Here is a 72089-nt window from a genome sequence, read left to right as displayed (position 1 = left end):
ATAATGGAAAACTAAGAAACATGTAGTTACACTAGTATCAAGTGTGCCATGACCAAGGTCAAGTGACAACATAATTAGGCAATAATCGTTAACAGTGTTTTTTATATTCACTATTTTCATTATGTTTTTTCCCCTGACACTCGCCATTCTCACTGTTACACTAACTTTTAAAGAAAATGTCTGTACATTGCAGACGAACCAATGGTGAAACCAGTTGATCATCAAAAGAACAAAAAGAAAAGGAGTAACAATTTAGAAGGCTGACTCACTAACAAAATTTCAAGCACTAAGAAAAACTGAGCCTGACTCACCATTGCTATTGTATTTTTGGTTGAAACAAGTCTTCTGTTATAAAAAAGGTATAGTCTAAAAATCAAGTGACCCAGCTTTAGTTGACCCAGAACAACCACCAGATGTGCCATACGAACTGCCACTTGAACCATCAACTGGGGCTTGATTTAGACATTCTAAAACCAAAAACCTCCGTCTTTGTAATTTTATTGAGAATGTTGTGGCGTCCAGAATCACTGGAACCTGCATGTTGAAAATTAAATGTCAGAATGAAAGAAAAAGGTAGCTTCTAGAAATGCATTGTTCCTCCAATAAAGTTTCCAATTTGCTTAACATTACAAAAAGGCAGGGGAAAGATCTATCACACGTACAATATGGAAACCAGTTATCAAATAAATTGGCAATAATGCACATAATGCTAAAAGCTATTGCTTAAGATATTATGTGTGTGGACATAAATGCAGGTGCTTATGACTTTATGAGTGACACAAAAAGGAAGATAGGTAGAGCATACAAGCATACCAGAAAGGGATATAAAATGGGGTAAATGGATGTAAACAGTTGTATGCATGTCACATTGTGAACTAAAGGTGCAAAAAAGAAGTAAACCAACTGTATAATACCCTCCATAGATAAATCAAAATGAAGTATGAATATAACCTGTGTATTAAACCGCGCAACTTTGTGTACATTTAGAAGCCCAATCATATCCTGGTAACCAGTGAGGAGTTTTGCAAGTTCCTGGTCCTCATCTGTAACAAATAAAGTCTAGTACTGAAACTAGAGATAATTCATAAACAAACATATGAAATGTAAGATCTGAGAGCTGACTATGAACCTGGAATGGCTTTGACAGAAAGCAAGGTGTCTGCCATATGCTGCAATCTCTTTGAACAAGATGGAGAAAGAAGTGAAGGTGGGAAGGTTACAACAATAACAGCATTTGAAGACCGGGCCAAGCCCTTTAGTGACCTAATAAAAGAAAGCATATGCCACTCCTACAATAACAACATTAACACATTTCAAATTAGAAAAATATTAAACATTTATAGAATGAAGAACAATATCAATAGCTGAGATTCAAGGATCACAAAACAGGATCTGCAAGCAGGTAAATTTCCTAATTCCTATAGAGGGAAGGGTATATAAAAATCATTAAAAAAAAGAGCATATAGTTCAAAGACAAAAGAGAAACTCAGTACAAAATTATATGAAAAAAGAAACAAAAGGAAAATATATTAGCTCACCTCATTTGAATACTTGCATTGTGGAGAACAGAATGATTGAATTGCAATACGACCAGCAGAGGAAATGCTGCCTTCATTTCTGTTTATGTCATCCATAATGTTTGTATATGAAGAGGTTGATAGAAAGAAAATTATAAGAAATCTACAAAGTAGTCTTTATCTCAACCTAATTGATGCAAAACAAGAAATTCAGAAGGAATTAAGAAAGGCTCTATAGAAACAGTCCGACAAAAATTACCTTGTATATATTGATCATGTGTTCATGTATCTAATGCAAGGGTCCAGAATCAGCAGCAAATGTAGTTCAAAATTACCAATAGTGCAATACTAAGAAACCCTTTTACTCCAGCAGTCAAAACAATAACATTGGAGGAGTTTCTAGCATAGTGATAAAAAATTATTTTTCAAAGCCAAATGTGACAATTGCATGCATATGCAAAACTTGCAAACGGTGATTGCTTCCCAAATGCATAAACCCTATATTGCATATATGATCACAAAGCGCCAATAAAAAATAAAAATAAAAAAGGTCCTACCAGACAGCTACCTATGTAAGACCACCATCAATCATAACAATGAAGTGCCAACTAGAGCAAAACACAAGTACTAAAAAATAGAGCAGAATGCTTTAAATCCTAAATTGCACACTAGAACAACAATTAAAGCCCTTTCCCACTGGACGGAGACGGCTACATGGGTCAAATGACACCAATGTATTCTATTAAAAATCAAATCTTAAACTGCACATGCTAAAAAAACATCCATAACAGATTTAGTTAAATTTTGTTTAGAAAGAGCATTATATACCTACGGTCAAATCCAAATAACAAACCTTGTCCTATTTAATTTCATTCTATTTTATTCTACTCAGAAAAACTTAACTCAACCAGGTGTGGCAATATGAACAAACAGTTAAATATTGTTCTCCTAAAATCGGTATCTATAAGATGGAGGCCTAGGAATCATCTTATATATCTAAGAATACATTTCCAAAATAGTGTTATAGATCACCGCACCTTGAGAATTTAGCTAGAAATCCAGCACAACGATCTTGAAGACTGGTAAGGTTAGGAGAATCTTTGATGCTAACACAATCTACATTAATGCCACTAAAAAAATGCCGGTCCAGGGGCTTTCTCAAGTCAAAATCATTACAGTAATCATGATGACCACCTGCAATGTAATACACTACATGATTTGGCATATTCACTAATATGCAAATGTTCCATTTCCATAGGACATCATAAAAATTGATCACAAATGCTTGTCCTATATTCTTTCCATTGTTCAGTTTAGAATTAGTTTCCTTAAGTCCTCATTATCTCTTAGGATCGTTTATCATATTTTATTATCTCCTCATGACTTTTTTTAATTAGTTAGGATTATAATTAGTATAAATAAGGGTTAGTAATCTAGGTTTCTAGGTTTTATGAAAATATATCACTACACTCTAATAAATTTCATTACATAATATAATATTATGTAAAGTCTCTCTTCTCTCCTTCTATACCTAGAACCACATTATTTCAATTTAACACATAATTAAAATAACTACAATGCAAATTGACGTATAATAAATGGTCCATAGTGATACTTAGATAGTCACAAGAAGGAAAAAAAACTAGCACCACAAATGAAGTAACAATAACACAATGATAATTGAAGAACAAACAATGAAAAGAAGAGCATAGACAAACTTACCATTATTAGTGTTCAGATTTAGCTGAGGCTCACCAAAGTACTTTTTGTATTGCCAAGCGATTCTTAGATCCTTTTCCTGTAATTATAAGTGCAATAAATAAATCATATTACCACAAAAAAAGTAATTATGCATATCACAAAGTGCAAACTGCAAAGGTTGAAGAAAAGTACCTGGCCGAGATCTGAAGATTTATCGCCTTTGGGTGACACCAGACTAGGCAAAGTACCAAGAAAACTTTTAGGATCTCTAGATGCACTGGCATACAAGAGTGGCTGTTTTTGCACAAGTCCTTGGGACATAAAATTTCTCAATAGAAGCATATGATGAGGTGCTTCAGGATCTTCCATTACCATGACAAGGCTACCCAGAGAAAAACCACCACCTAAAATCTCTATTCAAAAGGAAAAAAGAAGCAAGCATGAGAATCTACTACCAAAAGACACTACACATGAATATAATAAAACTACATAACTCATTCATTTACTACTTGGTCTATTAAAAGGAAGTCAAAGAGATAATTACTGTCCAGATCTGGAATCCCAGATGAAATGAACATTGTCCCATTAGGGCCATGCTTAAGTCCAGGATTCTGAGATGTTACAGTTGATACATTGCGAGAGAAACTACTAACTCGAGCCCTGGTTGCAGCCATTCTGCATCAATACTTTATAATATGCCACTCTGAGACCTGAGGAAGCAAAGAGTACATGTTTATGTGGGTCCACCCAACAGGTGGCAACTGGTGTGTCAAAAAAACGTTTTCATATACCACATGAGCAAATAGCAAACATCATAAAAAAAGTGATGTATAAAATGCAAAAAAAGAGATCAAACCAATTTATTAACCTCAAAGTCATAATAAATATTAAATGCGTAAATGAGTTTGCTTCGAATTTCAATTTCTATCAAAACCAAAAAGTTAATATAAACCACACCTTAAGGAATTGAAGCCTGCCAATTGCAAACAATAAAAGGGAAGAAACTCAATAGTGCCTTTGTCCAAGCAAGATAAGGGAAACTTTAACCATTGGGATGTGTTTCTTACAAAATAAAGGACTATATGCCAAAAGATTTTTTTTTACCAAGACTAGATTACAACTTTTTCAAAAATAAGAGACCAATAGAAAATATCATAATATTTACATGGAACAAAAACATATTTGACCCTAAATCCATCCTATGACCATTATAAAAAGCAGCTTAGAGACAAACTAATTAATTAAAAGCAATAACAGTATCCACGTTTTATCACAGGACAGAAATGTAAGGAAGCAATTACATCTCAGTTCAAATACAGGGATATATCCAATAACTTTCAAGCCAAACAAAACTTCATAAGAAATTGCAAAACTAAGAATGAAGCTTTGTGCACACATACTATCAAACACATGTTGTGCAAGCAACATAAATTTTGATTTACCCTACACAAAGCACACCAATCTAAATTTCTCAATTCAGAAATATAAATACACGAATATTAAGCACTTTAATTATTATTATTAGCAACACGCAAGAAATACGAACGAAGAAACCAAATTTTAAACCAAAAGAAGAGAACGAGAGAAGTGGGTTAGTAGAAAACCTGAAAGTAGAACTAGATAGAGTTGGGTCTTACTTTGAAGTTTGAAAGCAGTGAGTTCGGAGTTTTAGTTCAAAACGAGGGACTTGCTGGGTTTTTTTTCCGCACGATTTGAATTTGTTGGATTTGCTACTTTGATTTCAACTATAGTTGTTCGGTTAGAAACTTACTTACTGAACTTAATTTAGAAATTAAATTGATAGGTAGTCAATATTTTAAGAATTACTTGTATAATACTCTTATTAATTTAAGGGCTAATTAGGAGAAAAATAATACTTAATATTCAAAATGATAATTTATTCTATAAATAAAAGAAATAGTATAAAGTGTTAAAGTAATTTATTCATTATTCTAGGACAAATATTAAAAAAAAAAGATTGAGCCTAAAACAAAATGAGAGGGACTTAAAAAATGAAAATGCTTAAAATAAAGAAGAAATCAAGCAAAATAAACAGAAAAATGAAAGCAATTGAACAGATGACCAGGGCCGTGCTTAGGCCTCAATTCAAGCTCCTAATTTTTTTTTACATTATTAAAAAAATAATTTTAATTTTAATTAATAGGTTATAAATATTATTGTGTTATTTGTAGTTAACTTATTAATAAGATTAATTAATAGATGTGGCTTAACTGATAACATAACACTTTGGGAAAACTGTGTTTGATTTTTGTGAGAAATAAATTTTTTGAAGTATAACTAAGAGCTGAACTAAGGATTAGTTATGTTAGTGCATTCTATATGGATTATTTTTTTAAGTATAACCATTGAAATCATTGTAATCATCTAATTTTTTTCCTTCCATATGGATTATTTTTTATACTACACAACTATTGGTTATTGTAAGTCGTAACTCGTAAGCTTGCAGTTATTTTGTTGCAGATTTTCAGTTGCCACTTTTGCTCTTTCCACCAAATGGCATACTGAACTAATGTCTAACTTGCTAATTATGAATAAATTGGACATTCTACCAAAAAACACTAGGAAATATAAATAAAATGGACATTTTACTATACGGTTATGTTACAAGATATATGGTTGACCACCTCTCTTAGAATGCTTCAACTGCATTATCTGTGATGTTTGAACAATTCCATGCTGCCTATTGTATGTTTTTGAAAACTCAAGTCTAGAACACTCTTCTGTTTGTATAGTTTTTCTTACCAATAATCACAACAAGAACAAGATCCTTCTTTAAAGTGATGAAAACGATTGCGGTCCCTCACTATGATCTCCCTCCCATAAATCTTGGACAGTAACTTGGTTGCATTGTGACAATCATCACAAACTCTAAGATTCTTCACAATTCTAATTGGAACACCAGGAGCTGTGCTAATCAGTCCATATGCCATTGCCAGTTTTTCACTATGATAGTTGAGTGCACTTACTTTCTTTTCCTTGTCTATGTTATGCAGAACACAAGATACATCTGGGGTGTATCCAGCATCTTCTAGTTTTTCTCTCATCTCATCGATCATTTCGTAAACTTTTTTAGCATCTGGGTGTTCCCTATCTCCCATTATGAATTCATGAAGTAATCCATTCACTTCAATGGAGCTAACACCTGGTTCTTTAACGATTCCCTCATCTTTCATAGCTCTCCTTATATATGCAACATCACCCCATCTATTTGCTGATGCATATATGTTAGACATTAGAACATTGTACCCACTTTTATGGGGTTCCAATGATAGAAACTGTTTTGCTGCCCATTCCCCAAGTTTGATATTTTTGTGAAGCTTGCATGCAGCAAGAAAGGATCCAAATACAGCGATGTTTGGCCTCATTGGCATGCTTTTAATTAGTTCATGTGCTTCATCAAGCAATCCAGCTCTACCAAGAAGATCCACCATACAACCATAGTGCTCAACTTTTGGGGTAAACCCAAATTCATGAACCATTTTGTGAAACAGCCTCTTTCCTTCTTGTAACAATCCTGAGTGACTACAAGCATGAAGAGCTCCAATGAATGTGATGTCATTAGGGGTAACACCTAGTGCTTCCATTTCTTCAAAGAGTTCTAATGCTGCCTCACCATGACCATGCATTGCAAAACCAGATATCATGGCATTCCACATTGAAATGTCTCGGTCCGTGGCCTCAGCAAACAATCTATGAGCTGTATCTATGTCTCCACAGTTGGCATACATGTCCACAAAAGATGTTTTAAGAATCATATCTCCTTTAATTCCTTGCTTGTCTATGTAAGAATGGATCCACTTACCCATTTCAAGTGATCCAGCTTTTGCACATATCATAAGTAGGCTAACCATGGTTCTCTCATTTGGCCTTATTCCACAACCAGTCATGTGAACAAAGATATCAAAAGCCTCATCTATGCAATTGTTTTGTGCATAAGATGAAATCATGGCACTCCACATCATTAAATCTTTGCTCTTGAAGCTATCAAAAACAGATCTTGCACTTCTAACATCACCACATTTGCCATACATATCAATAAAAGCAGTGGCCAGAACCAAAGACAAGGTAAACCCATTTCTTAATGTGAAAGCATGTAACAACTTGCCTAATTCTAAAGCTCCTGCTGTGCCACATTCTTTGACCAAACTAAGCATCGTAATTTCATTTGGAAACATACCTTCTCCTAGCATTTTGACAAACAATCTCACACCTTCATTCAAATTATTGCAATGAATATAGGCTGCAATCATAGCAGTCCAAGAAATGATACTAGCCTTAGACAAGCCATCAAAAACCCTTCTTGCATAAGCTAAATTTTCACATTTAACATACATATCAATCAAAGCAGTACATAGAGGAACTCCTGATTTTCCACACTTCCCATTTCTCATTACATAAGCATGCATGGCTTTCCCCAATTTCAAATCAGCAAGTTCTGCCAAGACATGAGTGATGCTTATCATTCCAATTTCACTAGGCTTCACTCTCATAACATGCATATCTCTCAAAAGGTCCAATGCTTCATCAAGCAACCCACTCCTATCATAGCTCCTAATCATAGTGCTCCAAGAAACAACATCCTTGTTCTCAATCTTATCAAACAATAAGCGTGCCAATGCCAAGCTTCCTACCTCACTGTACATCATGATTAAAGCATTACACACAAAAACATCCCCATGAAATCCATTTTTCACCACAAAACCATGCACCTCTTGTCCTAGTAGAAATGAAGGTATAAGACAACATGCTTTAAGAACAGATGGTATGACAAAATTGTCCACTTCAGTGTCTGTCCCACGCATATAGGCGTAGATTTTCGCCGCATCTGCAGGGCAGTTGTTCTTGATGTAAGATGTTATTAGGAAGCTATGAATTGCTGCATTGCTAGAATAGGATTCAAGTGCTGCAAGAGGGACTCGATAACTGCAATTGGAACTGGTTTTGATGAAGTGGCCATGGAGTTGTTGTGTTTCATTGAGGTTGATGTGAAGTTCTTGTTGGATGTGAGGCACATTTGGTTTTGGTTGGGATTGAGTGAATTTCAAAGTGGGGGAGTGGTACTGATTAGTGTTTTGAAAACTATGAATTGAGATTGGAAGGGGTGAAGGAGGAGCACTAGAGAGATGGGAATTGCATGTAACCATCTTAGTTTAACCCTTCAGTTTTTGCATGCCCCTTTTCATTTCTTACACTGAATACTCAAAATTAAGCTTAAGAAAGATCTCTCTCACCCCCACACACCAATCTCCTGAAAGACACTAAACTTCAGCTGCAGGTTCTTCATCCTATTGTCCATAAGATGAGTGACCAAGTTGGTTCAACAATGGATTAATGGCAGTGACAAAGAGTGAATCATTTGTGTATTGTTTAGGGGTAAATGCCAGAGAGGTTCATTTCTGTGGTTGTTATGCTATAGAAAACAGATAAGGAAGGAAGGATTATCCCATTTTATTGGTTTGCTGCTGAGTCTGAGAGAACCACCCTTTTGTTTTTATTTTCATAGGGGACCAGGCAACCTTGAGTTCGTATCTATAACTTGATGATGAGAATAATGTCTCGTTCTAAAATGTTGCATTTAGTAGCAAATTCTTGTTAGACAATTTCCTCATCTGTTTTGTTTATATTTATTCTTTTGATTAAGCTGTGCAATCACTATTTTCATTTTTTTAAGTATTTGATAAAACATTATTTTGATTCTTAATTAATAAATATGTGAATTTTGTATTTGTTTTTTTATATTTTTTTGTTTTTTTTATATAAAATAAATTTTTTGTTTTTGATCTTTATATTTTTTTTAGTTTATGATAAATTAGTAAAATTTATATTTATTTCATGATAAATGAAATTTCATTTATTAGTTCATTTGAAAAAGACTAATAAGAAATAATTTTTTTTATTAAAGAGTAAATACTAAATTCATTAATTTATCAAAAGATTAAATAAAGTGTCAATGATAAAAAAAATTATTATTTTATTAAGAATTCAATAAAAAAATATTAAAAAAAAACACATGAATATTTATTAAAAATCAAAATCATATTTTATCATTTTTTTTACTATAGTAGGTTACTGTCTAAACATGTAGATAAGAATATATACATAGTGTGTGGTGAGAGAATGTGTACAATATTATACTAAATGAGTTTCGATTCATCGACACCTATGTGAGACTTGGCTCACTTACACCATCATGTAATAAGGATTGGCAAATTTCTGTCCCAACCTTGATAATGATTTTCATCAGTTTGTGAGAAGGTTTATGTTGCATCAATTCAAGAGAGAGCAAAGAGATTAGATTATTTGCTATTTTTTGGACTAAAAATATCAAATGATAAGGAAAAAGAAGTAATGCAAACACATTTAGGATGGAAGATTGCTACTGCATTCAGTAAAAAGGAAACAAATAAGAAATCATAGCAGACAAGTAAATGTAAAACACGGGTTTTTTTTTGTCCCCCTTAAGAACTGTCATATAGTACGAAAAAATTGTCTTGCACAAATTGCTGGAAAATTAAAGAATAACAGATTTTCATTAAAATAATAATGAAATATTTATTCTTGGAACTCATCAAAATAACGAAACTATATAGTAGAACAATTCGAACATATATTTATATTTTAAAATGATCGAGTACTTAGCATTTGTTCCCTAGTATTTCATATGATAACTTTTACCCTAACATTTCATAACTACACATATCTCCCGATCAAATGTTGATAATTTTTTTATGTTACGTGTGTTCATAGACATTACTAATACTAACTAGTCACTGAATCACTGCACTCGTTGGGTGGAAGAGCAAGTCCCAGAACACACATAACATAGGTTAGATAAAGCATAAACCACCAATTTCATCTTTAATTAATTACTAATTCTCCTAAACAGTTTATAGAATAAAAAAATATAAATAATTTTTCAAGAATTAGAAATCATAGAAAAATATTTCAAATTAGCTCTTAACTATTAGTAAAATATGTCAATTTAGAAATTAAATTAATAAATTTTTAATATTTTAAGAATTTTTTATATAATTTTATTATTTTAAAGAATATTTAAAAAAATAGTTAATAATTAAAATGATAGTTTATTCTATAATAAAAGAAATAATATAAAGTGTTAGTATTTTTAAATGAATATGTCATGCATGGTAACACATTTTTTCATTATTCTTAGACAAGATAAAACATAATGTGACGGACTAAAAAAATGAAAATGCTCAAACTAAAGAAGAAATTAAGCAATGATAAAACTCAAAAAATGAAAACAATCAAACAGATGATTAGGGCCGGGTTTGCTCCAAGATTAATGTATAGATGGATAGACCTCTAATTTAAACGATATAAATAATAAAATGAAAAGAGGGACACAAAGAAAAGGATAAAATAATGTGTTGGTTCTCTAGGTTATTTTTTAAATTCGATTTGATCCTCTAATTATTAAATTGCATGACTAAATTGAATATTTAATTATTAGAGGATCAAATTAAACTTTAAAAATAAATTAGAAGACCAAAATAATAATTTAGAAAAAACACAAACGGGAGTAAAGTTTTGAAAACACCCAAACTCTCTTCTCTCGCCTCTCCTGCTTCTCGCATTTCATATAACCTTTACACCGGCGTGGAGGTGACAGTGAGACCTGCCAGGATTTTCCCTGCTTCTCCCGTGTTGAGGTCTCTGCATCCATCGTTTGTGTACTCTTCTTTCTCTGACATCAGCTTCTCCTCCCTATTTGGTTTCTTTAAGTAAGTATTTTAGTAGTTTAAAAAGTAATTAGGTCTACATTTCTATTTCCATGCTACCTTATCTATCTTTTTAAAAAATATTGCATCTCTTTGAATGGTAGAAGTTGAAATTTTTGTTTGTTCTTGATTATTCTTTTTTACTTTAAAGGTCTTGCAACATTATCTTGTAAATAGTCTTAAGGTTTTGGGTTAAAGTGTGGTGTCAAATTCTCTTATGTGATGTGCTTATCGTCCATTGGTGAAAATCTCGCATGTGTTTATGTTAACCCATTGGCAAGTGCACCAAATTGTCACAAATAGTAAAGTAAAATAGAAGTTCGAGTGTCGAGTCCACATGAACTTTATTTGTACTTGGATTGGTGTAAACCCAATTTTTAAGCAATAGGCATAATAGAAGAGATGAGGAATTCTAAGTGAAATAAAAAGGGAAAAAGTAGCAGATAAAAAGACAAAATAATAGTTTGAATGTGAAAGATGAATTTAGAATGCAAATATGTTAGGGCCTAGCATACCAAAATTACTTGTGATGCAATATTAATAGTTTTTTTCTATCTAATATTAGCCCAGTTTTTCTTTATTTTCTCTTCCAAATTTCTTTGCAAAGATAAAATAGTAAATCACATTAAGAATAAAGATGTATGAAATAGGCTAAACAAATATCACTATATTCCTAGACATGATTTCCTCTAGATGCCATTTTCCCAGTTCTTTAGAAAATAACCATTTTCCAATGCATTACTTCCTAAACAATGCATGAGTATGGATGATCAAACCATAATCAATAACAATAAAGCACAAAAAAGGACAATATAAACTGGAATTGCATTAAATAGATAGTAAGGAAGAGTTACATTATAAGAGTTTTACCACTAGGTTCCCAACACTGGGGGTTTAGCCTCTCATAGTCATGAGAAGTTTTACACTTTAGGGGTTGATGGAGATGGAAGAAGAAGAGAGATGGATAGAAGAAGAGAATGGGAGAATGGCTCTAGGAAGAGGGTTTCCCTTATTAGAGATACTCAGACTTTGGGTGTATTCAATAGAGAACTTTGAGTCTCGGTGTGTCTTTCTCCTTTGCTTTCTACTCCTTTTATAGGCCTAAGGTAGCTTAAAATTCATGTGACCTCGCGCTAAGAAGCGCGCCATTCTAGGCTTAGCGAGTATGGCGGTGATTGTGCGCTTAACACAGGATTCGCGCTAAGCGAGCCTTCAGGTTTCTTCGTTGGCCTTCGTTGCGCTAAGCTTGGGTTTGCCACTAAGCGAGTTGTCACACTGGGCCTATCTTGCGTGCTAAGCGAGATGCCCCAATCTTCAACTTCTTCTTCAAGTTTTTGCATCAATTTTCCTCCAAAGCACTTGTAATTTCCCTCCTTTTGAATCTTACTGGTCAAGAATTAAAATGACATTAAAATCCTTATTATCCTATTTAAAACAATATTCAGGTAGAGGAATTCTAATCATGCTTAGTCAAATTTGACAATCAATTAAACCCAAATTTCACGGTTATCAGTTTACCCCCATTCAATTACGCAACAATTGGTATTAGAACTGATGGTTTGACTTAATGACTAGCTTAGACGAGTATAATGGAGTTGGCGGGATCTATGGACATGGGAATCCCTTGTATCGAAAGTCTTTTTGGTAGGTGAGTCCATCCATGGAGGTCATGCAGCATGTCCCGTGACCATGGCTTAATGGAGAGCATGATGGTGCAAGGTGCAGTGGTGCAAGATACTTGAGCATGTTGGCAACAATGGAAAAGCAGGTCAAGACAACCATGGTTAAGCTTTAAGGGTTATCATAGGATACTTGTGGATTGAAAAAGGCTTATGCTCAAGGAGAGACTATCATGTGGAAGAGACTCACACTTGAGAGGGAGACTATTAGAATACAAGTGGGAGGTGAAGTCTCACATCGGGTAGAATGAGAAGGTTGAGTACCATAGAAGTGAGGATAAGACCCATAAACTTAAGCCTTAAGGTTTTGGGTTAAAGTGTGGTGTCAAGTTCACTTATGTGGTTGTTCATAATCCATTGGTGTAATCTCCCCGCTATTTACCCCTTCGAATTTCCAAACAATTGGTATCAGAGTCGATGGTTCGACTTGGTGATCAACTCAGACGAGTAAAATAGCAGCAATGGGATCCATGGAGATAGGGATCACTTGTACCGAAAGTCTTCCAAATAGGTGAGTCCATGAATGGAGACCAGGCAGCATGTCCCATAGGAACTGCAACGACGCAAGGTACTAGAGCATGTCGGTGGTAATGGCAAGGTAGGTCAGGGAAATCATGGTTAAGGTTAGGCCTATAACGACTCGCCTCGTTGCTACGATATCACTACTCTAAATCACGTAAATTTCTATTTTTAAATGAAAGTTCCATTAATTTTCTTATGAAAAATGAGAGTAAATTTTTTGTGATATACATTCACCAAACAAAGCACAAATACTTAAATGAATATAAATAGATATATTAACTCAATACACATCATTCACATGACGGAAGGTAAATTAGTGCATACATATAATAAAATTTGTAATTTACATCCTCAATTCAAAAGAAGTATAGAACCAGCTACGAAAGAGTTGATTAAGAAAACACAACTTTCTCCCAAAATAATCTCAATGTCATCATATCGGTTTAACAGCTTTGACAAAAAAATCTAACTCCCCATAATCTATTATTGTCCATCTGCTCCCACGAACGAAGGTACGCGATCATCAAGGTACCAATCACACGATACAAAATTGCAAGGGTGAGTTTATTACAAAAGAAACCGACAATTATCAAATAACCATAATTAGTAAGAGAAACAATAACAAGTACCATGCTCATACACAATTATCAATTAAGACAACATGCATTTTATAACTATTCATCAACTTTTCCATAATTCTAATCAATCATGTTCAGTATGCTGCATGCACCTGACTTCAACTCTCAAATGCAATGTGGTACCATTCGTTAGGAAATAGCTTGAGTATGCCCAAGCGGCACTCACACTCAGAAAAACTAGGCAACAAGTATTGAGGTCACCCTATCCTGCACAGGCAACTCCCTCCCCCTTTCCCATGGTGATCAACCGGAGTCATAAGGGAGTTCCAAACCTAGTGACATTCCCCCAAGTACTTACTAACAAAGTTTATACTATTTACATGCAGCATGAAGTATGACACATGGACGCCATCAATGCACTGACCATGGATAATTAAAGATTCTAAGTCATACCTTCACTCCAGAGATGTTTGAACTCTTTAACCACTCTATTTCCCCCACCAGGGATATCTAACTTGGTCACTGCACCCTCCATGTACATACACAACATACATCATCACAATGGCATTCTTAACATCAACAACATCTCATCTCAATGTCATTATCAACATCAACATCCTCATATCTCAATGGCATTACCAACAATAACAACATCATCTCATATCAATATTATCATCAATAACAACATCATTCTCTATCAACATTATCATAAACACCAACGTCATCTCATATCAATTAATATCATTAATAACAATATCATCAGTAAATCATATTCCGCACATACATACACATAAATTTCATGCCTGAGATTCACACTCCCCAGGACTTCAAACAACGCAAGTCTAATAAAAATAATAACGTCATTCATCAAGAACAAATGTATTGCATCCTATTAGTCGAAAACATTATTTTTCTTAAAAATCAGCATGCACAAGGACATACATACATTCCTATAATTGGGTTCCCTGACCCCAATTATGGTATCAAAGCCATAAATTATAATAAACTCTCATCACCTATCGTCAGCTCTTTGTCAACTCCTCTTTGTGTCACTCAGAGACCTCTCTCTTTCTCGTTCGTCGGTCCAAACGTAGAGTTCTATATAGCAAATCAAAGGAAATTTAGTATAGATTTTAAAAACAAGTTAATAATAACATTTGGGGTCAATTACCCCTGTCAAAACATAAAAGGCTAAGGGGCATTTTAGGTTCTACTACAAAGAGACGTTATTTTGAAATTTCCACCACACCAATGTGATCAGGGTTCAGCGAAGATCACGAAAATAACATCAATTTTATAAAAAGGTAACTTCTACAATGTCTCATTTTCAAGGGTTTTTCAAAGAAAATGCTAAAACATCCTATTACGGTACCCAAAACAAAGGGACACTAAGAGAAGCTCAAACTAACTGGGAAAAGACATAGAAGTTAAGATTACCTAAGAAAAACTACGAAAGAAAGAATTGGGAGTTTGTTCTCCACCAAATCCTTGAGATAGAATCTCAAGATTTCACTCTGATTAAAGTGTTCCTCTTCGTGCAGTGGTCCAACAGCAAGCAATGGTGGCTCGTGGTGGCCACCGATAGTTGTAGGTAGTAGAGGAGGAGGAAGAGTCAGAGCTTCTGGGCTGAGGTTGAGATGAAAGACAACTCAAAACACATAATTTTACGTTGTTAGACGTATTTATAATGTGCAAATCTCACTTAGCGAGCTCCTTTCGCTAAGCGAGAATTTACTTTTGGTGCTAAGCACGACTTTCTGTGCTAAGCACAATTCCTCTCATGTTGGAATTGCACTTAGTGTGATTTTCTCTCTAAGCAAGATGTCAAAAAGTGTTATTTTGCAAATCCTAACGGTTAAAACATAAAGACATGGGTTAGGAACCTACAGTCCAAATTTGAAGGTGATTCAGTGGTTAACGAGTCCGAGATTGCAGTTTTATTGAAATAGGTTTAGGTAAAACTTAAAATCTCATCATTTCAATCTAAGTAAAAAAAAAAAAAAACTCCACATAGCTTAACATTCACATCAAGCAAATCACACATAGCTAATTCACACAATACCTCAACTCATCTAAATCAATCACATAATCAAATAACACGAGAAATACATTAAACATCGATTTACAGTTAGCGAAATTTCAGGGCGTTACAAGGCCACCATTGGATACTCGTGAATTGAAAATGACTACTGCTCGAGGGGGAGGCTACCATGTGGAAGAGACTCATACTTGGAGGGAAAACTGTTGGAGTACAAGTGTGAGGTGAAGTTCCACATCGAGTAGCAACAAGAAAGTTGAGAACCATATAAGTGAGGATATGACTTATAAACCTAAGCCTTAAGGTTTTGGATTAAAGTGTGGTGTCAGGTTCACTTATGTGGTTGTTCATGACTCATTGGTAAAATCTCTCTAGTGTTTATGTTGGGGATAAATAGGTATGTCCAAGATCCAATCCATCATATTATCAATTTTAGTAAAGAATTATTCTTTATTTTATTATCATATTTATTGTTTTATTAAATTTTTAATTTGACAAGTCCTTGATTAAAATTAAAGGTTTGCTATCATGATAGAGATTATGATAATGAGAAATAAGTCCTTTGGTCAGGGCAATTGAATAAAAAAAGAAAAGAGTTTCTTAAGTCATTCATTGATTAAATGTGTTAGCTTATTAGAGTTTGACAATAATACTATACTTCAGAGTTAACCTTGAGCTATAAATGATGGAAGAAAATATTACATTATTCTTCTATTGGTTCTTGAAGGTAAAATATATTACTTCATGCTATCTGGGCGTTAAGAAGTGTTGCTAGACGCTTACCTTGATTAGTAAATTAATTATTATTAATTTACTACCGGTTTAGTATTGAACCTACGGGGTTACACACAAACGAGTGTTACAATCTTAGCAAAAGAAAATAATTTATTTGATAACTAAATTAGACGATTAAATTTAATCAAATAAATATTTTAGTGGAATATTATTATATTTTTTGTTAGCACCAAGAATATAATTAATATAAAAAGGAGAATATTATTTTATGAATGTGGAAGTTGTCCATAAAATAAAAATAATATTCTATTGCTACATATCAAAAATGTGATTAATTGTCATAATTAGTCATATGATTAATTGTGAAATATCTTTGTCTTATATTAGGAAGCTTCTTAAAATAAAAGATATGAGGTAATTTTTATTTTTACAAAGGTAAAGAGATATGAAATTATTTTAAATCTTTCCTTTTTTTCTTTGAAAAAGGGTCCAAATCCATATATCTTTAACATTATAAATAAAAGCATCTACTTGAGGCAAAGTACACCAAACACAAACTAGAAAAGTTCAAGCTTAGTTTTAGACCTGAAAAGTAAAAAGATGATTTGCTCTTTAGAGTTCCATTCATCAAAGAGTTGATAGCAGAGATTGGTCTCGGTCTGGATACACGTAGAGTTTTTACATTATTGAAGAAAAATTTTGTTGCTTCAAGAATGCACATTCGGGTACACAAACCTATTTTTTAATGCAAAATATATCATAATTTTCTACTGCAAGTGTTGGGAACACTTCTATATAACTAATAGTTTATCCCCTTGATTATACAACAATTGGTATCATAGATGATGGTTCGACTTAGTGACCATCTCAGACAAGTATAATGGAATTGGCGGGATCCATGGACACAAGAATCCCTTGTATCGAAAGTCTTCCTGGCGGGTAAGTCCATGCATGGAGCCCAGGCAGTGTGCCCCGCGATCATGACTTGGTGGAAAGCATGGTGGTGTAAGGTACTATAGCATGTTGGTGGCAATGGCAAGGTAGGCTAAGGCAACCATGGTTAGGCTCTAAGGGCCACCATTGGATACTTGTTAATTGAAAAAGGATTATGCTCTAAAGGAGACTACCATGTGGAAGGGGTTTACACCTGAAGGGGAGATTGTTGGAATACAAGTGTGAGATAAAGTCTTACATATTTGGTAGAAATGGGAAAGTTAAGCACTATATTAGTGAGAAAAAGAACCATAGATCCTAGCCTTAAGGTTTTAGGTTAAAGTGTGGTGTCAGGTTCACTTATGTTGTATGCTCATGGCCCATTGATGAAAATCTCCCTTATGTTTACCCCTCTCTATTGCACAACAACTACTCTTGTTGTTTTCTCACTATCATAAGATTATTGCCACATCTATTTTGATTATTATAACTATAATTTTGAATGAGTAAACCATCATATAATTCTTAAGATAAACATAAGTAATTTTATTCCGTGACTTTATAAAACATTATACACTAGATGATAAGAATCTTCATCTGGTTTATGGGCTCACAAAAACAATTTGTTGTTCATAAATAAGTGTTTAAATTCTAAGCAAGTTTGGGATTTTGAGTTGATGTTCAATTACAATAATTTGTTCACCAAACACCATGTTGTTAAACTCATATATTGAGGCATCTTTTAACCTTAGTTTTTCTTTCTGTTTCAGCCAATGGATCCATCAACTAAAGGAAGGAAGTCGAAACTCAAAGTACAAATCTTGTTGCACATTCTGCATGAGCACCATTGTAGTGGTAGCAATCCTGCTAGTTTTAGTCAAGTTGTAGTTTAATATGAGGTTTCACCACCACAAAGGGGTTGATCCTTCGTTCAACTATAGGAACAATCTTACGAATTACGACTTAGCCATGGACATAACAAAGTTGAAGATTATGCATGATGATGACCACATTAATGCCATAGCTTCATATGACGGAGTTTTTTTACTCCTCATTCATCAAATATTTGTATTGGAACATCACACAAGTTATAACTATTCTTCAAGCTGTCTGTGATGGACTATATGTAATTATGTCTATGAGACTCTTTTATTTGGAGCTTTTGAAATCATAAACTAAAATTCTTGAGTCTTTGTATAGCACATATGATGGCTTATGTCCAACTAAAGTAAAAGAATAGAAAATTACATAGTGATCAAGTTAAAGGACAAAACAACACAATAAAAGCTAAAAAAACAATTTGACCCTATGATTGATGCAAGTGCAACAACTATACTCTCAGAATTCTATATTGTGAATATATGAATATAGGATTTTGATGATGCCAAAGTAGAATCAAACAACAAGGTTGTTTCAAAAAACATTCAAAGGTTAAGCATTGCTTCAAGAATAATTCAAGGTCAAAGCAAACAAGATCAAGAAAAAGATAAGGCCACGAACAATCTCATTGGTTGATCAAGCTTTTGCCTCAAAACACATTGTTTCCAACGTTCAAGGCTATGGTAATCGATTACCAGGCAGTGTAATCGATTAACAGAAGACAATTTTAAAAATCAACTTTTAAAAAGGGTTTTGAATTTGAATTTTGAATTATGTAATCGATTACCATATGTTTATAATCGATTACCAGCAATGGCACTTCAGAAAACACTTTGAAAAGAATTTCAGAAAAAACTTCTTGAAAAAGAAACATCTCTTCAAACCATTTTGAAAAGACACGAAGGGCTTATATATATGTGTGTTTAACTTCGAAAAGCAAGAGAGACATATTCTAAGAGAACTTCATTGCCAAATGCTCTCTCAACAACTCTTGGGCAAACACTTGCAAATCTATTGAAATTTCATCTAGGAACTTCAAATTGTATTATCATCTCTAAAAGAAAGAAATTCCTCTAGGAACTTCAATTTGTATCATCAACTCTAAAGGAGAAAAATCTTTTTGTTCATCAGAAAGTCTGTTGTAAACAAGAGGTTGGTTGTCTCTTGGATTGTGAGAATTGTAATCAAGAGACGAGTTGTCTCTTGGAGAATCTTTGAACGCAAGGGTGAGGGATCTCAAGGTGTGTTCAAAGTCTGTAAAGAATTTACAGAAATAGTGAAAAATCTCAAGTGGGTTGCTTGAGGACTGGGCGTAGGCACGGGAAGTGGTCGAACTAGTATAAATCGAGATTGCATTTCTCTATTCCCTTATCTCATTTATGTTATTGCAATCAATTTTGTCTTGCATGTTTAAAGAACATTATTAAATTGATTGTTGTTTCTTCTTCTGCATTTTGAGCCTATCATTTAGAAGGGAGTTAAAAGTTTGTTAGTGAAAATTTTGAAACTTAATTCACCTCCCTCCTAAATTATTAAGGTCACTTGTCCAACATATATTACACGACAAATAGTTTAGGCCAAAATTAAGCATCATGTAGTCTGGAAAATGTTTATATTTCAAAGAGAATACTATATCTCCATGAAGTATTTGGATAAATAAAATAATATTAAGTATTGTAATATCCCATTTTTCATAAAATAAATAAAAAAGAGTTTTATTTAAAAATTAATAAAGTTTTTAGAAATTAAATAAATGAGAAAATAATTTTTTAATTAAAATAAGGGTTTCATAGTATTAGAAAATAAATAGACTAAAATGATATTTTAGAAAACAAAGTGATATTTTAATTGGTTGTTTATTTAATGAAATAGCAAAATAGAGTTCCTTTTTATTAAATAATAAAATAAAGAAAAATAGAATAAATAACAGGCTCATAGTACTCTAACTATAAATAAAGACATATTAGGTTATTTTTTACATTTACGATATATTTCTACTTTCTCTCTCCCTCCTAAATTCGTTCTTTCGTCTTCATGTCTAAAACCCCTCTCTTTTGACACCACCTTTGGAACTGATTTTAGCATATTTACACTGTTTGGATTTGCAAAATAATTTTTATAGAGAGAGATATGACCCTCAAACAATGACAATGAAATTAAGGCTCTAATCCCTTCTCCTTCTCTCTAATGCTTGAAAATCCTAGTAGAGCAACCAAAGGAAAACCTTGAGGAATCTTAGAAAACCACTAGAAATGCCACCATCACTGTCAAACTACTCATGTGAGCTCACTTAGAGGTTAGGAATGAGTTTATCGCAATTGGAGTTAGAATAAACATGTGTATGGATCTTGAGATGATCAAATTGAGGTTTATTTTGGGATGTTTATTGTATTGTAATTCTATCTTTATGACTACAATCACGAGATTGTTATGTTTGACGGACCAATTGATGCCCTAATGAAAATTGGTTGATAAAATTAAGTATTCTTGGTGTTTTTGTGTTTTTGAACCTATGGTTTTGATTCCTTTGATTTTGATATGATCATGTGAAATTGTTTGAGGGGTTTTACTCCCTATGTTGTGAGAAGCATTTATGTATAGTTCATTTGTGTTTTGGACAAGATTTACTAGATTAACGTGAGAATTAGATTGTTGGAAACGTTCTTTGTCATGTTTGGTCTCATAACTTTATTATGTGATGATGATTATAACACACACACACACACACATATATATATGTGTGTGTGTGTGTGTGTGTGTGTGTGTGTATATGAATTGTTAAAATATATTAGGAATTAATAGTTTCAATAATAAAATTAAATTGAAGGAAATTACCATATTAAGATTCAACGATAAATATTTTCAATGTATTTTTAGTTTAATTATTTTTTAACTCATTTTAATTAAAAATAATATAGTTCAATTTAATATATATATATATATATATATATATATATATATACATGTTTTGTATCATGTAAATGTTTATTCTGTGTGATGTTTATAAGATTCATGAGGTGTCATAATATGTTGCGTTGGGATTATAACATTGATAAATTGAGTATGTGTTGAAGTGTAAGATACATGTGTATTGAGATTTTGTATGCACTGAGTTGTGAGTTATGAACTGTGCAATCACATAACTATAAGACTGTTAGTTGTTATTAATGAGTTAGTCTAATATCTAATATTTGCAAGGAATTAGCGCTTTACCTCCAATTTATGGTTTTATTTGTAGGAATTGTACATATTTTTCTGTTTAGTGTGATTTTATAGAGTAGATACTCCAATTTTGGAAATTTATGTTGAATTCAACTCAGTTTCAGGCCAGAGAAGAGAAGGTTGCTGATGACTCACTCATCGAGGTAGATCCGCTTAGCGAGTGACATTCGCTTAGCGAGACATACAACTCACTTAGTGGATTGGGAAACCCTAAAAGAGGATAAGCCAGAGATCTGTGCGCTCAGCGCGCAGCCAGCCCCCCAGCGAGGACATTGTCTCTTCTCACGCTCAGCGCGCCCAGTCTCGCTAAGCCAAAATTCACTTACTCTCGCTTAGCGAGCCTTCGGAAGCTAAAAGGTCCAAAAGCCTTTGTAACACTGAGGTTGGTGGAATTGAAAAGGAGAGTACACAAAGAACAAAAAAGAGTGCGTTTTTGGAAGAACAAGAGATAGAAAGAGAGCAACAGAGAGAGCTTAGGTTATAAGGAGTGAAGTTTAGGGTTTAGAGGTTGTTGGAGACATCCTCAACCATCTTTTGCCATTTTCTTTCACTCAAAGCTATTAATTCCTTGTATTGTGAGATTTCATCGCTTGTAATGGAAGGCTAAGCCTCTTTGTTGGGGAGTTCTGCTGAAAAACCTTGATGTAACATTCTTACACTATCTATTTAATGTTATTTTTATGTGTTCGTTGCTTCTATCTATGCTTATTTTACATGCTTGTGGCTTGATCACCCATTTGTATGTAAAGTTAGGATTTTTAGCATTGGGAAATGCTTTAAAGCCTTAGAACTTGGTAGAGCAAGCTAGAAATCTATATGTCTAGGAATGGAGTGCAGTGATCTAGTCTATATTATGTTGTAGGCTTAATGCAACTCTTTTAGACTAAGTTTGTTGAGGGATCAAGGACGAAGTTTAAAGAGAGTTAGGCTTATTCACTAGAGGGATCTTGGTTTGAGTAATGTCTCAGCATAAGAACACTAGGATAATGTTAAATAGAGAAAAATACATATTAGACATCAAGAGAAATTCACTAGAACGACCCAACACCCTTAACTTGATAGGTTTTCACCTTCATAACTTTAGATAATTTGTTTATGTTTACATAGCTTTTCTAGTACAGAACTTGATATTTACCTTGCTTTTAATCCATACAAATGTTTACATACTGAATGTACATGCTTTGAGTGAAACAAATTCCTTGAGGATAGGATATCCGGTCTTACCGTCTTATACTACTTATGTCAATCGGTACACTTGCCGACTAGCTTAACAAGTTTTTGGTGCCATTGTCGGGGAATTTCTTTCCACTTAGATAGTATAATTCAGTTTGGAAACATTTATTCTTTATTCTTTTATTGATTTTGTGAATAGATAGTTAGAATTCAATTTTTTCTCTTAATTTGGTTAACTGCTGCTCTATTTAGTTGCTTCTTGTATACGAGGTAATTCTTCAGTAGGGGATTTAGCTCCATTAGATTAGGAGATTTAAGCTACTTGCAGGAGAAACAACACAGAAAGGAGGAGAAAAACTTTACAAGAAATGAAAACACAGGCAACTTTTGAGGGAACTCGTTCATCCGAATCATCTTCTGCATTTCCAATAGACTTGAGGGAATCCGAAGTTGGTACATCTGAAGCACATATCATGGCGAAAGATCAACCACAAAGGGTTACTCTTGAAGACTACTCCAGCTCTACCGTGCCGCAATTTTTCACAAGTATTGCGCGGCTGGAAGTCCAAGCTCACAACATCACATATCCACATTCCTTGATCCATGGAAATCTGTTTCATGGTTTGCCAAATGAAGACCCTTATGCACACCTTGCAACATACATAGAAATTTGCAATACAGTGAAAATTGCAGGGGTGCTGGAAGATGCAGTGAGACTCAACTTGTTTTCATTCTCTTTGGTTGAAGAAGTAAAAAGGTGGCTGCATTCTCTCAAGGGAAAAAGCTTGAAGACATGGGAAGAAGTAGTAGAGAAATTTCTGAAGATGTGTTTCCCATAATCAAAGACAGCTGAAGGCAAGGCAACAATTTCTTCATTCCATCAATTTCCAGATGAGTCCTTGAGTGAACCGCTTGAAAGAGTAAGTTGAAGACTCCTAAAGAAGCAATGGAACTCATTGAGAATATTCAGCTGAATATTTTCATTGATGATTTGAGACCGTAGTCCAAGCAATTGTTAGACACTTCTACTGGGGGAAAGATTAAGTTGAAGACTCCTGAAGAAGCAATAAAACTCATTAAGAATATGGCTACTAGTGATCATGCTATTTTGCGTGATAGAAGTCATGTATCCACCAAGAGAAGCATGTTAGAGCTTTCTTCACAAGATGCATTGTTGGCACAAAACAAGCTGCTAGCTAAGCAGCTGGAATCACTCACTAGACACTCAGCAAGCTGCCAACATAGTTACAAGCGGCTTAGCCTTCCCATTCATCAATTATGCAGGTTAGAGGTTGTAGTATATGTGGAAGAGCGCATGAATCTGGTTGTTGCATACCCTTAGATGACGCTACAAAAGAAGTAAATTACATGTGGAATCAAAACAGACAAGGATTCCATGCAGGCGGTTTTTTAGGTTACCAGCAAGGAGGAAATTTCAATCAAAATCAGGGGCAAGGATAGAGGTCACATCCATGGAATTAGTTCAATAAAGACCAAAGACGACCTTCAACCAGACCCCCGAATCAAGGGCCTAGCTTGTATGAGAGGACCACTACGCTGGAAGAAACTTTGGCTCAATTTATGCAAGTTTCAATGTCTAACCATAAGAGCACTGAGTCAGCCAACAAGAATCTGGAGATCCAAGTAGGACAGCTAGCTAAGCAAATAGCTTATAATTCTTATGGATGTTTTGGAGCTAATACAGAGAAAAATCCCAAAGAAAAATGTAAGTCTATCATTACTAGAAGCAAGAGGGAGACCATGGTGGAGGATAAGAGTAGGACTAGTGATGAGAAGGAGTTAGAAGTCGAGGGAGAAAAAGAAAATGAGGGAGATCAGATGAAGGAGAGAAAAATAAATGCAGAGGAGGAAGAAAAAAATGAGAAAAAGACAAAGAGTGAGTTGGCCAGAGAAAAGAAGAAGGAGGCTATTCCAAGTACAGGGAAGAAAGCACCATATCCTTTGGTGCCGTCTAAGAATGACAAGGAACGACACTTTGCTCGTTTCCTTGATATCTTCAAGAAATTGGAGACAACTATTCCATTCAGAGAAGCCTTGCAACATATGTCACTCTACTCAAAGTTTCTCAAAGATCTACTGACCAAAAAGGGAAAATATATCCACAGTGATAATATTGTGGTGAAGGGAAATTGTAGTGTTGTTATTCAGAGAACCCCTCCACCAAAGTACAAGGATCCAGGGAGTGTCACAATCCCTTACTCAATTGGTGTTGTGTAAGTTGGAAAAGCTCTTATTGACCTAGGGGCTATCATTAATTTGATGCCCCTATCCATGTGCAGAAGGATAGGAGAGTTGGAAATCCTACCAACAAGAATGACATTACAGCTGGCAGATCCCTCAATCATAAAGGCCATACGGCGTAGTGGAAGATGTGTTGGTAAAATGCGTCAATTCACTTTCCCTGCTGATTTTGTGATAATGGACATTGAAGAGGATGTTGAAATCCCATTGATTTTAGGCCATCCATTCATGTTAACAGCCAATTGTGTGGTTGATATGGAGAAAGGTAATCTAGAAATGAGTGTGGATGACCAGAAGGTTACATTCAATTTGTTTGAAGCCATGAAGCACCCAAGTGACCACAAGGCTTGTTTTAAAGTAAAAAAGGTTGAACAAGAGGTAGACATGGTAGCTAGAGCCATGGTGCTACAGTCCCCACTGGAAAAAGCACTGACTAATACTATGGAGTGTTTGAAAATAGAGGAAGAAAAAGTATTGCAAAACTGTTTGGAAGAATTAAAGGGTTTAGAAGAAAATCCTTCTGAAAAAGTTGTATTTGAAGAATTGAAGAAGGACATTCCGGCAGAAAAGGCCAAAGTGGAATTAAAGACTCTTCCAAAACATTTGAAATATGTATTCTTGGGAGAAAATGAAGCAAGTCTAGTGATCATCAGCAACTTTTTGAGAAAGGAAGAGGAATCTCAGCTAATGGAAGTTCTAAGGAAACACAAGGCAGCTATTGGATGACACATTTCTGATCTCAAAGGAATTAGCCCTTCTTACTACATGCATAAGATCAATATGGAAGATGAGTACAAGCCTGTAAGATAGCCGCAAACAAGATTGAATCCAGTTATGAAGGAAGAAGTACGAAAGGAGGTGCTTAAACTACTAGAAGCAGGCCTCATTTATCCTATCTCGGACAGTGCATGGGTTAGCCCTGTACAAGTAGTCCCCAAGAAAGGTGGCATGACGATAATTCGGAATGAGAAGAATGTTTTGAGAACCGTCACTGGGTGGAGAATCTGCATCTATTCTAGAAAATTGAATGATGCCACAAGAAAAGATCATTACCCACTTCCCTTCATGGATCAAATGCTTGAAAGACTAGCTGGACAATCATTTTATTGCTTCTTAGATGGATACTTTGGCTAATATCAGATTGTAGTGGACCCAAATGACAAAGAAAATACAACATTCACCTGCCTTTTCGGTGTGTTTGCTTATAGATGAATGCCCTTCGGTCTTTGCAATTCTCCTGCAACTTTTTAGAGATGCATGATTGTAATATTTGCTGATATGGTGGAGAAATGTATCGAAGTGTTTATGGATGACTTCTCTGTCTTTGGCTCATCTTTTCATTACTGTCTAGCAAATCTAGAGCGATTCTTGCAATGATGTGAATAGACAAACTTGGTGCTTAATTGGGAGAAATGCCATTTTATGGTTCAAGAAGGAATTGTGTTGGGCCACAAAATCTCTGTGAGGAGGATTGAAGTAGACAAAGCTAAAATTGATGTGATCAACAAGCTACCTCCTCCAGTGAATGTTAAGGGAGTGAGAAGCTTTTTAGGGCATGTTGGGTTCTACAGCCGGTTTATAAAAAAAAAATTCAAAGATTGCTAAACCACTCAGTAATTTGCTCAATAAGGACACTGTGTTTTTATTCAATGAGGAGTGTTTGAAAGCATTCAACACTCTAAAGACCAGTCTAGTGTATGTTCCTGTTATCATAGCACCAAATTGGAGTCAAGAATTTGAGCTCATGTGTGACGCAAGTGATTATGTTGTAGGTGCTGTATTGGGCCAGAGGAAAGGCAGAGTCTTCCATGCTATTTATTATGCCATCAAAGTTTTAAATGATGCTCAGATGAATTATGCCACCACAGAGAACGAAATGCTTGCAATTGTCTATGCTTTGAAGAAGTTCAGATCATACTTAGTGGGATCGAAAGTTATTGTTTACACTGATCATACATCCATTAAGTATTTGTTGAATAAAGTTGACTCCAAGCCCAGATTAATCAAGTGGATTTTGTTACTTCAAGAATTTGACCTAGTGATCCAAGACAAGAAAGGATCTGAAAATCTTGTGGTTGACCACTTGTCAAGATTAGTCAATGAAGAGGTGATTTTGAAGGAGCTAGAGATAAGAGATGAATTCCTTGATGAATCGTTGTTCATGGTGAATGAAAGGCCATGGACCATGGTTCACTGATTTGGCCAACTTCAAGGCACCTGGAATCATTCCAAAAGATTTGACTTGGCAGCAAAGGAAGAAATTCTTGCATGATGCCCACATTTGTTTGGGATGACCCACATTTTGCGAGTTATGTTTGGGATGACCCACATTTGTTTAAAATTGGTGCTGACAACCTTTTGCGAAAGTGTGTAACAAAAGAAGAAGCAAGGAGCATATTGTGGCATTGCCATAATTCACCATGTGGAGGTCATTACTATGGAGACAAAACAACAACCAAAGTCCTGCAATCAGGATTCTTTTGGCCAACACTTTTCAAAGATGCTCATGAACATGCCACTCAAGGTGATCAATGTCAAAGAATGGGAGGAATCTCTAGAAGAAATGAAATGCCCTTGCAGAATATTATGGAGGTGGAAGTCTTTGATTGCTGGGGAATTGATTTTGTAGGTCCTCTCCCTCCATCTTTTGGCAATGAATATATCCTTGTGGTTGTGGATTAGGTCTCCAAATGCGTTGAAGCAGTGGCTGCCCCAAAGAATGATGCCAAAACTATAGTGAGGTTCTTGAAGAAGAATATTTTGGCTTTCTTTGGGGTGTCGAGGGTCCTAATTAGTGATGGGGGCTCTCACTTTTGTAATAGCCAACTGCAGAAGGTGCTGAGCCATTACCATGTCACACACAAAGTAGCTTCATCGTATCATCCACAAACAAACGGTCAAGCTGAAGTTTCCAACACAGAACTGAAGAAGATCCTAGAGAAAACTGTGGCCTCCACTCGGAACGATTGGTCAAGCAAGCTGGATGATGCACTATGGGCTTACAAGACTGCCTTTAAGACCCCTATTGGGCTTTGAAATTCTTGAATTTTGATAAGGCTCTGTTAGGGGAAAAGAGGAAGTTGTAACTCTTGGAGTTGGAAGAGATGAGATTGAATGCTTATGAGTCTTCAAGACTGTACAAAGAAAAAGTAAAGGCTTAACATGACAATAAGCTGTTGAATAAAGATTTCCGATCAGGTCAATAAGTTCTATTATTCAACTAAGATTGAAGCTGTTTCCAGGCAAGTTAAAATCTAAATGGTCTAGACCATTCACCATCAAAGATGTCAAGCATTATGGAGCAGTGGAATTATTTGAGACTCAGTCAGAAACTCCGGATAGAACATGGATAGTAAATGGCCAGAGATTCAAGGTATACCATGGTGGAAACATTGAGAGAATGACCACCATTTTGCAATTATAGGACCCTTAGAGGTAACATACGTCAAGCTAGTGACGTTAAAGAAGCACTTACTGGGAGGCAACCCAACATTTTTCTTTATTTTCTTTATCAATTTTCTATTCATCATTGCATATAGTTAGGTTTCAACTTATTTGTGATTGCTAGAGTAAGATTTCAACATGTTTTGTATGATAGATGGGTTGGCCAAAAGCTTCTCTGAAGCATTCGATGAGGAAGGAACTTAGAAAATTTTTCAGTCATCCACTCGTTCAGCCTGCCCCATGTGCTAAACAAGATATACCCCATGTGCTGAGCGAGTAGCATCTCTCACTAAGGGCGTCAACCCCCACCCATTAGCTGAAAGGGTCTCGTTAAACGAGACAATTACGAAGCCCCAAAACCTTTCTGGAATTGCATTTAATGGAATAGGGCTAAGCGAGCCATCTCGCTAAGTGTGACATAGTCTCTCGCTAAGTGTGACATAGTCTCTCGCTAAGCGCGTCTATACGCTAAGTGCAAAAGACTCTCTGCCTGGACCCTCATGTTAATTGGGCTAAGCGGGTCATACCCGCTAAGCCCAAAACTCTCTCTGGAATGCCATAGTGCTAAGCGAGACCATGTCGCTAAGTGCGACCCCACTACTACTTCTTGAGGCATTTAATCCACTAAGTCGGCCATGTCCCGCTTAGCGGAAGTTGCAGACTAATCAGAGTTGCATAACTTACTAAGCGCGCACTTGTGCGCTGAGCCTAAAACCTTCTCGGGTTTTCTAATTCCAAATTGGGTTAAGGAAGCCTGTCCCGATAAGCACATAAGTTTAAATCCTGAAAAATTCAAACGTCATTGAGTGCTCGCTTAGCGAGTCAGTCGAAACTGCCAAAAAAAAAACATAATTGCCTTAGGCAGTTACTTTTGCACAAACACATAACCTCTCCATTCTCACTCATTGGCAATCATTTTCATTTTGCATTGTGCCTTTCTTGCTTCTCTACTTCTCGACTTCAACTCACTAATCTCTGCAATCCAAGTAAGTGCTTCAGTCCCTTGTCATTTTGAATTTCATTTTTGAACCCTAGGGTAGAAGACATTTTAATTTCTTTATGATTTTGATTCTGTGTTGTTGTTGTTGCTAAGTAGTTAGCTATTTGATTGTATGTTGTTAGGGCTTTAGTTTAGCGTATAATGTAGGCTGATTGAAGGGTTGTGCTTTAGATTTCCCATGCCTGAAAGTGGCTAAGGAGTTGAGGCTTCGAAGCCCCAATTTTTTTTTGGAAATTTCGATGTACTCGCTAAGCAAGCCTGCTCACTAAGCGAGTTCATCCATTTTGGATGAATTTCTGGGTTTTCTGATGAACACGCTAAGCGGACCCTGTCCCACTAAACGAGTTCATCATTTTTGTTTAAATTTATGCATATATGTATGAACTCGCTAAGCCACTGCACCACGGCTTAGCGAGCATTTAAATTTCAAGTTTTTAATTTCAGAGTTCATATGAACTTGCTAAGCCAACATGCCACGCTCAGTGAGTCAGTTTAGTTAGGTCTGAGTCATAGAGGCTGTTGGTATTCTGGTTGCGGCCAAGCGAGCCTATCTCTCTAAGCCACCATACCTTTAAAGTTTGAATAAGCTTGGGCAACGTGAGTCTGTCTCGCTAAGCCGAAGGCAATTTAGTTTTGCTGAATTTTGTTCAGGTGCTAAGCGAGTCATACTCGCTAAGCGTAATTTCTTCTCTGGTTTTGAATAAGGCTTAGCGAGCCATGCTCGCTTAGCCATTGTCTTGTTTCAGCTAATTGAGGGTGTCTCGCTTAGCCATATTCTTTAATTTTCAGTAGTCGCACTAAGCGTGCCCTGCGCGCTAAGCATATCATGTTATTTTTGGAAGGCGTGCTAAACGAGCTTGTCTCGCTAAGCGAGCCTGTCTCGCTAAGCGAGCCTGTCTCACTAAGCGCCCAGTCCTTTTTTTTCTGTTTTATTTTTTTGTTTTCATTCTTCAATAAAACCTATCTAATTTTCTTCCCTGTGATTCTTTTGATACATATGGCCTCCAGAAAGAGAAAAGCATCCACCTCTCGACCTCAAGAGCCATATGACACGACGAGATTTATGTCCGAGGTCGCCTAGGAATGTTATGAGCAGAACGTGCATTCCGGAAACATCCTCCCAAAGAGGAATGTTGACTTGTACGTGACCCAATATAACGAGTTCCGCAAGTAGCTCGAGAGGAGGAGATGGCATAAAGCCTTGACCAGGCAGCCTGATAACCACATAGATGTGGCCCTAGTCAAGGAGTTTTATGTGAATTTGTATGATCCAGAGGATAAGTCCCCTCGGTAGTGTAGAGTGGGGGGAAAATTGATTAAGTTCGATGTTGAGATGCTAAACACCTTCCTAGAGACCCCTGAGGTTTTAGAGCCAGGAGAGAGATAATTCACATACTCCAGTTTCTACCGCATGCACCCAGACCCTTAGGAGCTCGCCGCCAGATTGTCTATTCCAGGGCGAGGTTTTGTACTGAATGTTGAGGGAGCACCCTAGAAGCTCCTGAGGAATGATCTCACCACATTGGCGTAGACCTGGAGTATGTTATCATACTCCAACCTCGCCCCCACTTCTCACACGTCCGATCTTAATATGGACAGGGCGAGGTTGGTGATGAAGATAGACATGGACTTAGGCTCCATCATCTCAGGCCAGATCTCACAGATGGCCTAGTCCAACTCCTCTTAGCTAGGATTCCCTGCACTTATCACAACATTGTGCATGACTAAAGGAGTCGTCCCTGACTATCTCACCTTTGAGTCTATGTGCCTTGCCATTAATTTGGCATATATTCGAAAGAATTGTTGGAACCCAGATGATCCCACGATCACCTTTTCGGGGACCCCCAAGACTAGGGCTCGGGGACCTTCTGATGCCTCCACCTCTACTCCAGCTTCTACCTCAGCACCAGCACCACCACCAGCTCCTGCTCCAGCCCCTCCAGCACTCACAGCACCATCTAGCCCCTCCACTCAGAGCTCAGACAATATAGTGCCGATGTTGTAGAGCCTTCACCATGGTTTATGCCTGGTGATGTAAGCATTGGCCCATCATCAGCATGGAGGATTTCATGGCCCAGGTGGCCTGACCAGGAGTCCAACCTTCTCCTGCGGGGGGAGGTGAGGCTCCTACAGCCCAGGAGCCGTAGCCAGAGCCGGAGGTGACACCAGAGGAGACACCCGAGGTCACGCCTGTCGCCACACCGATGAATGCCACTGAGGAGGGAGATGCCACTATAGATACATATTATGTTGCAGACATGACAATAGTGCAGGGCACCAGGGATCCCTGGCTTACCCTAGCACAGGATACACCTCTGCCAGCCCAGGATGCCCCCTCCACACCTAAGGATGACCCAACACCGGCACAGGATGATTGAAGACAAGACTTATTTATTTTCTTACTATTTAGATACAGTTTTTAAATTTCAATTTTAGTTTAGTTTTATTTACTTATTTAGCATATTTTGCAGTTTTTTGGAACAATTTACAGTTTTTAAACTTTATGTAGTGGTTTGGTTTTTGAAACATGTTTTTGGTTTATATCTTTGGTGTTTGTTTATTGTTTTGAATTGGATTGATTGCGTCAACTAAATGAATTGCGATAGTAGATCACATGCCTTGAATAAGTATGCGGCAGTTAGAAGAGAAAGAACATGAATTAGGGGTGTGAGTGAAAATGTTAGTTTGTTTGATAGGTAAATAGTGAAGGTAATCATTGGCTATAACCCGATGAGATGTGTGAATCTAAATTATGAGAGAACGACTAGCATCAAGTACCGATTTTTGCACGAATCTCTCAATACTGAATGAATGCATGATTTGGAAATGATGAAGGTCATGATTGATTGATTTAGCCACTTAGCCAAATAGCCTTACCCTGTTCATGAATGATGAAACCCTTGCACCCATGTTGAGCTTGAATGTGATTGAATGAGTCTAAACCTTAAGCCTAATTGAAGTTATAATCTCCATTTACCTTTTCTTAGGCTATAGGAGAGCATTGTGATTCAAGACAAATTTGGCCCAAATTTGGGGGAGTGCATTGGGTGATGTTGATTGCAAGTAAGGAAAACAACGGCCACAAAAAATTGTATAAAGTGGCAGTAATCATAAACTGCTAATATAATAAAATAAAAAGAAGAAAATGAAAGTTTCAAGAATAAGTAAAGCTTTGTGTGTGTTGTTGCTTGAGCTAAGTGTCTTCTATGCTTGTGGCATATCAATAGAAGTTGGGAATTTAAGGAAAAAAGGTGATCTAAGGATGAATGCTCTCCTAGAACCTAAGTTTTGCATCCTAGAAAAACCATGAATTGTTTGTAGCCCAGCCTCATTACAAGCCAAGAAAGTCCTTCATATTCAATTTGTGTGTTTGTGATTGTATGGAATAAGATAAAATGAAAAAGTTGAGACTTATGTTGGTTGTTGAATTGAAGAATTACCTTAAACACTTGTGCTTATGAGAGAAATAGTGGTTGTGAGGATTGAGCTTGATGAACCTTCCTTGATACCTGTCTTGCTTGCTAGCTTATTTCATTTGTGTTGTTTAATGAACATGTTCATATCTTTGAAATATTGCATATCTTCTGAAGGGTTGTTAGTTGAAGCATTGCTAGTTATCTCTGTTCATGTGATTGAATCATTTGTAACAAACACAATTTTTGGCTAACCACTGTGAATTCTGTCACTTGAGGACAAGTAAAAAGTTATTTCTTTGCTTGAGGACAAGCAAAATTGTAAATTTGGGGGAGTTTGTTAGTTGGTATTCATGAGTTAGTCTGATATCTAATATTTGCAAGGAATTAGCGCTTTACCTCCAATTTATGGTTCTATTTGTAGGAATTGTACATATTTTTCTGTTTAATGTGATTTTATACAGTAGATACTCCAATTTTGGGAATTTATGTTGAATCCAACTCAATTTCAGGCCAAAGAAGAGAAGGTTCAAGTAGCTGATGACTCGCTCAGCGAGGCAGATCCGCTCAGCAAGTGGCATCCGCTCAATGAGGCATACAGCTCGCTTAGTGGATTGGGAAACCCTAGAAGAGGATAAGCCAGAGATTTGCACGCTCAGTGCGCAGCCAGCCTGCCCAGCAAGGACGTTGTCTCTTCTCACGCTCAGTGTGCCCAGTCTCGCTAAGCCAAAACTCACTTACTCTTGCTTAGTGAGCCTTCAGAAGCTAAAAGGTCCAAGAGCCTTTATAACACTGAGGTTGACGGATTTGAAAAAGAGAGTACATAGAGAACAAAAGAGAGCATGTTTTTGGAAGAACAAGAGACAGAAAGAGAGCAGCAGAGAGAGCTTAGGTTAAAAGGAGTAAAGTTTAGGGTTTAGAGGTTGTAGGAGACATCCTCAACCATCTTTTGCCATTTTCTTCCACTCAAATCTATTCCTTCCTTGTATTGTGAGATTTCATTGCTTGTAATGGAAGGCTAAGCCTATTTGTTGGGGAGTTTTGCTGAAAAACCTTGATGTAACATTCTTACACTATCTATTTAATGTTATTTTTATGTGTTCATTGCCTCTATCTATGCTTACTTTACATGCTCGTGGCTTGATCACCCATTTGTATGTATAGTTAGGATTTTTAGCATTGAGAAATGCTTTAAAGCCTTAGAACTTGGTAGAGCAAGCTAGAAATCTATATGTCTAGGAATGGAGTGCAGTGATCTAGTCTATATTATGTTGTAGGCTTAATGCAACTCTTTTAGACTAAGTTTGTTGAGGGATCAAGGACGAAGTTTAAATAGAGAAAAATACATATTAGACATCAAGAAAAATTCAGTAGAACGACCCAACGCTCTTAACTTGATAGTTTTTCACCTTCATAACTTTAGATAATTTGTTTATGTTTAAATATGTTTTCTAGTACAGAACTTGATATTTACCTTGCTTTTAATCCATACAAATGTTTACATACTGAATGTACATGGTCTGAGTGAAACAAATTCCCTGAGGATACGATACTCGGTCTTATCATTTTATACTACTTGTGTGAATCGGTACACTTGTCGACCAGCTTAACAAAGACCATTTAAGAGCGACAAGTTAATGCGCGATGAGTATTGTGATGGGATCCACTGTGGTAACTCAACAAGTTGAATCACTTTGAGGCGTAACGAGTTAAAATGATTTTGAAAATAATTGAGTAGTTGTGTGTATTTCATAGTTCAAACTCCAACGACACATACATGATTTTAAATGTTTGTTTTAATGAGATGATTAATCATATGAACATAACATTAATATTATTACTGTGTGATATGTATATGATGCATAAAGCGTGACAACATGATGTCTTGGGATTATGAAAGTGTGATGAATTGTGTGTAAGTGACAAGTTTAGTATGTGTTAAATTGTAAGATCACACATGTATTGAGATGTTTTGTGCATTGAGTTTTGAGTAGGGGTGGGTAAGCGGGCCGGCCCACCCCGAGTAAGGCCCGCCCTCATAAGCCTGCATTGGCAGCAGACCGGGCCAGTCCGCCCCACTTCTTACATGAACCAAATAAATTGGTCCGCCTCTGCCCCGCGGGTCAAACAGGCCGGTCTGTGGGCATAGTTTTAAAAGAATTTCAATTTTAATAAAAATACAATACAATCAAATTAAGTTCAATACAAATGTAAATAAAATCTCAATAATTAGTCAATTACATCAATAAAATAAATAATGTCTTAAGAAAATAAAATTCAAGCAATAAATCTAAAATATGAAATTTAAACATCTCCAACAACAAATGATTCCATATTTGAAGTAGCTTGAGTCTTCTCAATCTCCACATCTTCATCTTCTTTTCCTAAAACTCAAAATAATAATAAATATTGGAATAAATTCAAGTTAAGTGATTAAAAGACAATAATTATTACATATTATTTACCTTGCATATCAAATCCTAGTAATCGATATTTAGTACATATCAAGACTTGTACGTTATCAACAAGAAGCCTAGTTCGATATTTGTTAAGCACCCGTGAGCCAATACTAAATGCTGATTCGAAAGCCACCATTGTAATTTGGATGCTTAAAATATCACAAGCCAATAGTGAAAGATCTGGAAACTGAGCTTGATTATCCTTCCAATATTGCAAAACATCAAGATTGGGATGATATTTATTTGAAAGATTTGCCTCTTCCAAATATGTATCTAGTTGAGATTTACCCACTTGTGACATATCTTCATCTTCAAATTGTATAAACTCCTATATTAATTCCACAAAAATAAAAAAATAGTTAGTCAAAGTAAATAAGAATAAATGATTGGTAGTTTAAAAAATTAAGAGAAACCTTGACTTCCATCCATAACATCAACTTGAGCAATACTAATAGTACTAGTAGTCTCCATAGTCTCTTGTGATAAACCTTGACTTAAACCAGCATTGCTTCTTGTTTCTTTGGAATACATTTGAACATACTCATTATATAGAGTATACAACTTGTGCTCCACAATTTTCAACTTTGCTTGACAAGATATTGGATCAAGACCAAGTTTTGAATAACAATACTTCAAAAGTTTGATTCTACAATGTGGATCTAGAATGCACCTAAAGGAAAGCACATTGCTATAATCTCTCCAATATTTATCAAACTTTGTTTTCATATGAATTGTCATTGTTCTAATCAACTCATCTTCATTACTCAAATTTTGAAGCAATAAACATTCAATTTTCCATACTTGCATGAAATACAAATTAGACATTGGGTAAGAGGAACCAGATATCAACTCTGTGATTTGAAAAAAAGGACGCAAAAAATCACACATTTTTTGTCCTCTCTCCCATTCTTCATTAGTGGGACAACTTGAATAGCTCCTATCATCAAATACAAGACTACAAAAAGCATGTCGATATACAAGGGCACTCTCAAGCATCAGAAAAGTAGAATTCCACCTGGTAATGACATCTAAGCGCAAACCCATCTTTGTATGAATACCACCAACTTTTGCAACACAAGCTTTAAAAACTTGCATTCTACCCTCTAATCCCTTAACATACTTAATGCTTTCTCTAATTTTGTTTACAGCAAGACCAGCTACTTTCAACCCCTCTTGAACAATAAGGTTTAAAATGTGAGCACAACATCGGATATGAAAAAATTCACCGCCACTTACTAAACCATTAGCATGCAAAAAAAGTATTTCCTTCAAATAGTCTTGCATTTTATCATTGGAAGAAGCATTATCTAGAGTTAATGAAAATATTTTCTGCTCAATACCCCATTCTTCCAAAAAATCATATATAACTTTAGCCATCTCACGCCCCGAGTATGGAGGAGGAAAATGAGAAAAATTAAGCATTTTACTATTCAACTTCCAATTTGCATCAACATAATGTGCAGTTAATGAAATATAACCCTCAGAAGTACAAGATGTCCATACATCAGATGTTAAGCTTATTCTACTAGGGACTTTAGACAACATGCATTTCATTTTTTTCTTTTCAGATTCATATAGATTGTTCACATTCATGGTAGCAACATGCCTAGAGGGTACCTTCACATCAGGATGCAAATATTGTAATAACTCTTTAAACCTTCTATGTTCAACAAAAGAGAATGGAAGATCATGCTCAATAATCATCATAGATATCATCTCATATACCACACTTTGATCTATTTTTTTATTTCTTAATCTCCAAGCATGATCGAGAATAATATTTCCAACATCACTATTAGAACGCGTCTTCAAATATACATCACATTTCCCCATATGACGTTGTAAGGTTGAAGTCCCATTCTTATTGTCACCGCCCACATAATCTTTCAAACAATATTTGCATTTACTCCTTAGTTTTCCATCACTATGCATAATAGGTTTCTCAAAAAAATTCCACACATGTGATGAATAATTTCTAGCCCTCTTTTTTGGCATTTTAGACTCAATAGGTTTATCTTCATGAATAACATTTTCATGCACATCCACATTAATACTCTCATTGTCATTCTCATCAACATTAACTTCAAAAGAATCCATATTTAAAATCTGAAATAATAAAATTAAATGAACTCAATTCTTAATTCAAATAAATCACACAAAAACTCAATTCATCAAGTTCATAACTTGCAGATCAAGAGTTTCGTGGTTCATTCCCTTATCCCATGATTTTATCATATAATAATAATTAAAGAATCACTAGTAATAGAGAACATATTAAAGAATCAACTAAGTATAATTCAGTTGATCTCTATGTAATATTGTAGAAATAGAAAGGAAATAAATAATTGACAAGTGAAGTGTGATGGGTGTAGTAAATTTGTGAAAACAAAAGTATCTCTGCAACAGAATTAAGAAAAGAGGCATAGAATTTAAGAGTGCAACAACAATGAATCAGTCCCAACAAAAATAGGATAAAAACAAATTCTAGAGAGAGAAGAGATGTACTTTGTGTGGTGGCGCGGTGGTGGACCGAGGTTGTGCCGTTGTGGTGTGTCGCATGATTGCGTGAGTGTGAGTCGCATTTTGTTTTCCTTGTAAGGGAAAGAGTCATATGACTTGCGCGCGTGCATGACTACATAGTGGAGAAAAAGTGTTCTTAGCTTGCTACAATGATAACTGCTAAATATGATATGAACTATTTTTTATAATAAAAATATATTGAAATATCTTTAAAAATATTTATTTAACAATTATTTTTGGCTTAAATAATAAGAATTGATATTTTTATTATTTATGACTTGTAGATATGAAAAGGATAGATTAAAAGAGAAAAAGATCGAGAAAATATCAAAAAGGAAGATTTTTAGCAGGTTATCACTTATCTTTTTATCTTAATCTTTTATTTCTGTTATCTTTTATTTTTCTTATCTTATCCTTTTTTATCTTTATCATCTTTTAATTTAAATCTTTTATTTTTATCTTTAAATATTTATCTTATCTAATATATTTCTTTATCTATTATTTTAAAAGAAAAATTTAAAGTGAAAAAGAGAAAATCAAACCTAATATAATTGGATCAGGGTCACACAAATCAAACCTAATGCAGGCTGCAGGCAACCCGCAAACCCCGCGGGCCAAACCTGCATAGTCCGCGGGTTAAGCGGGGCGGGTCCAAAAATATGACATAACCATGGACCATTTAAAAAAATTGGTCTGTAACCCGTGCGGACCGCGGGCCTTGCGGGCCAGTCCATGGACCTGGGCTCGTTTACCCACCCCTAGTTTTGAGCTATTAACCGTACAATCACACGACTGTAAGACTCTTTTCGGGCGACGAGTTAATGCGCGATGAGTATTATGATGGGATCCGCTATAGGAACCTGATGAGTTGAATCACTTTGAGGCACAATGAGTTAAAATTATTTTGAGAACAACTGAGTAGTTGTGTGTTTTGTATATTCATAGATAGAGTCTGCATGTTAAAAAGTTTTTTGGGTTAGACCTGAATCAGGAGGGAGAGGCCCTGACGGACTCTTCGGAGTCTAGGCCTTAAGGGTATATACACCCGATTTGAGTGCTCCTTTAATCCTATGTCGATCCCACATGGTTGGAGCATTCTTGCAAAACAACGTGACCCTAACTGGTATCCCTACGAATTTACCCAATGAAAGTGACCTGGCTTACTAGTGTGTGATTTGTCTTGTCATATACTCCTAGGCGCCTGACGAGGCTTTTCACTGACATGGTATCATATTGTATATAAGATTGAGTCTTAGTGTATCTATTCATAACGTCTGTGCAATGATCATTATGACTTGTTATGTGATGGTGATTGGTGGGTAATGAATTATATGAGTGTGAGATGTTATGTTGTACTTGAGATGTGTTGTTCTAAACATGTGATTAATATGAAGGTGTGGAATGTGATGTTGTGATTAAATCCTTGGGACAAGTGATGTCATGCAATGAGTAGTAAAATGATGTGAATTGTATTAAGTTGAGCTTGTTATACTTATATTATGTGTGTGTGCGCGCTTTCCTTTATCTCCACCTGTTTAGGAATGTGATAACTCACTCCTTGTGTGTTATTTGTGTTTGAATCATGTGATGATCTCGAACCTTGTGTTCGTGGGAGCAAATGGTTAGTTGAATGACTTTAAAGAACCTCGTGCTAGAGGATGCTAGGATACAATGCTTTGATAAGATGTGACATTGAGGCATGAGTTTCTGTATTAATTACATGAAGTTTTGAACATGTAGTTTTTATCATTTTTGTTTCACATGTTGAGTCTTTAGCTCATTCTCTAGAATTTTGGACGACCTTATTTTGAGCCAGAAATGTTTTCATATCCTTAATTGATAAATTTTTAATTTTGTGATTAACGCGAATGTGAACCTTTTACCCATGTGAACTCCTTTATGTTTATTGAATAAAATCATTTTATGTAATTTCACATTTCCATGTATTTTATTATATAAATATGTATATCAGGATAGAGAGTGTCACATGTATGACTATTGTAATCTTGTCGTGGTGGAAGGAAAATATTACTCAATATGAATTTTACAAAATATATTACAAATTTTTTCTTCAATGTTAGTTGGATAAATAGTTAAATTTATTTTCAATGTGTGATGTTGTGATAAATTGATTCTGAATGAATTAATCATATTATTAAATTTGTAAGATTATTTTATCATTAAATTATAATTGTTAAGAACTAATTTGATAATAAATTATATTTTTTTAAAATAAATTTGATATTAAATTTTAAAATTTAAAGATTAATTTATCATTAAATTTTTTATATGAGTAATTATCAAATATTAAATTTAAAATTTTATTTCTGAGAAGGACTAATTTATGCACACATCATATCTTCATAAACGAATTTGATTATTTAATGACGGTATTTGTCTATTCAAATACATGACATAAAACTGCAATTAAGTCTTTCCCCAATTTTAAAAGCTTGGTGCTGCTGCTTCCCCTCACCTTCCGCTTTGGTGCTTTCGTCCTCTTGGCGTTTCAAAATGGATTTTGTCGTTTTGTGCCTGATAGTGCTGGTGAGTGCCCAACTATTCTACCACTTCTACAGCCTCATCAACATCTTCGTCACGCGTTTCGGTCGCAACCCTCCTCCTCCTCCTCCTCCCACCACCACCGCCGCCGCCGCCAAGTCCTCCGATCAAGACGCGCCTTCCTCAAAGGACTCTTGAAGAACAATCCAATCCCACCACTTTGGGGGTAGGCTTTTAAAATAAATAAAAAAAACGAGGGATCCAATCCAGCAAAGGTTGTTGTTTGGTGTGTAATGTTTTAGGTTACTATGTACCTACGCACTACTGTAAGAGTTTTTTTATTATTATTTTTGTGTGATCTTTGTCACTAATTTACATACACGCATCTCGCTTTTTATTTTTGGTCGATTCTTAGGTCAACGCTGTTTCTGAATTTGCTATGTGTTGCCTTTATCTAGGGTTAGTAGTGCGGGCTTTAAGGAGATAAACCCTAAATTGCAGGTTCATTTTATGATTACCCTTTAGCCATTTTTATCTTCTTTTCTTACAGCGATTGTGTTTGAATTTATAATTGTTTTGGTTAAAACTGATTTTAAAAGGAATTTAAATATTTGTCATTAACCCCGATAATTTTGGTTGATTGACCTAGAAGAATTCAAACGCGTAGGCCTCACTTCACATAATTTAGTATTTGGTCACCATCAACGAAGATTCAAACATAGAATTGTGTTGGGTGTTTCAACATATTTCGCCTGATTGAATGTGAATTGAAACGCATGATTTGGATTGTACGTTTGGTATTCGGTTAGTTACCTTCCTCGATGTTAGGACTTGTTTGGATGCATTTTTCTAAAAGCACTTTTAAGAGAAAAAAAAGAGAGTTTTTTTATAAGTTAAAATGAGTTTTTCATGATTTAATCTATAGAAAGTCTTTCATATAGCTTCAGATGAGAGGATATTTATAAAATTAGTTAATGGAAAACTTATTTCAGTTTATGAAAAAGTTCATTTTTCTTTTTCTTATATTCTTCTTCTAGAAGTAGTTTTGGAAAAACTTACTCAAACAGACCTTTAGTCCCCCAAGAACTATCTTCTTTGGCCGGCACAATCATGGAGTAAAAAATGAGTCTCCCATTCAAGACCATCATTTTTGTTGTAGATAATGAAAACTAAACGAGTTTCTTCTTGATTCTCACATGTAGCAGACAAATTTTGCAGCTGAAGATGAAGGGTGGAACATTATCTTGGTGTCAAAATCATATTCAATTACACGCAGTATTTAACAATGGCCTGCTTGATTGTAACAAAAAGAAAAAACAGAGGATGGAACAATAGAATAGAAGTAACATCGACCACATGATACCTTCCTGTCATTCCTTGTTCTTCTTCATCTTACAAATGCAATTGTACTCTGTCTCAATATATTGTGTTACCTGCAGGGTTTATCACAACCCTCCCTCCTTTAAGAGATATAATGTTGGCTGGATCGTTAAGAAGGATGAAATGGTCGCCAGTTTGTTCCTCCTGTTAACAAATTAATAATTAATATTTGCTGATAAAAAAAATCCTCCCACCACCTGAGGTACTAATAAGTAGAGGACTATGCAGAAAGAGATAATCACCAGGTGACAATTTCTTTGAGGGTAAATTATTGAGACTTCTTTTGGAGGAATAATCACTGGCTTGCAAGGACACAAATCTGGATAGTCTCTGCAACAAAGCAAAACAATGAAATCAAAGAGTAGGAACAGGACCAAATAGAGGGAAAAATGGAAGGATTGCGGAGGCTAAACCATCAGAAAATGAGATAACCTAAATGCAAATTGAAGGCTTGGGTTGTATCCATGTATCATCTTCACAACCATATTGGACTCCTCAAATCAACTAACAAGCATATTAAGTATCCATGAATCATCATCACAGGAAAACAGCAATTATAAAACATACAAAAATTATTCCAGAATTATTTGATTTCGTAGTCATGGTCATACATTTGACAAGTGAGAATGATAGATGATGGCATAGAGAGCTGATCAAAGATGATGGTATAGATCAAGCTTAAACCAAGATTATAACAGCTATCAAACAAAGATTACAAAAAGGAAAAAGAAAATAATAGTAAGAGAAAAATAAAAATGCAGTCAAACCCGTATTGTAAAATACTATTTTACTTCTTGGCGAGTAGATAAAAATTCAGTGCTCAACTTCTAGATTTATGAAGGTGAATTTAGAAGCTGCAGCATCATGAGATGAAGCATGTATCAAGAGAAGAATGAGGTCCGTGATGGAATTTTGAATCTTTATTTTGAGTAATGAAAAGCCTTACTAAAATACTTTGGAATTTTTCAAATGACTGTGTTGTGTCTCCAAACAAAATTCTCAAGGGACTTTAAAACTGCTAAAAAATTATATTCCTAAAGTTAAATCCTTTATCTAAAAATAGCTAAGGTTTTCTGATATAAACTCCTCTCTAGGAATCTTTTTGAAGCATATATAATACCAATGATATTATTTATCATCCATAATAATATTCAGTTATAAATTCCTCTTCCTGGATTATTGCATCAGTCCAGTATGTTTCTGCCGGGTATAGTCTATCATTAAATATTGGCAAATGGCAACTGAAAAAATAGATTTGCTTCTAGCAAACCAAACCATTTAACCAATTCTATGTTTAATTCAAGCAACTTTACAATTTTGATACAGTTATGCTATTGAGTATGACACTATACTTACAACTTAAAGATCACTAGCTGAAAATTACATTTCTACTCACTGTCACCTTGAACAGCTACTGGTAACTCATCAATAAACATAGGTTAAGAATGTTAATAATCTATAGAACATTCAAAGGAGAAAGAAAGTCCTACTGCCTCTCGCCCTCAGCTATAAGGAAGAACTCATTTCAACAAATCTTTGAACCTCATCTAGTTTGCCATAGCGGGTAAGAAGTCGAATCATGCAAGTGCAGTGTTCCTCGGATGCATCAATTTTATATCTGGACATCAAATCAAATATCCTAAAAGCATCTTCAACAAATCCAGCTCTATCACAAATAGATAGAACAGCTTCAAAAGTGAAGCGGTTTGGAGAGCAACCATTTGATATCATGTTATCAAAAAGGTCAACTGCTTCTTGATACCATTCTTTGTACCCATAGGCCCTTATAAGAGCACTCCATGCCATTGAACCTTTTACAGGAATTGCACGAAACACCAACTTCGCCTTATCAACATATCCACAAATTCCATACATATCAATCAGTTCGGCAGCAACATAATGGACCGACACAAACCCCCTTTTCAATACCTGCCCATGAACCTCCTTCCCAAGCTTTAAAACTTTCAGCTCCTGACAAACACGCAACATCCTAGCCACGGTAACTGTATCCGGTCTATGCTCTGTCAATACCATTGACCTCATGACACCAGTTGCTTCACACAAATGTCCATTTTCAACACACGAATCAATCATGGCAGTCCATGAAACCACGTTCTTCTGTTCCATTCCATCAAACAATCTCAAGGAATACTCAATCATGCCACACTTGGAGTACAACACCATCAAGGAAGACACTATCGGCACATTAGGCAGAAGCCAATGTCTCAAAGCATAAGCATGAATCTCCTTCCCTTGCTTCAGAGCCCTCAATTGTGCACAAATCGGAAGCAAAGAAGCAACCGCAACAGCACCAGGCCGGAACCTCTTCAACCGAACAATAGACCTCATTTCCACCTCAAGTCTACCCGACATCAATCCAATCCAACAATCACCATACCTCTTCATCACACTATACAAAACCCGGCTCCCTGAGCCAACATCACCACAGTTCCAATACATATCAATCAACGCCGATTGAATCGACAATTCCTTGTAATAAATATTCATCTTCAACACAAAACCATGAGCCTCCCTACCTAAATTTCGACCACCAAATTTTCCTATGACATCAAGAATAACTGTCATTACCACCAAATTTGGATTTATTCCTTCCTCTAACATCAACCTCGTGTACTCCCAAACTTCCCTCAGCATTCCATTGCGCGCGAAACCGGTGATCATGGTACTCCACGCATTAACGTCTCGTTTGGGAATTTCATCAAACACTTGGCGCGCAAGTTCTACCTTCCTGCGCTTGAGGTATATACAGTTCGGACGCGTCTCGTAGGAAGGGGCATAATCGAAACGCGGCGGTCTGGGGTGGATCAGTAGCGGCGGCGGAGAGGGAGGCGCGTAGCTTTGTGGCGCGGAGAGTGAGAGAGTGTGGCGCGTGGAAGGAAGGAACGAGTGAGACTGAGGGTGAAGAGAGAGAAAAGGGGAAATGGAGGTTTGCATTTCAGAAGAAGATTTGAAAGACGGATGCGTCACCGTATTGGTGGGACGCGCGCAGAACATCGAAGCGGTTTTGGAGAAACTCTGCAGAAAGGAATAGTAGCGGTAAAATAAACACTTATTGTGGTTTCATTTTTTGACCAGAAAATTATCAATGATATAAATTAAATGATTAATTTAATCCCTAAAAATTATATCTGGTTAACAAATTTCACATAAGTTTCTTGAAATTGTTTATGATTTCATTTAAGTAATTGAAATTAATCAATTTGTTTTTTTTTTTCATTTGGTCCCTAAACTTTTGTTATTGTTGTTATTTAAGTCTCTTAATTAAAGATAAAAATGAAAAAAAGAAGTTATTTTTAATGTTTAAAAAAAATTAAGAAAATTTAGAGAAACTTATTTGATTTCTCTTTATCTTTAGTTTTATAAACTAAAATAACAAGATAGAAATTCAAAACTTAAATTAACTATTTAATTGTTAAAAATTATATATTTTAAATATGTGTATGGTCTCTAAACTTTTTTTTTAAACCACAATATTGATATGAAATGCTTACTAAGTTTAGTAAGGACACCTTCAATGAGTTTCTCCTTTAGATCACTTTTTTTCATTCATAAGACTTGACTTCAGAAGTTACTTAAACAAACCAATGATTTAAATCTTTAGTTTCTCAACTAGAAGCATAAAAGATAACTTTCTAAATAGAGAAGAATTGGAAGCATAGTTGTGAAACCCTATTCGGTCTGATCCAACCGAGACCCGGTGGCCTAATTGGACTAGTTCCACTATTGTATCGGTCATACAATTAACCCGTCCAGTTAGGTACCAAATCCCGGTTGGACCAGTGCGCTTGGCTAGTTTTATAAAAAATTAAAAAAAAAAATGGATCACCTCTACGATGTCGTCTTGATGTCTCATTATTATCAATTTTTATTTTGGATTTTGGAGTATGAATGAACTTTTGTTACTCAAATAATGTTAATTATATACATATATATATATATATATATATATATATATAATATATATATATATATATATAATATATATATATATATATATATATATATACATACATATATATATATATATACATATATATATATATATATTTGAATTTTTAATATATATTAGGTCAAAACGGGTCAATTACTGGCTTACCGACCCATTGACCCACTACCTCGACCAGGTCAATGACCAAGCCGGGTTTCACAACTATGATTGGAAGAGAAATTGGAAGCATAATTGTGAAATCCTATTCGGCCCGATCCAATCGAGACCCGGTGGCCTAATCAGACTGGTTCCACTATTGGATCGGTCATGCAATTGACCCGACCAGTTAGGTACCAGATCCCGGTTAGACTAGTTCGACTTGGCTGATTTTATAAAAAAAAATAAAATAAATGGACCACCATCTACGACGTCATCTTGATGTCTCATTATTATCAATTGTTATTTTGGATTTTGGAGTATGGATGAACTTTTGTTACTCAAATAATGTTAATTATATACTTATATAAAATAGATACATATATAAATTTGAATTTTTAATATATACTAGGTCAAACCGGACCAATTACTAGCTCACCGACCCACTACCTCGACCAGGTCAATGACCGAGCTGGGTTTCACAACTATTATTGTAAGAGGAATTGGAAGCATAGTTGTGAAACCCTGTTTGACCCGATCCAATCGAGACCCGGTGGCCTAACCAAACTGGTTCCACTATTGGATCGGTTATGCAATTGACCCGGTCAGTTAGGTACCGGATCCTGGTTGGACTAGTTTGACTTGGTTGGTTTTATAAAAAAATTAAAAAAAAATGGACCACCTCTACAATGTCGTCTTGATGTATCATTATTATCAGTTGTTATTTTGGATTTTGGAGTATGGGTGAACTTTTGTTACTCAAATAATGTTAATTATATACTTATATATAATAGATACATATATAAATTTAAATTTTTAATATATACTGGGTCAAATCGGACCAATTACTGGCTCACCGACCCACTGACCCACTACCTTGATCAGGTGAATAATCGGGCCGAGTTTCACAACTATGATTGGAAGAGTTTTTGTTGTGGGTCAAAAATTACATGTGTCTCCCAACCTATTGGGTCAAAGACTAATCTCCCTCAAGATTTGTGAATATCACTAACCCAGTAAAATTTTGTATAAGGTGGGAATCGTATACGAATTTTCCTACTAAATAGATCGTTCATCTACATGTAAAGATGTGAAATCTTATACCATTACATCAACCATTTTGGGTTTAAAAAAAGTTGTTTACCTAAAAAAAGGATGAGCAAAAAGGAAGTTTGCTTAGATAAGATTAGTTTTTATTTTTTGAGAGTTTAATTGTATATATTATCAATATAAAACTTTTTTATATAAATATTTACTTTATCGCCATATCATATTGACATTTAAGAAGATATGATAAAATATTCAAATGATCCAATTTTATTAAAAAGTAGTGTGATTAAAAAAATAGTTTTTTTTTCTAAGTAAGAGACACAACTATCTCCAAGGATTAGATACTGATTCAGGTTGTATTACGTGGCTATCGCTAACCCGAAAAAAAATGTGGTGAAAATCAAACACAATTCATTTTTCAGTGAATAAATTATTCTCATGAATATAACTAGGCCTTACCATGTTACCTCTAAGGATTTTGCTCCGGGCACCAATAGATTTGCTGGTACACCCAACAAAAATTTGAAAATGCCTATTATACCACTATCTTATAAGTAGTTATTTCCTTCTTCATTTTTTGTCTGAGCTTGTTTTCATTTTTCGTTCATCGTCGTTCGTTCCGTGAGAGGTAATTTGTGAGAGTTTCTTGTTTGTTGTTGTGTCTTCTTTGGTGGTTGGTCGACAAGTGGTGGTCATGGTGTTGGCTGGTTTGGTCATTAATGGCAGAGGTAAGGTGTTCATTTTTTTTTGTGTAATACATATGGATTGGTAATCCGTAAGTTAAATTAATTTTACGGATTGAGAATCCATATGATTCTTACCGATACCAATCCCTAAGAAGTATACATATTGTTAATCTGTACGAAGCATACAGATACAAATTTTTTTTTAATTTAAATGTTTTTTTAAAATGTATTCAATTGTTTAATTAGAAAAAATTACAACTAATAATTATAAAACTTTTAAATAGATATAATCAGAATATTCATTTGATCGTTATAGTTTGTATAGTAAGAAAGTAATCTTTAGGGTTAAAAAATTTATACATAATTTTTATTCATTTTTATTTTAGTTTAATGTATTGTATTAATAAATGTAGTAAAAAATGCAAAAATTATATGAAAGTATAATTATGGTGTGGTTAGGGGTTTTTTGTTTGTCATTGAAATTTTTGAATGTTTTGTTAAGATGAACGAAGATCAATGAATGTATGATAATGTAATGTCTGAAGAAGTTTATATAAATGACCAAAATGAAGACGAAGGTGGTGTGAATAAAAAATATATTGATTGTTCTGATGCGTTTATTACTTCTCAGATGTTAATATGATTTATTGTTATTATAGTAATTAAATGAATGTTTGTTGAAGACTAAAGTTGTATGGATTGCATTATAGGTGTTTGCTACCCTTGATGATGTTTTGCAATGGGCTCGATCCGTTGCTTAGGAAATTGGATTTGTGGCGGTGATTATGAGGTTAGATACAAATAATGGTATTATAGGAAGGACCTCATTTGTTTTAATTGGTTGTGAAAGGAGTGATAAGTATATGGCCAAGAGGAAGGATTTGGTAAGAACATGTACTTGTAGTAGAAAATGTGGGTGTTCCTTTAAGCTGCATGCAAAACCAGTTGTGGAAGGTGAATGATGGATGGTGAATTTAATATGTGAGAGTCACAATCATGAATTGACAAAGTCTTTAGTGGGATATCCATATACTGGTTGACTGACTAAGGATGAGAAAATCATTGTTGCTAATATGACAAAGTCAATGGTGAAACTAAGAAATATTCTTCTAACGTTGAATGAGCACAATGTCAATAGTTATACAATAATCATGCAAATATACAATGCAAGAAATGTTTATCGTTCTTCCATAAGAGGCAATAATACTGAAATGCAACAACTAATGAAGCTTCATGAATGGGATCAGTATATTCATTGGCATAGATTAAAGGATGAAGATGTTGTGCGTGACATATTTTGGAGTCATCCTAATGCAGTCAAATTAACCAATGCCTGTAATTTGGTATTTTTGATAGACAATGCATACAAAACAAATAGGTACAAGCTGACGTTACTTGATATTGTTGGCGTGACACCAACATGGATGACATTCTCTGCTGCTTTTGCCTATTTGGAGGGAGAATGTTTGAATAATATTGTTTGGGCTCTACAAAGGTTTCGAGGTCTTTTCCTCAGATGTGATGCACTCCTTGGAGTTATTGTTATCGAAAAAGATATAACATTGATGAATGCAGTGAAAATTGTATTCCCTAAGGCTACGAATTTGTTGTGTCGGTTTCACATCAATAAGAATGTGAAGGCAAAGTGTAAAACCCTTGTTGGTAAAAAAAATGCATGAGATTATGTAATGGAAGCCTGGGGGAGTTTGGTGGACTGTTCTTCTGAGCAACAGTTTGATGAGTGCCTTAAGAAGTTTGAAATTGTTTGCTCACCATGACCAATGTTTGTTTACTATGTCAACCAAACAAGGTTGATTCCTCACAAAGAAAGATTTGTTTACTATGTAGTGTTTGGGAAGCCATGAACAATATGATCACACTACAACACACTAAAATTAAGGCATCTTTTGAGACAAGTACACATATGGTTAGACATGTTTTTAAATTTACCTTATACAAAAGACTATTTGGCATGGTATCAAGGTATATTTTAAATCAAATTGTTGTTGAGTTTAAGTGTGTATGTTATGCTGGCAAAAACCCTTCTCGTTGTGGATGTGTGATGAGAACTACTCACAGTCTTCCATGTGCATGTGAGCTATCCAAATATGTTGTTAGTACCATACCACTCGAGACAATCCATATGTTTTGGTGGAGGCTAAGTTTTTCAGACCAAGGGTTATTTGAGCCCCAAGTAAGTATAACCGAAGAGATGAAAACCATATCCAAGCGATTTGAAGAGCTTGATGTTTGTGGCAAAGTTACTTTAAAGAGTAAACTTTGGGAAATTACTTACCTTGATCTAAACTCTATGTGTGCTCCTCCAGAAAATGTGATAACAAAAGGTGCTCAGAAGAGGCCAATGACCAAGCAACAAAGATCTACAAAGTATGATCCGTTATACTGGGAGTATGTTGATACATTACATTCTGTGCAGAATAGTAATTCGTCAGTGAAACATAGTGCATCATTATCTGAGCAACCAATTCAAAGAAGGACCATGTCGATGTTGGATCAATTTCATTCATGCATTTATGTTTCCATTATAAACATTGTTGATGTCAAAGCTAATGGTAACTATGGATATTGTGCAATTGTTGCCATATTAGGTATGGGTGAAGATTCATGATCATTGGTGGGTAACCATTTGCTTAAAGAACTTACAAAATGGTCTGATGAGTATATGAACTTGGTTGGTGGCATAGACCGATTTGAGGAATTAAAATGGTCCCTACTTGTTGATGAATTATCCATGGTATATAACTTTATTGTTACATTATGTTTGATTAAATTTGCTTTAACTATATCCAATTTGTTGACTATTACATGCAAGTTACCATGGACAAGTGGATGAATATAACTGACATGGGATATGTCATTACATCAAGGTATAATTTGATCCTTGTTTCTCTTTCACTCCGACCAAGCATGACATTTTTCCTCTTAAAGTCAACCACCAACAGATTCTTTTGTGCATTGCGTGATATGTATCGGTCATGTGTATGACAATCATTTTGTTAAGGTAAATGCATGAGTCATCCTCTTTGTGTAATTATTGTAAAAAAAAATTGCCCCATGGTATTTTCAATGTGTATGTTCTTATGTAACTGATATTTCTAAGAGACCGTTGTCCGTTACCACCAGTAGCGTTGTTATGGTCTATACATTGTCATCATCAGGCAAAGCAATGTCTTACGCCATATATTAGCAGAATGCAACGGTATACAAATTTGTCAAGGTTGAACACATAATTTGTTGATTTAGGTGAAGATTGAACATTTACTTACTTGTGCGCTTGTGATTTAATACAATAATATACACGTGTTTCCTTCGAGGTTGATATAATTATGTATTTTACTAAATTTTCACATTTACTTACTTAGTGTCTTTATGTCACATTGAATCCACTAATCAAGATTTAGTGTTACTTAAATAAATAAGTTGGTTTCACTAGTTAAGGTTATTAAAGGATAAACATAATAATGTAAATTTGTCATTAATTTTAAATTCAAATACAACTTAATCAAATAACGTTGTTCAATCATATAAAACCATAAATTATATAAAATCAGGTAAATAAAAAAAAATTCATGCGTCTTCCATTCGTCGCCTTCATCTTGATCGAACATAGACATTTCTTTGCGCAGTGACACCTCTTGCGATCCTTAAGCATCCTTCGGTGACAGTGTATGCTTCTATTCCTTCAGTTCAGTAGTTTTTCCAACCTTTCAACTATTCCTTGGCAAGCCTCCTAGGACATTATAAAAAACAAAAACAAAATAATGTTAAGGGTTAATGAATGTTCACATAAATTGAGCAACAATCACATTTGAAAATATATTTTACCACTACATGTCGAGACTGCTTTATATCAGCATGTGCATCTTTAGGTGCTTCATTCATAGCCATTGTCACCACTGTATGCTGAGCAACATTTGGTTCAACAAATGTGTCATGGTGTTGCATGGGCGGATGTCTAGGAGGATCCCCAAGTTGTGTCGGACTCATGAAGGGATGAGATATCAAGTAGAACCAATCCATGTAGTCCAGCGAACACTGGCCAGGTGCTACACATATCTGACCCACTATTGCAATGTATTCGGAAAACCGAATCCATCTATCATCAATGCCTTCTATACAGAGAGAAGGAGTAACATGGTGTTGAGGAATGGTCTACACATACCCAAACTATCGTACAACCTTCTCCAGTCGATGTATGACAATAGACAGACCACATCTGATATGTTCGGAAAATAAAGAGATAACCTCAAACTCTCTAAATGCACGGTGGTCACCATATGAAATCCAACATACAACATCAGACGTCAATCTATCCAATCGCCTACAATAAGTCGATACTGGTAATGCCTTCCCAGACTTCCAACGCCAGGCACGTGGTTTTCTCTCATCATAATCCTCAACAGCAACAACAGAACCAACAGAGGGAAAATACTCGTAGATCCAACACTGCACATATTTTAAAAACAAATAAACTCAACACAAATTTCAATATAGAGTAAACAACTCAAAATATATTTTTAATAAAATTTCAAATTACCTGTGAAAGTGTGATATATCCTGCAAGCTGCTTGACCGTGCTCTTTGACACATCATTCAGATTGTCATACATATTCACCAATGCAGCAACTTCCCAGATGGTCACCATACGAAATCTAGCATACAACACCACATGAACGTGTGTGACACTCTTGTTAGCAAAGAGTGTGCAACCAAAAAGATGCAACAAATACGCTCAAGCTGCTAAAGTCCACTATGTTGTGTCACATTTGCTTTGATATACTTCTCGCAGAGAGGATAGTCGAACACATGCCCCATGGCATTGTACTATCTCAGTTCTTGTCTCTTTAGCACATACTTCAAGCAATTCGACTAAGAGCAAGACGACATCGTCCACATGAAAAGGCTCAAAGTATGGAACACGCCTGTAATGGGCAAATGCAACAAAGACACCACATCATCTAAGGTGATAGTCACCTCTCGTACCGACAAATGGAAACTAGTGGTTTTCTTATGACACATCTCCATGAAAGTAGACATAAGTCTTAGATCACTAGTGTCCAACGAACATGTAATCAAATAACTTAATCCTATGGCAGCCACTAAGCCTTTGATCTCTGGGGTAGGCTTGCCAAAATTTTCAACCTTTCTTCCATGAGAGAATAATTTCAGCTCAAGACATTCTTGAAAATGATAATTTAAATCATTTAAGCAAAAATAACAATTACTTATAGAAATAACATTTATTTAAATTTATAAGTACCTCTCAATTTCAAACATTCGCGGCCACATGATAAACATAATCTTGCAACATTGATGTGTTGTGGGGTCCGCCTAGAAAACCCTGACATTAGTCGTCACATCATCAATAATTGCTTCTTCAGGCTGTTCATGGACCTCTTCATCCACATGATCCATATTGTGAACATCCTCAGCAACAGGTGCAACGTCCCATTGCCTACATATGGATGTTGTGGGCTTTCGCAGTTGGGGGCATCATTTGCATCACGACTGACTTTTCTCCCTAGGGCTCTTCTTATAACCCTTCCTAAAGCCCGACCCAAACCTCTGATTCTAACCATAATATGCACATTAAAGGAGTCATAATAGTTTATGTAAGCGTTCAAACAATACTTCAATCAATCCCAATCTAATAATTCATAAAAAAAAATTATTTTTTCATTAACTTTTTTATTACTTTAATATAAATGCATATAGATTTTTTTTCCAAATATATAGAGTTGACAACACTAATTCTAATAAAAACTTAAAGTAATGACAAAAATAAACTACAATTTTTGTTTTTATTTCTAACAAATAACTTTTTCATTTTTCAACAAATTACTATCACAATAACTTTAATTTTTTTTACCGATGATTTTTTTTTATTTTATAGTTCCATATGAATATTTAATACTAAATTGTCAAATATATACTAATAAACATTTGAAATTTATCATATCAAGCAAATTTATAAAACACTTTTTAAAATATCAAATATAACAAAATTACTAAACTTCTTAAATAAAAATTACAATAACTATGTAATTAAAATAACAAATATAAAAAATTGTAATTTACTAATACTTTTTAAAAATAATTAAATCACAATATTATATATATACATTTGTTTTAAAATAAACAAATTACTTAAATTCTTAATAAAAATCAACTTCAAAAATAAATATAATTAATCAATTAAAATTACACAAAAAATTACAATAATATTTACTTATTACAAAAGTAAATTTTAAACAAAAATATTATTTAATTTACAATTTTAAAATGATTATAAAATTAGTATTTTAACTCAAATTGAAAAAAACATTAAATAAAATATATGAATTAGTAATATGTATGAAACATATCGACTGATAGTCCATATATCTTATACGGATCTCTAATCCTCCCATCGTGAATGTGTAGATAAAGGAGGAGAAAGCCACTTAGACAACAATGATGACAAGGCGACTATGGCGGCGGCGCGAAGACAGCACGAGTGGCGGTGACACGATGGCAGCACCAACAACAGAGAAGGAGGTGCCATAGATAACGCAAAGGGAGAAGTGAAAAAGATTACTGTAGCAGGCGGGAAATTTGGAACGCTTTAAAAGAAAGGATGAAGGACATTTTTGTCACTTTATCTAAGTTACCGGGTGTATCAGAAGTTGTCTAAAAAGATGACCGAAATGGCTAGGAAATGAAAGCCCAATACTTCTGTAAGGCCCACGAAGCCCATTTCGTTTTTGTATCGTCTCTGGCATTCTACACCCACTCTGAAACAAACCACACAACAATGGCTTCCAGTTCCAAATCGAAGATTTTTCTACAGCGATACGGTTACGATTTTCTGTTGGGATCAATCGCTGCTGTCTACGTAATCACTGTGCCTTACACTAAGGTCGAAGAGAGTTTCAACGTTCAGGTCTCTCTCTTCATCTTCTTCGACCTCTTTGCTTATTTTTATCAGTTTTTTTATTTATTTATTAAATTATAATTCATTTGTGTTTCCTAAAGGCAATGCACGATATTCTCCATCACAGGCTGAACTTAGACAATGTGAGTTCACTGTGTCTTTGCTATTTTTTTTTGTTAATTTGTAGTTTATTGTATTTTGTATATAATTGATCTTTTTTTTAATATTTTTGTTAATAGTATGATCATCTGGAATTTCCTGGGGTGGTTCCTCGAACTTTCCTCGGTAAGTTTTTTTGTATTTTGTAGCCATTTTTCTCCTCAGAATATGTATTTTTATTTAGGCTTAAATATGTTTTTCATATTTTTAATATCTCTTTTTCAGTTTACCTTGATCCGTTGGGTAATCATGTGACAAATTAACACAGTAGCACATCATCGGTGAACTGATAATGTGATAAGTTAACAGAGTGTCACATCATCACTTAACGGACTTAAACTAACGGTAATTACCAAGAGTAAAAGTTTGAAAATGTTAGGTGGTAAAATAAATAAATAAAAAATTTAGGTAGTAAACTAAAAAAAAAGTATATTATATGAAAAACATATTTAAGCCTTTTATTTATTCATGAATTTTTTGGTTGGTTTATGTTTTCATATTTAGCACTAGTCACACCTTTGTGATTTATTATAGAAAATAATAATTTACTTTGTGAAGAATTAAGCAAATAAGGATTACAGACTCGTTTATACAGTTGCATTGCTTGTGTGCCTGATGTGAAGAATCCATTTGATAATCTTTGAGATTGTGATTTGTGACTAGCATGTGTTATGACGGTTATTCAAGTTTGTTTAGTTTTTAGTGCTGGAAATTTAACCGTGATGATGTTCAGTTGGATTGTTAAGATTGCTTTTTTGCAATGGCCATGCCTCCTCAGTATAAGCTGGTGTGTGCTAGTGTAGTACTTCTCTTTTTGTTAATTGTTATATGTTATCTAATTGTGTTATTGTTATTTTGTTTTAGGTGCTTTGCTTGTGTCCATAATTGCATCACCGTTTGTGTTAACTGCAAGTTTGCTGCATTTGCCAAAGTTTTATGCTCTTCTCATAGGTATGTATCCTTCTTTCATACTTGACAATCAGAGCATATTGATTTTTGGTTATTTTAGTTTTCCTCATTTCAGAGAATGCTGTTTTTATCTTTTTCTTTTCCCCCTCTGGATTTCTCCTTTACTTTGGTTTAAATTTAAAAAAAGACTGGCACTAATGATCAAATGTGTGTTTGGTTTTTTGTTGGGAGGAGCCCGACGTACATATGCCAAGAAGTATCTAGTTATTACTTTTTTGTTTGGATGCCTGGGAATTTGTGCAGAAAGAAACCAATCACACTAGAAGTTTAAAGTCTAAAACACTGTCTTTAGCTGGAAAACAATAACTCGAAAATTAATTCTGATAATGTACTTGTTTCACTGAGCCATTGGTCTCTATGTTGTTTTGCATCATTCTGTTAGTCTCAAGCATTCATTACAGGCAAATGTCTGTGTTATATGTACATAATTGAATTGACTGATCAAATCAAATCAAATAATCTACCATTCATAGCTGGGTTTAAAGTCATGAACCATGTCAAAATGCTCAAAATTACCAAGATGATGGTGTCAATTTTCGTTCTCCTGTGCTTTCTGTTACTTGAGAATGTGGTGGGAAGTACATTAATATGTCTTATTGTTGATGTCTAGTTCGGATGGCCCTAGGGGGCATAGTACTATACACGCTAAGATTCTTTCGACATCAGGTACGTACCTTTGGATCATCAATAAGCTAGTAAATTTATTTATTTATTTTACTTATTTATGAAGTAGTGTTTATTCAACTCTCTGATATTATACCTATCCAATTAAAGCTCAAGTTTCAAGACTTCTATCATGCACCCTTGCATATTTGGTGCATGGATGCACAAAGATGTTTTACTGTTGATCATATTAAAAAAATAAAATTCAACAGTAGAGATAATTTATCTCAATTTATTTGGCATGTGGTAGTGGTACTAAAATTTTTAAAATTATGAAAATGTTCTCTAAAGACTAAAGCTTCACCAGAGCTTCATGACTATGAAAAGGAGATTAATCAAACAAAGGAGTAAATTGGAAAATTTAGTGAGGAACTCAAATGTGGTTGAACCTTCTCAAGCAATGGCAAAAATCTTGGTTATGTAGATAGCTTATCTTTTATCAGTGTTTGTTCAAGCTGTCCTAATTCATCTCTATAAAAGCTAAACTAGGTGTCACCGAAGGACTGGTTCATGTGCCTCCTTCACCTTGTCGTGCCTGCCGGCATTGGAAAAACTTTGACCATTGATTAAAACTTTGGAAAAGGATAAAACTGGTAAAATATTGAGAGAGAAAAAAACCTAAAGGGGTGCTGCACCAAATTTGAGAGCATTGTAGAATTGTTCCAAGTTTCATAAGTAAGCAATAAACTTTCTTTTCTTATCATTCTAATAATGATCTTTGCTATGCAGATAAGGAATAAGTTTGGACATCAAGTAGAAGCCTTCTTTGTGATATTAACTGCCACTCAGTTTCATTTTCTGTTCTATTGTACCCGTCCGCTTCCCAACATTCTTGCTCTGAGCCTTGGTAACTACCTAGCTTGTTTTGCTTCTTAATATTTCTTATAGTGTTTTTCTTGTTTCTAATGATGAATGGCAGTGTGAAACCTTCTACTCAATGTCATGGTGCTGTACTTTCTCTTGATTTATTTTGCAGTGAATTTAGCATATGGATACTGGTTCGAGGGACGTTTTTATGCGGCTCTAAACTCTCTGGTATGTATGTTGTGGTTTTATTTCAGGTTCATCTCAATACAAAATTTTTCTTTTGAATATTATAAGCTCTTATGTTTTTTTTTTTTCACTTCATATAATATACATATTTTGCCAAGCCAGAATTTCGTGATTAAGCATTCTGTGTCAGAATTAGTTTTTTAAACTAGTCTTTTACCGTAAAATTGCTATTTTTAAAAAGAAAAGTCCAACTTCTCATATTATCAAGTTTACAACAACCAAGCTTTTTTCCATTAGGTGGGGCCAGTTACATGGATACTATTTCTTTATGTTTTCAGAGATATTTATTTAATATTTGATTCTGAACCTATTCAATTAGATTAACAAAACTTAATTCTCATTTGTATGTGTATTGTGTGTTGTGTATGTCAATGTGAACTAGTTGCCCGTGTAATAACACATGTGAATTCTGTGGAGGCAGTATTGGTTACCTCCCAACGATTTATTTAGTAGGGTCTATCGGCATCTATGTTTGTCATTTTGTTCTCAGAGACAAATTCAATGCCCTTGATTTTAATTTCTATGATTGGAGTCTCTTGCACAACGAAATGACTCCTCCTTTTGCATATGCTGCAAAGTTCAGTTAATAGCTTATAATTTAATGAAAGAGATTTTGAAATTAACTTCTTAAGCATATAAATATAAGCAACTTCTTAGCCCCAACTTTTTTAAAGGAAAGGGAAATTAGAAAGAAAGGGGTGAAGGTACAATTAAGGTGAGAATGAAATGTTCTAGGTCCATTTTGACCAGTATAGAGGGAAAAATAAATTTTATCCGCAGTTTTATAATATTTCATAAGTGATAAAAGTGGACTGTACATGGCATTTAGATATTTTTGAAAACTTGCAAGGGCAAGAATATCTTGTGAATATATATTTCTCCTAATCAACTGTGTGAGAAAAATTCATGAGCTCCTAAAGAGGGTTGTTAGAGTAGTGTAGGTTGTGGTGTGATGACAGTAGTGCAGTGTCAGTGGTGTGTGGTTAGAGTGGAGGGGCAAATGGTAAGGGGTGATCGATGATGTCTCTCTATACATTCCATTCTCAATAACGAAACAAAACCCTCCTCCCTCCTTCACTCAGAATGTCTTTAGCTGAAACAAAAGAATACTGAATTGTCAGGGCCTATAGCCTTCCTGAAATATTTTTTTAAAATTTGAACTAGATGTGGGGATTTTACAATGTGCATAACATTCTTGATTAATAGCTCACTTACTCTTTATATTTTTTATGTTATTATTTATTTAAAATCATAGAATTTAGTAGGATTTTTTTGGGTACATATTTTAGCATTGTTTTGTCAATTTGTTGTCGATAAGTTTGAAATGAAATCATTTTATGAAAGTGATTTTCTTAAAAAATATTTGTACTAGTTAAATATATCATCCTTTTGCACACACAAACACACACACACAGTTTGACAGGAAGGAATGGTTTCTGGAATCAGTTGGCCCTTTTAATTCATAATATCGTAGTATGCTTTGCCTTTTCTGAAATAATCTCTTTGCACATTTGGATTATCAGATCTTTGCTACAGCTGTACTCAGATGTGACATGCTGTTACTTCTTTGCCCCATTGGGCTGCAACTTCTTTTGGTACGCTGTGCTTTTCTGTAACTTGCTTTTCATTTTTTCGTTTGTCAATTCTTTAATTTATTTGGTTTGGAGGATATCTAACAAGTTATGGTGCTTCCCCCTACTTGTACCTGCTCTTGTTTTCCTGATAAACTTTCTTCTCTATATTTAAAAAGAAGAGGAAAAAATCTGGCCATTCTTGTTATTTTCTGTTGGATGCTTGAATTTCTTATTTTCCAACACCACTCTCCATGTCTATTAAACTATTGCATCCTATTCTTTATCTTGCTTTTCATAATGCTATGCTTTAAGTTTGACAAGTGGAGCAAGTATTTCCTGGTACTGGAATATATTTATTCCATATCAACTTTGGACTTCTGATGTCAATATCTTGACAATGAAATGCAGATCACATTTTCTGTAAAATCAGATAAGAAATTCTATTGATCTGTCCTGGCAACAGCTCTAATATTGATATCATCATTCCCCAGCATAATTTAAATTAAATTGATTTGGACTTTTATCTTATCAAATATTTCAATTTAAAGGCTTCCAATTTCTGAGTTGGTTATTATTGCATTCATGAGAATTTTTGTTGCTTTGTCACTATCTCAGAGGCTATAGGATGATTGGCAAATGTGTTTACAATGTTCAATTGGGTCACATAGAATCCCTATGTTGGAAAGCCGCCTTAATTTCATTATTGCATTCATGAGAATTTTTGTTGCTTTGACACTATCTCAGAGGCTATAGGATGATTGGCAAATGTGTTTGAAATGTTCAGTTGGGTCACCATAGAATCCCTATGCTGGAAAGCTGCCTTAATTTCATTGTTGCATTCATGAGAATTTTTGTTGCTTTGCCACTATCTCAGACTATAGGATGATTGGCAAATGTGTTTGAAATGTTCAATTGGGTCACCATAGAATCCCTATGTTGGAAAGCCGCCTTAATTTCAGTCACCCCTGGCCTGCCTTAATTGCGGCCTCTTTGGGCTGTCTTAATTGTAGCCTCGACGGGGTGTTAATCTCACATTGACTAGAGAAATGACTTAAAGAGAGCTCATAAAGTTTGAGCAATCTTCATTTTACAAACCAGTTTTGTGGGTTTGAGTTAAGCCTTAAACCCAAATTATAAATTTATAAGATGGTATCGGGTCCTTTCTAAAATCCAATTTTTGGCCAACCCACATTTGTCCATGCTCCAGCCAGATGTGTCTTGGGTGTGAGTGGGTGTTATTATTGTGATACTTGCATTTGTCCATGCTCTAGATGTCCAATCTTGGGCGTGTGGAGTGTGTTGGATAACTGCCTTAATTGTGGCCACTCATCACCTGCCTTAATTGTGGCCTGGCCTCTTTGGGCTACCTTAATTGTGGCGTCGTGGGGATTTGCTTAGTCTCACATTGACTAAAGATATGGCTTAAGCTTGGGCAATCCTCATCTTACAAGTTAGTTTTGTAAAGTTGAGTTAGACTCTAAGCTAATTTGTAAGACCCTATTGACTCTATGCGTAATTTTTATTTAACATTTAAATATAGAACTTCATTGCGTTAACTATGCTTGTGTTGTTATCAATCTTTGGAGAACAATGTTTATTATATTTGGCATTTAAAGTTAATTGTGCTGTTTGATGAATTTTCTTATCCTCTTTTTCTGACCTTGCAATTTTGGTTGAATTATTATAATATTGAAATTTATTCTGAAAATTCCATACTTATGGTAACATGGTCATGCTTTGTGCCTAATAAAATTCATCTCTTGAAGGGAAGACAAAAAAAATTTCAGTGTGGGGTGCTCTAAAACACTGCACTGGGATGGCTCTCTTCTGCATAGGTTGGTGACATGCTTTTTTACTTTAATTTTAATCTGTTATATAAAAAAAAATCAAAATTTATGCATGATAGGATGCTATTGTTAAAATTTGATTCTAACATTTTGGTCTTCTGATTACAGGTCTAACCATATTGGTTGATTCAATTATGTGGAAAAGGTTATTGTGGCCTGAATTTGAAGTCTTTTGGTTTAACTCTGTACTAAACAAGAGCTCTGAATGGGGAGTATCCTTCACCAAGTTTATATTGAACAACTTTATAGATGTAGAATATGAAAATACATGTTATACATATTTCATGACCAGGGTATTTTTTAATTTTGTTCTGGTTCTGTTTGGTTTGAAAAACATTTTTTGTTTTCACAAATAATTACAAAAATCCCACCTTGTTTTCCCTTTCTTTCCTGTTTCCAAACATCTGTTTGTACAGGAAAAAAGAGAACAAAAACCCATTTTCACTATTTCTTGTATAAATCATTGAAAACAGGATGCAAAGTGAAAATAGAGGTATTAATTTGGGAAAGCATATAACATTTTAACCAAACAGGCCTTTGTTTGCTACCTCATATATGACTGAATGATTAGGCTTAAGCCCTAGTTTAGCAGGGAGCTACGAGACGAGATCTTTTGTCACCTTTCTTGTTCACTTTAGAGGTTGATGTTCTGAATTGAATACTTTCAGTTGCTGTCTGTGGAAAGGGATATCATTCAGGATATTAGAGTTGGTTTACCATTTAGAGGAGGTTATGGTCTTCATCTTAAGTTTGCTGATGATACAGTTCTCTTTTTAGAGGATAATGATACCTTTGGGAATGTTCTTTCTATTAAATTTTTGCAAGTCATCTTTGATTTTTAGGTTAACTTTTCTAAGAGTGATTTGGCTGGTTTAATTGTGGATAGCTATGTTGTTTCTTCCATTGTTTCTCTGGATGTTGTGAAACTTTATGGTGCCCCTTCACATACTTGGGAGTTCCTTTGGGTGGTAATCCTTTTCTACTTCTTTTGGAAATCCTGGGATTACTCAGATCTTTGTTTTGAAGTGAATACTAAATTGTATCTAATTCTGTGCTGGCTGACTTTGAAAGCCATGTTTGTGACCCAACCCAAGAAGGATTGTTCGAAGGGATTTGTACTTCCTTTGTCTCATATTATATGTCTCTTGGGGTATTTTAGTTTGCTTCAAAATATGTCACTTTTAGAAAATCAGGAAAGCATTATTTACTTTTTTCCATCAATACACTCATTTATAAGTATCTCACCTAAATACTTGAATGAATTCACAAATACATTCTAACTCTTTGAATAAGGGTAGTTTTCTGAAAGAAAGTTCTCTTATCATAGTAATTTGTGCAACTAATAATTTTCTTAAGTGTGCATTACCTTAAAAGACATAATATGAAATAGAGGAATTAGTAAATTTCTGCAACAAGAGGATTTTGGTGTATTGGGATTAGGGTTTGTATGTTTAGTGGCTAATACTTGTATTCTTCATTGATCATTGTGAATTTTCTCTGTTTTGCCCATGGACAAGGCACACTGAGCTTATTTTGATGACATCATCTAAAATCTGCATATTGTCTGTTGCCTTTGATAACACTGTCCTATTTGTATTTGATAAATTATTATGTTCCTTGACAATATTTTTGTTAGACACATGCTTTCCATTGGTACTTCACCTCAGCACTTCCTCGTTCACTACTTGCTGCATATCCACTTTCACTAGTAAGTCTTGGATTACCAAATATCCTCTAACGATTGCATTGTTACTTATGTAGATTTCTAGCCTGACATGGTGGTTTCTTCCACTTCCAGTGATCTAGTTAATATTTTGTAACTTAAATATGAAATATTTTGGGTTTTCTCCTTAGAATTGAACTGTCTGAAGGTAGTACTTAAAGATTAATATTTTCCCTATAATTTATGTTTGAACTATGAATCAATATTGAATATTTCTTACCTGTTAGCTTTGGAAACTATTTGTTCCCTATTTGTTTTCAGCCAGTTCAAATATCTAAAATGCATACACTTAATCATGTATATTCTTGAAAATCCAGTTTAAAAGATAATAGGATTTTGGGTTGTGGATAGTCATGGTATATTGCACTGAAGATCGGGCTAGTTGTATGATTAGTGTAGCTGTTGCCCTTGAAAAATGTATCTGTTAGGATATAAGGAGAAGGGAGAGTTACTTAATATAGTTAGACTACTAATGAGTTAGTTAGTTAGAGGGGTTTATTAGATATAAATAGAGGAAGAAGGATAGGAGAGAGGGGGATCTTATCATTTGTAGATTGAGCATTAGTTCAAGATTTCCAACCAAGCCACATTGTTTTCAAGATTCAGATTTCCATAAAAAGATTGTTATGGTGAAGCGAAAATCATTCATGAAGGTGGTTGGAACAACAATGGTGCTGGAATCTTGGAATGTCAACTTGTTGGGTGAGCCTTTAGCATTAAATTTTGTTGCATCTATGGCTGACAGCTTAGCCATGGAGCTAAGGCAGAAGGAATGTACTTAGCCAGTCAAGCTGGTTAAAGTTATATGGAGTCCACCCTTGTCCCTCCCACCACCAAAGCCACCAGACCTCAGTTTGCATGCAGGGGCAGTGGGTCGTTCCCAGTTAAGCTACAAGGGGTGCAGTTGTCTTCCAACAATCAGACAAAACTTTAGGAAGTTTAAGTGTGCAATTCCAGTTTTCAGATTCCCACCTTGAGGACAAGGTTGATTTTTAGGAGGAGTGTATTGTTAGGATATAAGGAGAAGGAAGAGTTAGTAAATATAGTTAGACTACTAATGAGTTAGTTAGTTAGTTAGAGGGGTTTATTAGATATAAATAGAGGAAGAAGGATAGGAGAGAGGGAGATCTTATCATTTGTAAATTGAGCATAGTTCTTTGTGAAAGGAGAAATCCTTTGTGAAGGGGAAACCGTTGGAGGAGAGTTTTCTCCTATTTTCTGTTCTTTTCTTACTAGTTAATAAAATCTTTTATTTTCTTTCTCATTTCAATTCTTGGTTCCTAACAGTATCATAAATATTTTTTAAAGAAGGAAAGAAAGAAATTATTTTAGATTAGGAGAATTATATACACATGACAATTAAAATTTTTGAGTTATTTCATTCACATTATTGGCTTAACATTTCATTCCTGTTATTAGGATCTCAGGTGTAAAGGAAAATGCTTTTAATTATTTAACAATTAGCATACTGATGCACAATGAAGCAGCATTAAGGATTGTTTTGTTATTTACAATTTTTTTTGTTATTCTCATAAAGTTTTGAATTTCCATTTATTTGAGAGATGTCTTACTTTTATAGGGATTTTATTCTTCGTTATATGTTCTTAAGAAAATATTGTCATGCTAAAATTTCCTGTTTAATTTAATTTGATTAGGATTTAACATTTAAGAAAATTAATACTATCTAATTAGGATCTAGCTAGGATTTTATATTAAACTGGGATTTTCATAATCTTTGGGTTATAAACATCTTTTGAGTTTCTTATTTTATTTGGACTTCATTATACTACAATATTTAAATTTTCTTTTCTTTAGAGAATATTTTTAAACTCAACCAGAGGAGTACTCTTGCCTTAGAAGAGTTCTTTAGGTGAATTGATCCACATCACATGCCCTACAGTATATGTCACTGTTTCTACCTTCCTCGAACGGAAAAAAATAAAATAAGTAAAGGAAAAGAACTGGGAAAAGAAAAAGAAGGAAGCCTCCTTTTCATCCTAACTTCAGTTACTTGATAATTGACTTGCTGTCTTCTTTGCAGTTTGGCCTTTTTGTAGACAGAAGGGTACGATCTTTCACTTTTCCAGTTCTTGCCTTCATTTTGCTTTATTCTAAGCTTCCCCACAAGGTATTTCAATTATAATCTGAAATCCATTGCTTAATTTGTGTCTGTCTTCAAATTGAAATATGTAGTTAGTATTATTCTGATTGATATTGCAGGAGCTTCGTTTTATCATAAGTTCAGTTCCAATATTTAACTTGTCTGCTTCAATTGCTTCTAACAGAATGTAAGTTCTCCTAATGAGTATTGTGTAGGTCTGTCAAAACTAATTGGGTTCCATTTGTATTTTCTGAAATTATTGCATTGTGTAATCTTATATACTAAAATACAACTGAAAATGGATATTATGGGAAAGCAAGTAGTTGAGATTTTGAAATACGAATGAATGTGCACATTCCTTTCCTTGTTTCTATGGCATTAGTATGCATTCTTTCTCATTTGTTTTTGGATTATGAACCACATTTGTAACTTTTTTAATGTTTGTCAACCTATGTTTTGGCTTCAAGAATGATGAAACTGTGTAACCTGTCAGGAAGCTCATTAGACCAAGGGATTAAGTTTTGCTCTCAAATGACAATACTTGATTATGAGCACCTGAGTGGCAGTTGCCCCTGCTTTATTTCAGACAAACTTGAATTTTGCCTTAAGGATGTTCATGTAAGGTTGTTGCGTGGTTTATCAAGGATCATGCAATTGTTTAAATTATGTAAATTCTGAGTCGAGAAGCAATGTTTTCTTCATCATCCTTTGTAGCTCAAAAAATTGAATAACTTGCAGTTGCTAAAATATATTGGAGCAAGTTAGTTCAATATACAAAGCATCTTCCTCAGTCTTCTGTATATATTGGTTCTTCTGAACTGGGCTTAATTTAGTGCTCCAATAATACAATATAGGTTGTGCTCTAATAATACAATATGGCTGTTCTATTCATTTTGTTAGTCACCAAGTGAATGCGACAAGACGGTTTTCTTCATTGCATGATCCAAAGGTATTTGACATTTTGATGGCATTCATAGCATTAGGTGGTTTGAGGTCATTTACATGAAATTTCATTTTGCTTATTGGTAATTTAGTTTTAAATTCAATATGACAACAGAAAACAACCCTTAACCTACTGGGTGGTGAGGCAATATAGTATGGGCACATTATTATGATCATTGTCATCTAGCCATTTTGATAGAGGAAAAAGTTACCTAGATATAAAAACAATGGAATAATGACTACAATAGATCCATCTAAACTAGAAATCTAAAACCAATCGAGAATAGGAAAGAGAAAGCTACGAATGCAGCACAGCTGCTCAATTTCTCCATGCAAGACACAAACTGTTGAAGTTGAAGCTACTGTGACTTGTGAATTGAGTGCCAAAAATTTCAAGAGTGATGATTGAACTGAACTGTATTTACAATCTGAGCAGAGATATGAAAATTTCTGATGTTTCCCTCTTTGAAGAATTATATCTGTTTTCCTTTTAAGTTACTAACATTCAGTAATATGCATCCTGAAATGTTTCAGTTACAACAATAAGAAAAAGATGATTTGGAACTTGCTTTTCCTCATTTTGTTGGGATTACTTTTAATGAGGTTGGTTCACCAGTCATTTTGTTACATTGTGATGGATACATCCTTCTTTTTTTGTACTTAGTCTCTATCTTGCAGTCTTGCAGGCACCATCACAAGTTTCATGGCATCATACTGGAACTATCCTAGTGGGCATGCCTTAAAAGAATTGCATGGAATTGGTGAGTACATGAGTCCTGAAATATCCATGCATTGGCTGCAAAGTATTTTGCTAGAATTTTCCTTGAGAGAAACTGCTCCTTGTTTGTCCCATAATTTGGTAAAATATTGGAATTGCTGTTTCTATTTTTCATAATCAACAGTGGCAAGTTCTGTTAAAAATTGGTAATACTGTCGGATCCTCTGATGAATTACTAAACATCAATTTTAAATATGGGTCAGTACTGAGCTTGATATTTTGGTCATGGTTTATTGTTCTAAAAATTATTTCCATGCGTGCTATCTGAGTGTTCATATTGTATGACATTCTGGATTAAATTAAATGATTTGTGACTTTCGGGTGCTTTATTAAATGATGTGTTGCATGACATTCTCTGAATCGCTTATTCACATTCCAAAAATATATCTCAATACTCAAAAGGATTTCTAGAATAAACTACATTATTCTTCGGGCAGTGGTTTGAGCAAAAAAATCAGCATGTCATAGTCATAATAAATATGCCAAAGCTTTCCCTTTGGTGTATAGAGCTGATGAGTTATTTTTTGGCTAAATTATGCATGGACCAATATGCAGTACTGGTTGGTACTGGTCCTTCTGATTTTCTCAAGGACAATACAAAGGTAGTGTTTGTGATACTCATACTTATTGTGATAACCAAGATGCACCATATTGTCTCCAATCCTGTTTTCTAGGGGATGACCAAGCACAATGATGTAGATTGTCACTCTATCAGAAAAGATCCATTCTGGAGACATCATAACTTGTTTTGTCAATCCAAATGCTTACCAAATCTTTTGAGTGGAACTTGGACAAGTTGTTACTTGTTATCTTTGTAAACTAGCTCTGGTCACATATGAGCTAATGCCCTAGCTTTAACGGGTTGTGTTAGGAACATTTATTATTCTTTGTCCATTCAATGGCAACTAGAAAGATTGTATCTTTTTTATTATTACATTTATTATATAAATATGGAGTCTGTGGTGTAGTTGAAACACATTTATGGGCATATGCTTTTGTTATCTCTCTCCATGAACAATTGGTCAATTTTCGGAAAAGATAAAGGATTGTGCTTATGGCTACTGTGGTATTAAGGAAGAGTTTTCTTTGGTGTTTGGTTGATGTAACAGGATTTGTTTTGATTCGTACAATTGCTTTTCTTGCTCAGAATTCCTTTCATCTGAATTAGAAATCAAATGAGCAGTCATTGAGACCTAAAACAACTCCAATCCAAAAAACCCCCTCATTTAAATTATAAAAAGAAGGAAATTTCAATAAAAGATAAAAAATTGACCACTAAAGAAGATAGTAATGTAACAAGTTTTTTGTTTTGATCTTTTTGATACTGCCCCTTGTCATTACTTTTGTTGTCTTTGTTTTGATTTTTTAATTGTTGCAGGCTTTCATAATGATACTGATGAACGGTGGGTGCACATTGATACATTTTCTGCCATGAATGGAATATCTCGCTTTTGTGAAAGTGAGTTCCCATGGAGGTATATTTTGCAGTGTACGAATGATGCATCAAGTTGTTAATTGCATGCATCCAAACAAACCTTTCTTTGACTAAATCTCATTTTTATGGATCAATGAAGGCATGCCTTTCTGAGCCTTTATCTATGATTCAGTATCCACAGATAGTTACGGTTCTCTAATTTCATTGTCTTACTTGGAATGAGATCAACTATATCTGTTTTCAGAAGTTATGTTTTCAAAGTTATCATCAGAATCGCTTCTTTGGCTGAGTAATAAATTGATGCAAAGAAAAACTTCATCGAATTCTTTGACTTGCACATTCACATTTTTTGGTTCCCTCCTTCAAATAATGGAGAGTGTATTTGTTTATTTGATTTTATATTTCCACAGTAAACTGTAATTCGGTATGACATAGATACCTTCCTGTTGGGAAGGCAGGTAGTGGAGGCCTTGATAATGTTGCTGAAGTATGTAATCTGCTTTCTCAAGTCCAGCTTTTCTATTTAGAGTGACAAGGAGCTGGAGCTATTTAGGGTTAGTGAATGTGTTTCTTATTGCACTAATAAACAAACAATAAACCTTGATCTATTTTCCTGATGCTCACCATATTAGTTAGCACCTTACATTTTTAAACATCTACTTGTAAGTGTCTTCTCTACCATTTGTTGCTGTAGCAAGTTCAATACTGGATTTGCTACATGGTCTGTGATGTCCACATGGAAAAATTGTGGAAAAACTACATATACAAATGATTAAATAAGAATGAGATAGCATGTTATGGGGAAGATTTAAGTGTTAACGAGGTATTAGCAGTATACTTCTCATTATTTCTGCATTCATTGCTTGCAATTTTCAACGATCAGACTATGCTGCTTTCCACTATTTTTCTGACTACAAGTTACTTATCTACTATTCTCTGGTGCAGGTATTCTAAAGAAGAACAAATTAGCTTGCAAGAATTTCATCAGAGAAATTTTACTTTTCTTATAAAGTGAGTTATCCATTAACATATTGCTAGTGTTATTTCCAGTACTTTGTGTCACAAACATATAAATGGTATAGCACATGCTATGTTTATGATGAGAGATCCTACAAATTGTTGACAGAAAGGGTTGGTATAGTCAAGTGAGTAAGTGTGTGAAATAAAATTGATAAGCTTCGTACATTAGATCCACCCTTGAAGAGTATGTGTTGTTGGCAAGGACTGCATCAGCATGTGTTGTGTGCATAATGGTCATTGCCATGAACCAACTATCCTAAAAGCTTTAGTTTTAAGTGAAGACACATCAATAGTTTTACATTACATCTCAATTACACCCATTAATGCAAAATCCCTTATGGCTTGAAGCGTGGATAGTGTGCAAGCCTACCAACCTTGTGCTGATCTACGAAGCTTAGAAAAGGACTTTGGGATAAGTCACAACCATTGGGTGAGTAATCTTAGATTGGGTTTTGTATACTAGCTGAGGATTGTTCGGTACTTATATGCAGAATACAGGTCATTTGTATTATTGACTTCTGGTTCTTATCAAGTCTACATAAGTCTGATAATCGAACCAATGGTCCATGAACTCCTAATGTAAAATGTAAAACTTGAAAATAGTACCTCTGATACTCAATTAATATACTATCTATTTTTTGCTGAGCAAAAAAAACCTCGTGCTGAAATTTGACTTTTTATTACAAGAATAGGGGCAGCTCAGATTGAAATCTAGAACACTAAGTCATAGAATCTTTGTTAGCATGTAATGGACCTACTGTCCCAAAAGCTTGAGCTATTAAAGTAAGACGCATGATGATTTTATATTACATCTCTAACCGCCATAATATTTAACAATTTGGCACTTGGATGAATAAATTTTGTTTGACTTCTGTCATCTTTCTGTGCTTGCATGTGTAGAATGTGAGAGAGAGAGAGAGGAAATGAATGTTTGGAGATATTGAATTGGAAGTTTATATATGATTTTTCACATGTCAACACTGACTAATTGCAAGAAATTTCCCCCTTTATCTGACCTCCTTGTTGATCTTTAACAGTGAACATCCTGCGATCAATGGATTCAAGTGCCTATTTACTGAAGATGGGTTCTCAAGAGTCCGCCTGAAACCTGGCTATCCACCAATTTTACTGGTTGGTAATTGCTATTAGTATTCCCAACCAGCTCAAACAACGAATGCTTTGTTCATTCCAAAAGTATTGATCTATGTTTTGACCCTTTGCAGGTTAAAGAGCCCAAAGTGTATGTTCATGGAAATTTAGAAAACCAGAATATTTTCAGCCAAAATTGGCCTGGCTGCCCATAATGCTGTGTCTGGTATGATAGTCTATTTGAAATCATCAGGTTTGAAGGGTGTGGGTATCCTTTGCCGCCCTTTTTTCTTAGTTACCAATGAGTAAGGAGTGGGGAGGAAGTGAAAGTTGGTATTGTGACCCCTACTAACAGTCCCGTGTCTTCAGTATTAATTAGAATGTGCATATGGGTACAATAGCTTTTCTTGTAGCATTTCAAACATTGATTCTCGGATGTTGCTATGTCTGATTTTTTAATTTCATATAGAATATTCGGTTCAACAATCTGGTTTGGGATTAACTTCATTTATGCTGGAAAACTTTTTGGCTCAATTCTGGTAATTGGTGTATACTGTTTGCTAGAGCAGAATCTTCGGTTAACTGGCATGATACCTGCGCTTTCGCACGTTTTATAGGCAAATAAATAGTATAATATATATTCGAATTATTAATGCCATCATTAATAAGGAATCAATGTTTTAAGTGGTGAGTATATTGTTTACAAAAGTCTAAAATATATATATATATATATATATATATATATATTTTTTTTTTGTGGTCAGACAACAATAAGATGAAAACCTTTGGGTAGGGGCAAAGACAATGTGAATTTGTATATTAGAAGACCATTTTTTTTTTGGTGCAATATTAGAAAACATGATACCATACAAAATAGAAGTAGCCATAGATGGAGTTCAAATACAGTATAGATCAATAACTATGATAATGTTTATACTTTTAAACTGTTTTGTATATATTAATATAATATATGATAAATTGATTTAATAAAAACATCCTAACGGATCAAAGTGAATTTTGTTTAAATTTAGAAAATATAATTAAAATAGAAAATAGAATGAGACTTATAAAAGTGTATTTTAATTTTATCTAAATATATAATTATTTAATACAAAAATATGTAAAAACAAAAAAATGTATAAGTTATGAACATGACAATAGAGCATAGGTGTCGATGGACATGTCATTTCTTGTGCTAACACCACATTCCCACCCGTCTCCGATAGGGGTTGGGTATACCCACCATGTTCCCATCCTCACTGATTCACAATATAAATTCAGTCCATTACAATAAAAAAAAATATTTTGAGCACAATTAGTCAAAATTAAACATGCAATAAGTATCAAGGATGTTTAAGTATTGAGTAGAATGATTGAATGTTGTAAATTTATGATATCGTATTCAATTCTTTATCTTAAAAAAATACAGTGGGCGTTAAGAGTTATTCCATATATCTAATGTTATCATGTTATTAATAGAAATATTAAATATTTTAAATTATTGATTAATATATTCTTATTTTTAATTTAAATATTTATTCAATTGAAAAATAATTTCATAAAAAATATTGAACAAAAACAAAGAAAAATATAGTTTTGTCTCTCTCAAATAACATATTTTACACTAAATGTGTATGGATTTAGAAAAAAACTTGATTAATGGGTATCTTAAATTAAAAAAAAAATCGGTTTAGAAACAATATATGACTAAAAAATGTATTGATTTAAAGAATTAAAGATAAATAATTTTTTTTATGAGAAAAAAGAGATTACAAACTAAAGTAATAATATCTTGGAGGGAAAGAGAAATAAAGAAATATAATCTACTTTGAAGTAAATATTCTTTTATTCATTATTAGTTTTCACTTGTACAATTTAGATACATCCTACAATCTGTGCACTAAAAAACAATATAAAATTGAATAACTGTTTCCAAAACCAAACTATAGTTATTTAATCTCAGCCATTTAATTTTAATGTTTTTTAAAAAGTCTTCTAGTTCTTTATATTATTTTTAATTTTTATCCTTGATATATTTATTTATTTTCATTGTTATATTTTTTAAATAAATTATAATATTATCTTTTTAATTATTTTACACTTTCAACTACTTAGACAATTCATTTTATTAAATACTTCTCATTTAATAAACTAATTTTTTAACTCTTAATTATCAATTTATTTTTTTATTTTTCAACCCACTTTTCAACTTTCAACTCATTTTTCGATTAGTTTTGCAAA

The 72089-nt window shown here is 34.5% G+C and overlaps 6 protein-coding genes across 11 annotated transcripts in view; 2 read left to right on the top strand and 4 right to left on the bottom strand.

Moving 5' to 3' along the window:
- The window catches only part of LOC114406492 (elongator complex protein 4-like), a 5244-nt gene extending 229 nt beyond the window's left edge, over positions 1-5015 (bottom strand). The window contains exons 1-9 of one of the 2 annotated variants that reach the window (XM_028369200.1): positions 4823-5015; positions 3763-3928; positions 3411-3631; positions 3240-3315; positions 2555-2711; positions 1539-1617; positions 1130-1289; positions 952-1043; positions 1-534 (exon numbers count right to left, since the gene is read on the bottom strand). The exon at positions 1-534 is cut by the window's left edge and continues 229 nt beyond it. In XM_028369200.1, coding sequence (XP_028225001.1) covers positions 367-534; positions 952-1043; positions 1130-1289; positions 1539-1617; positions 2555-2711; positions 3240-3315; positions 3411-3631; positions 3763-3892 — 1083 coding nt within the window. In that variant the 5' untranslated portion in view covers positions 3893-3928; positions 4823-5015 and the 3' untranslated portion in view covers positions 1-366. The remainder of the gene's footprint in view (positions 535-951; positions 1044-1129; positions 1290-1538; positions 1618-2554; positions 2712-3239; positions 3316-3410; positions 3632-3762; positions 3929-4822) is intronic. The other variant, XM_028369201.1, reaches the window with a different exon arrangement.
- A 962-nt stretch (positions 5016-5977) lies between these two features.
- Positions 5978-8383, bottom strand: LOC114405160 (pentatricopeptide repeat-containing protein At4g21065-like). The gene has a single exon (XM_028367804.1). It carries the CDS (start codon positions 8381-8383, stop codon positions 5978-5980), a length of 2406 nt encoding a protein of 801 aa, XP_028223605.1.
- A 16421-nt stretch (positions 8384-24804) lies between these two features.
- LOC114405159 lies at positions 24805-25728 on the top strand. Its single transcript, XM_028367803.1, has 2 exons — positions 24805-24974; positions 25041-25728. Exons 1-2 carry the CDS (start codon positions 24805-24807, stop codon positions 25726-25728), a joined length of 858 nt encoding a protein of 285 aa, XP_028223604.1.
- A 16223-nt stretch (positions 25729-41951) lies between these two features.
- LOC114406491 (pentatricopeptide repeat-containing protein At1g71460, chloroplastic-like) lies at positions 41952-44786 on the bottom strand. The gene is made up of 2 exons (XM_028369199.1): positions 43211-44786; positions 41952-42050 (listed from the first exon to the last, which is right to left on the bottom strand). Exon 1 carries the CDS (start codon positions 44733-44735, stop codon positions 43227-43229), a length of 1509 nt encoding a protein of 502 aa, XP_028225000.1. The 5' UTR covers positions 44736-44786; the 3' UTR covers positions 41952-42050; positions 43211-43226.
- A 6478-nt stretch (positions 44787-51264) lies between these two features.
- On the bottom strand, positions 51265-52227 carry LOC114405158. Its single transcript, XM_028367802.1, has 4 exons — positions 52120-52227; positions 51828-52028; positions 51408-51734; positions 51265-51312 (listed from the first exon to the last, which is right to left on the bottom strand). The coding sequence occupies exons 1-4, from the start codon at positions 52225-52227 to the stop codon at positions 51265-51267; spliced, it is 684 nt and encodes a 227-aa protein (XP_028223603.1).
- A 2078-nt stretch (positions 52228-54305) lies between these two features.
- LOC114406490 (dol-P-Man:Man(7)GlcNAc(2)-PP-Dol alpha-1,6-mannosyltransferase-like) lies at positions 54306-70382 on the top strand. Of its 5 annotated transcripts, none has more exons than XR_003665441.1 (19): positions 54306-54504; positions 54597-54638; positions 54735-54780; positions 55519-55605; positions 56234-56289; positions 57016-57133; positions 57263-57321; positions 58863-58934; positions 60685-60748; positions 60869-60972; positions 62397-62468; positions 64525-64611; positions 64704-64771; positions 66061-66129; positions 66205-66287; positions 67683-67763; positions 68685-68750; positions 69797-69890; positions 69983-70019. XR_003665441.1 is itself a non-coding variant. In XM_028369197.1 (19 exons), exons 1-19 carry the CDS (start codon positions 54376-54378, stop codon positions 70061-70063), a joined length of 1494 nt encoding a protein of 497 aa, XP_028224998.1. In that variant the 5' UTR covers positions 54330-54375; the 3' UTR covers positions 70064-70382. The 5 variants fall into 5 exon arrangements, 2 of the variants coding, with proteins under 2 accessions (XP_028224999.1, XP_028224998.1); XR_003665442.1 differs by lacking the exon at positions 69983-70019 and adding an exon at positions 68150-68293 and having other exon boundaries at positions 54307-54504; positions 67683-67779; positions 69797-69856; XR_003665443.1 differs by lacking the exon at positions 69983-70019 and adding an exon at positions 68198-68293 and having other exon boundaries at positions 54308-54504; positions 67683-67779; positions 69797-69855.
- Positions 70383-72089: the final 1707 nt, after the last annotated feature.

This window comes from Glycine soja, chromosome 3, assembly GCF_004193775.1.
Source record: "Glycine soja cultivar W05 chromosome 3, ASM419377v2, whole genome shotgun sequence".
NCBI classification, from domain to species: domain Eukaryota; kingdom Viridiplantae; phylum Streptophyta; class Magnoliopsida; order Fabales; family Fabaceae; genus Glycine; species Glycine soja.
The sequence above is the reverse complement of the archived record's forward strand: the minus strand, read 5'-3'. Positions and strand labels throughout refer to the sequence as shown.

Bases quoted from the DNA above. Each gene is read 5' to 3' on its own strand.
- LOC114405160 (XM_028367804.1), bottom strand. From the start codon at position 8,383: ATGGTTACATGCAATTCCCATCTCTCTAGTGCTCCTCCTTCACCCCTT.
- LOC114405159 (XM_028367803.1), top strand. From the start codon at position 24,805: ATGTCACTCTACTCAAAGTTTCTCAAAGATCTACTGACCAAAAAGGGA. The intron at 24,975-25,040 runs GTAAGTTGGAAA...ATCCATGTGCAG, and splicing joins CCTTACTCAATTGGTGTTGT to AAGGATAGGAGAGTTGGAAA.
- LOC114406491 (XM_028369199.1), bottom strand. From the start codon at position 44,735: ATGTTCTGCGCGCGTCCCACCAATACGGTGACGCATCCGTCTTTCAAA.
- LOC114405158 (XM_028367802.1), bottom strand. From the start codon at position 52,227: ATGGTGACCATCTGGGAAGTTGCTGCATTGGTGAATATGTATGACAAT. The intron at 52,029-52,119 runs GTAATTTGAAAT...AAATATGTGCAG, and splicing joins GATATATCACACTTTCACAG to TGTTGGATCTACGAGTATTT. The intron at 51,735-51,827 runs GTTATCTCTTTA...GGGTATGTGTAG, and splicing joins GTGCATTTAGAGAGTTTGAG to ACCATTCCTCAACACCATGT.
- LOC114406490 (XM_028369197.1), top strand. From the start codon at position 54,376: ATGGCTTCCAGTTCCAAATCGAAGATTTTTCTACAGCGATACGGTTAC. The intron at 66,288-67,682 runs GTGAGTACATGA...TAATTGTTGCAG, and splicing joins AAAAGAATTGCATGGAATTG to GCTTTCATAATGATACTGAT. The intron at 67,780-68,684 runs GTATATTTTGCA...TCTCTGGTGCAG, and splicing joins GAAAGTGAGTTCCCATGGAG to GTATTCTAAAGAAGAACAAA.